Here is a 72,089-nt window from a genome sequence, read left to right as displayed (position 1 = left end):
GAGTCAGGATTCAGAGTTGCAGTACCTTGTGGAGAGAATATGGTCTCTAGTAGCATGGTTAAGAACGTGGAACTAAAATTCCAAAAGAATATTATACGAGCAGACCTTATTGTGCTACCGATGACCGAGTTTGACATTATTTTGGGCATGGATTGGCTCACACTGAATGGGGCTCCTATTGGCTTTCGACGGAGGACAATATCTATTAGACCGCTCGATGGTAAAACGTCCATTTTTGAGGCTACACAAAACAATCAAATGCCACATATCATTTCATGCATGCATGCGAAGAAGCTTATTCAAAAGGGTTGTGTTAGGATCAGTTGATAGGTTGTGATGTGTTTAGAATGGGGGTTGAATAAACACTCACGATTTTATAATCTTTTCGAATGAAGTGTCAGTTTTGTGACAAACTGAAACTAGGAATCTTGTCAGCCAATGACAATCAGTTTAACTGATAACAGTTGCGGAAATAAACTAAATGAAAGATAGAATAAATAACTAAAGTAATAACACAAAGATTTATGGATGTTCGGAGATTGAAATAACTCCTATGTCACCCTTATATCACAAGGATATGATATGCACTAAAAGACTTTGATCTATAAAAAACTTATGCAGACCCACTTCAGTTTGGACTTAACACTGCCAAAATTGAAACTCTTAGTTTACTAAATATCTCACAGTTCTTCGACTGAACTTAGCACAACTGATCTAGTTAAAGATCAAATAAACAATAAACAGTGTGTGCTTATATGCTCGAAAAATAGCCTCAAATGCTACAGATAAATCTGATAAGTGTGAGCTTTTTGATTCTTGAATAAGTGCGATTGATTCAACAGGGTAACATCAAGCTTAAGAGAATAGATAGATCGATTGTTTCTTCACCTGCTCTTCTCACCTATTTATAGGCTTCTCTTCAACGGTAACATTAAATATTATTTGAATCTTTATATCTGTTGATTGCCACGTCAATATTCCTCCGACATTCGTACAATGTAAACTCTGAAATGCGGCGTTCCACTACGAGTTTAAGTCTGCATTGTACTGTTTTCGGTTAAATGTCTTTTTCAACAACTGATGACTTGTACAGCTAAATGATCAGCTGATTCGCTGGTAAGCTCATAACTGAATATATCAACTGATCAGTTTCCAATTGATTAGTCAGTTGTCTTCGTAAGTTCAGTTCAGCTGGTTTCAGTTGCCTTCGATAAACTGCACATGAATCTTCAGTTAGGCAACTGTCAGTTGATTTAAGTAGATCAGTTTCTTCAAGCTACTTGATTAGTTAGTCCAATTAATTAATCACTTAGTTTGTCAAACAACTGAAATTAAGTTTCCAACAATTTCTCTCTTTTTGGTGTTTGACAAAACTTGTAAAGTATAAACTGATCAACTGAACTCAAAAAATTGTTCTTCGAATTAATTGTAGATAAAATAAATCTTCTAATGTATAGATTCGTACAAAGAATGAAACTCAGGAACTAATCTATGTACAGATTCGTACAAAGAATAAAGAACAAAGAATTTCTTCTATAGTCTTCAACCACTAACTGAAGTCGGTTGATCTTCATTACTTCTTCTTCCCTTTGTCTTCTTTTGTCTCTCTAATTTCCCCATTTTTGTCAAGCACATCAACTTTCTTTGATAATATTCGAACATCTGCTGCAATATCTGATACAGCATTCATCACAATGTTCTGTAGCATATCAATCCTTTTAGTGACTGTATTTTCCAGAAAGTCAAAGCGTCTGCCGACTAATGCTTGAGTTTGTAAATGAGATTCAGTCGACATCCTATCTTTCTTGATTTCTTCCATTTGGAGAAAGAGATAAGTCACACTCTGATTGATTTGATTCAGTTTGTTCGATGTAACTCATTGTTCGAGTTGAGCTTCAAAGTGTGTGCAAGCTGAGTTGATTGTATTGCAGAAATACCATTCATCATATTGACGAGGTTGGACTGAACTGTTTGAAGTTCTTCAAATAGGGCATCAGTATCTGAAATCCCAGGAGACATGGCTCCGGAAGTTTCTGGAATCTGCTCCTTTTTTTTTTGAGTGAATACAATCATAGCACCGTTAGTTGGGTCTGTTTCATGCGCCACTATTTCTGAACTACTTGCTGTTGTAAGTTTCTGGGGAGGGGAAGAGACAATTGGAAGAACAGAAGTAGTTGAAGGTTTTTCAGTTTGTTCCAAAATTGGTGCTTCAGTTGGTTGAACAACCGACTCTTCAGTTGGCACTTCTTCAGTTGAGACTAAGTGCAACTGTGCCTCTTCAGTTTGTTCCAAAACTGCCTGTTCAGTCATATCAACTGACTAAACTGGCTCTTCAGTTTGTTCAAAAATGGGCTTCTCGGCCGATTCTTCAAAACTAACAGCTTGTTATGTTGTTTCTTCAGTTAAGACAAAATCTTCAACTGATCTTGAAGTTTCTAGCTGAATATCAGAGGTGACTGATTTGATGACCTCATCGAGATTAGCCAATGATAATTCAACTTCTGAATAAAGCATTGGATCAGTAGTTGAAGATGGTGTAGGTTGAGCAACTGTTGTGGAAGGTTCAGTTACCTGTTGAGTAGGTTCAGCAAATGTGTCTTTGGATGGCTCTTAAACTGACTGTTCAGTAGGCTCGTCTGATGATAATTCTTGGGAGGCTGCTGGAATGATCAGTTCTTGACCAATTTCCCAGTTTTTGATTTCCATCTGCAACGAGATAAGATCCGAGTCTAGTTGATTATGCACAACTATATCATTGAATGTAGTTGGACTGGTAGGATCAAAATCCAGTCGCAGGTCAGCAACTATCTTTTGAAGCTTCTTTTCTCTCAGCTGATCGAAGAAATAATTCTCGCGCTCTAGAGCCTGAACAATTGTAAAAGCTTTGACTACCCTCAGAACAACAGCCTCCAGATCAATAAATTTCTTCAGTTTAGACTTCTTCTGAAGCTGTTTGGCAATGACTTCTGTTCTCAACTTAACCCATTCATTGTAGGCCTTGAGCTTGTTCTCTGCAAACTCATTGATCTCTTGCCAAATAAGATCAATGTGAGTTTGGATGGCATTGGTTGTCCTGGGTTCTTCTTGCAATTTGCTTCTTCATAAGTTTATTCACCATGTCCAAACACCTCCACCGTCTCTAAGAGTGGTATCATAGAACGTTTTCTCGACCTATGAACTTATCAAAATCAATGGCATCAGTAAGAAAGATTTCCATATTCTCTGAAGAGGAATTTGATGATTGGAATATAAAGATGCTAACTCATTTAGTTGCACATGAAGAAGATATGTTGTACATTATCTGATGGACATATCAACATCATGAAGGCCAATATTGCAATTGTCATATTGAAAGAGCACCAAAAATTACCGAGAAGTATATCATAATGGACTTACGACGACAAAAACAAAAAAATAACAAAAAAAAAACAAATCTGGATAATGTTGAAAAATACTTCTTGTACAAGACCCTATACAAGAACAATTAAAACAAAATCAAGATGTGTGCACAAAGAATATGGGAGAAATTGATTCAACAGTGTGAAGGAAAATATTAGAATAAAGAGAAATATTACTGCTAAAATGAAAAAATGTGAAAATATCAAAATGAAGTCCGGTGAAACTTTAAATGACTTTAATAAAATATTTAGTGTCATTATCATTTAGTTGACATCTCTTCAAAAAGAGTACACCAATGGAGAAGTTGCTCTTAAGTTGATGAGAGCCTTTCCGAAGGAATGTCAGATAATCCAAAATTTTAAATAAGTTGAAGCTACATGACATGTTTGATGATTTGAAAGAATATGAGTTTGAGCTTGAAACCAAAAACAGAGAGGAATCCACCTTTAATCATACAAACAAATATCTTACTGTTGTTGTTATTAAGCCAATCCTGGGTAGAGCAACTGAGAAATTTAGTAGTGTCATGATGTCATTGTTTGTTAAGAAGTTCTACAAGTTCATGAAGAAGAATCACAATACATTTCAAAATTAGAACCGAAACTATAAGAAGGAGTCACCTACTGGTGAAATTGCCTTTTTCAATTTTTGAAATCCTGTACATTTCATTGATGAGTGTCCCAACTAAGAAGAATGATCATAATAATAAAGGACACAATATGAATGATAAGAAGTTTCGCAAAGATAGAAAGGCCTTGGTTCTTGAATAAAGAAAGTGTAAGTGGGCATAATCTAGTTCCGAGTCTTCTGACTCAGAAAGCTAATCCAGTGAAAATGATGATGAAACAATTCAATGGCTGGTGATAATCTAGAAACAACCAAAGATGAGGTATTTGAAGTGTAACGCCTCATATTTGACGATTGTCCTCACTGTACCAAGACGATTCTTTCCAGCGTGCTTATGTCCTCACTCACACGCACCCTAAGAAACTTCCCAGGGGGTCATCCATCCCATAATTTCCCCAAGTCAAGCACGCTTAATTTTGGAGTTCTTATGTGATGAGCTACTGAAAAGAAGATGCACCTTCATTGTATGAGTAGTACCAATCAAATCTTTTAAACCCTCTTCAACTGTACAGTCCCATACCTAAACAGTTTTGAAATCCCTCTAATTCCGCTGTGAGATCGGTTCATTCATGTTCTCTTTCTCTAGAAGCCTGCCAGGAGCCGCTCATTGTTCGTGCAACCTCATGGCATCGGCAATCGGCGATCGCCACCCACCCTCTTCAGCCCCGGGACTCACATGCCCACCAGCTTCTACTTGATTTGTCCTCGAACCACACCGTGCTAGGAGAGTTCAGCTTTGATACCAATTGTGACATTTACTAAAAATATTACTAGAATTTATTTTTTGAAAGCTATGTTCGAAAATACTCATACACATTCATGCAAATAAAAGCAGTCAACCATTGAATAAAAATAGCTGAAAGTAAATAAATCCTAAATATCATCAACTCCTAAACCATTGTTTTGAAAAGAACTCAAAACCTTCATAGCATACAAAGATACAAAAACATTTTAAACATTTTTTCACCCTGACTCATAAACATAATATGTAGAAGAATGCAAGGTCCTCGTGTTACCAGCGCACTCCCATCTCCTCCTACTCAGTCTTTAGCGCATCCAGTCTCTACCTCATCATGCTCACCTGAATCAATCACACCCAGTGAGTCTAAAGACTCAACACACCTGAACCGTTATAACAAATACATATACATAACATGAAAAACTGAAAAATACTGTAATTAAAGTAAGCTTCATGATATTTAAAAGAGTGAAGTTAAACATAACATGACATAACATAAAAGTATTCAAATCATATCTCATCAAGTAGTCATATACATGTTCATTTTCCTTTATTGAATTCAAATCATTAGTTGCGACTTTCGTATCAGCTCTAAGTCAATGGATCCATCAACGTATAACTCTGGTACTCGGCGGCGGGGACATCAACGATAGTTTTATCCATACACTGAGCATTAACCTTACATGTTCGTGTTCGTGTCCATGTTAATCACAACCAACTCACCTCCTTCAAAATATGTCATCATATTTATCACTTATAAAATTCATGAATATACGTACATTTTCTTAAAACCAAGCATGCAACATATTTTTTCGTATTTTCATAAAAATTAATATTCATATTGACATATACATTTTAAAAATGCAATTTCGGTTATCAAGGCGCTGCCAGGTCTGCTAACTCAACTCAGGTGCAAAATGACCATTAGCCTCTGGAAACTCTAATTAACAATTTTACCCCTGGATCTCCAAAGTTTGACCTGAAGCCAACCAAAACTATCAAAACACCTTAAACATACATTTAATCATACTTTAATGTAATCCATGGCAATAACTTTTATAATTCGTTTTAAAACTTGGACCAGGGTCCTGGTTTTAACCCGAAACTCAACCAAATCTTCCCAAACTTAAACCATGAATTATCCACACCTTACCAGACCTTAAACAACATAATCCTAAGCAATTAAGACGCTTAACACTCGGCTTCACCTCGCTGAAAGTTCATGCACCACTAAATCCGAACCATAGTTGCACCCTTGGCCACCATAATCCATCCTAGCCCAAACCAGCTCGGACCCAGACCTGACCAACTACCCTAGGCCTATGTCCAAACCCTTTTGGATAGAATTAAAATAAGCTTAAGTTCCTATGCAGGCTGCCTTGCACAGTTCACTCGGAACACCCTTAAAACACGAACTCCTTAGCACCTAGGACTCTCGATCCAATCTTGGACCAAGACCAGCTGTGGTCGAGCCTTTCTGGACCATGAATCGGACAATCCATGTTCTGTAACACTGCCCGACTTGATCCCTACATAGCCACCCCTCCTCCTATCCCGATCTCTACTAACCCGACCCTAGAGCCAATAATCTGATCGGCCCTCTCAAGGGTTGATCCAGATCTGGTCCTAGCATCACAATCGATTTGATCCTACTGTAAAATAATCCCTAATCCTCAAATATTTGGCAGCCCCTTAAAACATGTCAAAAACGTGAGCAACATGGCATATAATATGCATATTTTTGTATAGAAATCATGTAAACTAAATGCACAATGATAGATCCATGAAATATCATGAAAAAACAATTCAAAACACATATCATGATGTGATTGATGAGAAAAAAGAAGTATGGGGCGTGCCTTGGCGTATATACGCTCGCAAACCTTGACAACAATCGCGTAGAATGGATACCGGATGGACGAGGAAGAGTTCCTATGAAAATTTCTTGAGAAAACCTAGCAAGGTTGTTGCTCGAAAATCACGAGAGCTACTGGAATTTTGAGAGGGGCGGCCGAGTGTGTGAGTGAGGGAAGATTAGGGTTTTGGGGGGTAGGGTTCGATAGAAATTAAGTATACATTGGGCCCTTAATTAAAATTAATAAGGATGTGTACGAGTTTAGGCCAAACATATATTAAAATAGGCTCATTAAGCCCAATAACACACTCATAAAATATTTCGTTTAAGTACGTTTTTGAAAATATTACCTTAACCCTCAAAAAGTCCTCCGTTTTGGTAAAAGTTGCATATCAGTTTAAAAGTATGGCTGGATGCGTAAAAATATTTTAAAAGACCCATTTTTCAAAAATATCTCATAAAATACATCATATATTAAATAATTAAAAATAATTATTTAATAAAAACATTTTTCCATAGTTATCCTCGGTCTTCGTTCCTCGTTTGAGTGTGAAATATATATAAAAGCCCAACATCATGCAATCTTAATGAACCAAGAAATAAAAGCACATATTCATGTCACAATCATGCATTTAATGCATTAATAATTAAACACAAATTTTAACAAAACACTAGATTTGCATGCAGTCAGGTTAATTTCTAGGCCTTACAATTCATCCATCACTTAAATTGAATTTCGTTCTCGAAATTTAAAAAGTACCGAATAACTCTGGGTAGCGGCTCTTCATCTCTGTCTAGCCTCCTCCTCAGAGTGATTCAGCCACTTGACTTTGACCATCTGAATCACCTTGTTCCGGAGTCTCCTCTCCTATCTTCCCAATATCCAGGTAGGTCTTTCCTCGAAAGATAAGTTCAGCGGCAACTGCAGAGGCTCATAATTCATCACATGAGAAGGATTTGACATGTGCTTCCGTAGCATCGAGAAGCGGAACACGTTATGAACTCTCGCCAGATTCGGGGGCAACGTAACTCTGTAAGCTAGTGTCCCAACTCTCTCGAGGAACTCGAGTGGTCCTATGAATCTAGGACCAAGTTTGCCCATCTTAACAAATCTCATCACACACTTCATAGGTGCGACTTTCACAAACACATGATCAGCCACTGCAAACTCTAGAACTTTGCACCACTTCTCTGCATAAATTTTCTATCGGCTCTGAGCATTCTTCATCCTATCTCGCATCTTGACCACTAGCTCTGCAGTTTTTCTGAAAATGTCTGGACCCAATTCTGCTCTTTCCCCTCCTCATCCCAATAGATCGGCGACCTACACTTTTTCCCATAGATTTCCTCGTATGGTGCCATACCGATAGATGTTTGATAATTGTTGTTGTACGTGAACTCCACTAGAGGTAACTTTGGCTCCCAGCTGCCCTGGAAGTAACACAAGATCTGAGTAGTTCCTCCAAGATCTGAATCATTCTATCTGACTGACCGTCGGTCTAAGGATAGAAAGTTGTACCAAATAGCAACTTGGTACCGACGCCTGATTCAGACTCTTCCAGAATGCAGATGTAAATATTGTGTCCCTGTCTGACACGATGGACATTGGAATCCCATGCATTCTGACTATCTCTCTGATATACAGCTCTGCGCACTGACTCATGGTGAAAATCTTCTTGATCGATAGAAAATGTGTTGACTTGGTAAGACAATCAACTATCAGGTAATTGACATTATACCTTCCAACCTTCCTCGATAACCTTTTCACTTTCCATAGAGATGTTCTCTCATTTTCACTAGGGAATAAGGAGCGGTATCAGCTTTCATGCAGGTCTCTGATGCTCTGTCTTAACCCGCTGACACGTCAAAACACTCAGTAACAAAACGCAAAATATCCCGCTTCATTCTCGGCCACCAATACAGAGACTGCAAATCCTTATACATCTTCGTACTATCTGGGTGAATGGAGTATGGGGTGATGTGGGCTTCTCTCAATATGTATGCACTCCGTGAATCACCGTTGGGAACCCAGTCGGTCGCAATATCTGACTATTCCATCCTCAACTGAATACAACCTCAGGCTCTTAGCCTCGTCCCTCTGCCTCCATTTCTGTAACTGCTCATCAGATGTCTGCCCTGCTCGAATCCTTTCCCTCAGCGTCGACTGTACTATCAAGGTAGAAATATTAGGATCATCGCCCCTAGCATAAACTGTAAGCTCAAATCTCTGGATATTGTCTACAACGGTCTCTGTACAGACAACTGTGCAATCACTGCAATCTTCCTACTCAGTGCGTCGACTACCACATTAGCCTTAGAGGATGGTACCAAATGTCGCAGTCGTAGTCCTTCACCAGCTCTAACCATCTCCTCTATATTATATTCAGCTCTTTCTCTGTGAAGAATTATTTCAAAATTTTGTGATCTGTGAAAATCTTGCGCTTCTCTCCATACAGAGAGTGTCTCCAAATCTTCAGGGAGAATACTACTGCTTCTTGATCGAGGTCATGAGTCTGATAATTCTTTTCATGAACCTTCAGCTATCTGGATGCATAGACTATCACTCTATCATACTGTATTAGAATTGCGCTCAAACCTAGCTTCGAAGCATCTGTATATATCACATACTCGCATTGCCCTGATGGCATAGATAGAACTGGCGCTGAAGCAAGCACGAAGTCAATGCTTGCTTCAGATTTTCAAAACTTTCCTGGCACTCTTCTCCACAAATGAATTTGTCATCCTTCTTCATCAAGGCGGTCATGAGAAATGCAATAGAGGAAAAGTATTGAATAAACTTCCTATAGTACCTAGCTAATCCCAAGAAATTGCGGATCTCAGTCACAATCTTAGGCACTGGCCAATCTCTGGCTGCCTCAACCTTGCTGGGATCAACCTCGACTCCTTCCCGGGAAATGATGTAGCCCAAGAACGCCATTCTGTCTAGCCAGAACTCACACTTGCTAAACTTGGCCTACAACTGTCTGTCCTTGAAAGTTTGAAGTGCGGTTCTCAGGTGCTGATTGTGCTCTTCTCTGCTATTTGAATAGATCAAAATATCGTCTATGAAGACTAAGAATAACTTATCCAAATACTGATAAAATAGCGATTCATGAGATTCATGAAGATTGCTGGTGCGTTCGTCAGTCTGAAGGGCATCACCATCAACTCATAATGCCCATAACGCGCCCTGAAATTCATATTATGCACATCAGACTCTCTCACCTTCAACCGGTTATATCATGATCGTAGATCTATTTTCGAAAAGGCTGATGCTCCCTGAAGCTGATCAAATGTTTCTTCCATTCTGGGTAGAGGAAGCTTGTTCTTTACTATGACTCTGTTTAGTTCTCTGTAATCGATGCAGAGTCTCATGTTGCCGTCTTTCTTATTCACGAACAGTACCGGCGCGCCCCATGGAGAAAAATGCGGGCGAATGAAACCCTTTTCTAGCAAGTCCTGAATCTGATCCTTCAACTCTTTCCTCTCTGCGGGAGCTATACGAAAGGGTGCCTTAGAAATTGACACTGTACTCGACATCAACTCAATAGAAAAGTCCACCTCTTTATTTGGTGGAATGCCAGAAACGTCCTCAGGAAAGACGCTGGGAAAATCTCCAGCGATATCGAGATCCTCCAGTGTTAGATTGACTGGCTCAGACACTGAGAAATGATGTGCGACATTTGCTGGTTCCTAGCTGCCTAAAAAATAAACGACTTCCCGCTGGGCGGTCGCACAGAAACTAACCTTTGTCAGAAATCTATTGAAGCTCGGGCATCAGTAGCACAATCAGATTTGCCTAAACAACGTTCTTCTGCAATCGAAGCTCCAAGTTATTCACTATCCTCGAGGTAAACAGCTGATCACCAGAAGGAATCGAAACTCTGAAACCAAATCCATGGCCTCTGGTATGATCCCCAGTCGCTTGACAAAAGTATCGGATATAAATGAATGTGTAGCTCCAGAATCTAGCAGTGCATATGTAGCTACATCTAAAATAAAATATCCTTCATGCGAAAAAACATACCATCAAATCCGATCGTGTTGAAACTTAAGAAATTTATATCGTTAATTACCCAAAATTCTCGAAATCTCCATTTTAGTCATAGTAATTCTTTGAAAATTACACAATTTGACCCTAATAATTTCGGAAATTGCACTTTCAAACCTAAAGTTTCGAATTTTCTTCAATTTGGTCCTTTATTTTTTTCGAAAATTTGCATTCTAGACCTATAAAAATTCTAATCCAATCAATTTAGGCTCAAAAATATTATTGTGATTCTTCCAATTCAAAGAAATCTAAAAACAGCCCCCATTTAGCGAGAATTTCCAAAACAACACCTAAACTTTATAAAAATTTCAAGTTAGCCCCTGAATTTTCAAAAATTCCGAATTTTCCTTTGAACTTTCGGTTACCTCAAATTCAGTCCCTTGACTCTTGAAAATTTTGGTTTAACCCTTGGAATCTCGGCCGTATGCAGTTAAAACCCTTAAATTCTTCGTTTTGCGCTTTAGCCCCAATACTTTCGTTTTTTTGCAATTAACTCTTAAGATTCTCAATTAAGTCAATTCAACCCTTAATACCCATATTAGAGCATGCAACTCTAGGTTCTCAATCCCAAAGATAATTTACTAAACCAAATTAACATCCCATGCAATCGAGGCAATAAATAAAAATTTTAAACAAGAATGTTACCAGTTATTAGTGTCGAGTCTAGCTCCGCCTCCTCAGCATGCATAATGTAGGCTCTGCCAATAGTAGGGCCCTTGTTTCTAGGGCAGTCAGCAGCTTTGTGGCCTTTTTCTTTGCAAATAAAACACTTATATATACCTCACATACACTTACCGTAATGAAAATGGTTGCATTTGTTGTAGGGTTGTATCTCTTTTGGCTTGGGGGCCCCTGGTGCTTGCGGTGGCCTCTGCTACTTTGGTTTCTTGAACTGCCCTTAGAGATTCTGTTTCCCCTGATTCTTGGGTGGCCCTGTAAACTGCTTATTCTGAGACTGTGAACTCTGATGGGCCTGATACCTCTTTCGCTGCATCACCACATCAATATCCCTCAGGGCCTGCTTTGCTTAAAAAGCACAAGCACTGGTAGTGTCGTAAGTAGCTGGCCTCATCAACATGACATCCCGATGTATGTTGGGTCTGACGCCATCCATGAAGTGCCTCATCAACATGACAGCCCCGATTGAACCTTCTAATGAACTCAACAACAGACAAGTCCCCTTGTCGGAGACTCATAAACTCTCGTGTCAGGCGTCCCCTGACGTCAACCGAAAAATATTTGTTGTAGAAGATGTCCTTGAATTGACTCTAAGTGAGGGTAGCCAAATCCACTCCGTACGATTTTCCCTCCCACCACAGGGAACCATCTTCCTCAGCATATATGTGGCGCATCTAACTTGGTCCTCATCTCTCATATCTAAATACTGGAAGTGCAACTCCAGTGACCGAATCTATCCCTCTACTACAAATGGGTCGATAGTGCCTCCGAACTCTTTCGGTTTGAGTCGTATGAATTGCTTATATCAGTCTTTGGTCTCTGATCCTGCTCCATCAGTTGCACAATAATCTCTAGAACTTGGGTAGCGGGGTCACTTGGCGGTGGTAGTGGAAAGCCTTTGTCACCCCTAGGTTTATCATCTTGCCTGTCTGTACTAAGAGTTCTCCTGGGAAGCATAATATCTGACTACAGTCCAAACTATAAACGTAATCCATCATGCAATTCAATCTAACCTTCAAAATATTTAATTCACAAACATATATAACAGTTAAACATGTACTATAAAACATATATCATGTAAATATGCAGGGAATAGTATTAAACTATTTAAAACATTTAAAACGCCCAAACTTACAAACTTGTGGCTTGACAACTGAGCTTCTGAAGCTGACGGTGGCACAACCCTTTACAAGAATCCTTGCTCTGATACCAATTGTAACGCCTCAGATTCGACAACTGTCCCTACTGTACCAAGACGAGTCTTTCCAGCGTGCTTATGTCTGCACTCACACGCACCCTAGGAAACATCTCAGGGGGTCACCTATCCCATAATTGCCTTAAGTCAAGCACGTTTAACTTTGGAGTTCTTATGTGATGAGCTATCAAAAAGAAGATGCACCTTCATGATATGAGTAGTACCAATCAAATCTTTTAAGCCCTCTTCAATTGTACATTCTCATACCTGAACAGTTTTGGAATCCCTCTCATTTTGGTGTGAGATCGGTTCATTCATGTTCCCTTCGCCTAGAAATCTACCAGGAGCCGTTCATTGTCCGTGCAACCACATGGCACTGGCGATCACCCTCCACCCTCTTCAACCCCGGCTCTCACATGAAGAGTACTCAAAGCTTTCTCAATCATTTGAGAAAGTCCGAAATGAAAATGAAAGCCTAACTGACCAGAAAAATAAGTTCATTTGAGTAAGTTAAATATTGATAATGAAAGAGTAAATGAAGATTACCAGTTACTACTGAATGAAAACAAAAAGATGGATCTACTGGTAAATACATGAAATAAGTCTTCTGTTTCATTGGTGAAGATGTAAGAGTTACAAAAGCAAAATGGAAACAAGACTAGTCTAGATTTTAATAACAATGAAAGCACATCTTCTTAAACTAGTACTAAATAACATATGGATACATGCAAAGGGAAATATATTTATTTTGAGAGATACAATACGATCCATGAACATAAGAAACATGAAATTCGAGTTGAAAAGTCTTTTTATCAAATGAACAAAGGTAGGCATTTTGGACTTGGATATGTCCAGCCTGAGAGAATAGCATTTTGGACTTTGTTATGACCAACCTGAGAGAAGATTTTTGGCACATTGGATCCAGTAGAATATCAGTTTTAGTATTGAAACATCCCTTCTTTTTTAACTTTAAAATATAATAAATGCTAAAAAAAATTTATAACATTTTCTTGAAATTCGAAACCATCACCACCTAAATACCTTAACATTTAAATTATAAAATAAGTAAAAATATGTAACTCTTTAATCATAAAACATAAGTCGACTTAAAATAATCCAACACTTTAAGCTTCAAAACCAACCATAAAATTTCGACAAAATAATCCTCAAAATTTTCTTAAACTTTAAATACTAAGCTAATACAAAAAATAGATATTTGTCCCTCGGAAATATACTGTCGGGCTCGATCCACTCAATAACATCATCACCTGCAACCATTCACATGCATTTAAAAATCATCTTTTATTTAAAATAAGCTAGAATAAAATTTGTAATAGTAAATAAATCATAAACCATAAAATCATAAAGTTTTTCATCATCGTATATCATTTTGGGTGAAATTTAATTTTTGAAAGTGACTATCCTTTATCCTTCAGCATCTGTTCGGTTGATCAACCTATAAACCAAGTACGTTGGGCAGGGTGTCAGTAACTCTAGTCAATGGGTAGTAGCAAAATATGAAAATACGGTCGTTGGGTTCTCTCTTGGCCTTCTCCCGTAAACGGACTCCCTCTAAGCCTTTTCCCTCACGATATTCCCATTTGTAAGTTCATCGTTCCTTCTTAAAACGATCCACCACATATCTTCTGTGTCACGGTCAATTTACATCCTTCAAAATATTTTTCCTTTCATTTTATTACAACACTCTGTTCTTCAAAAATCGTAAAAATAGCATTTCGGGAAAATGGTACCGTTTTTTCATATATCATAAAAATATCATATTTTCACCATAAAGATTTTAAAAAATCATTTAGCATGTATTATGATTTTTTGGGACACTGCCAGACCTCTTGAACTACCTAGGATGTTAAATGACTATTTTACCCCTGGACCCTGAACTTCTCGATTTTGACCTTTTCTTACATTTCTGGACTCGAACATATCCCGAACCATCATATAATCCTATTTTTGACTTCTAGTAACTTTCTTAAACATAAACCCGAACATCTGGATTTATTCAAATTAATAGCTAAACCGTAACGCGTTTTGAACCTGAATAAATCCAAAACTTAATCTTTCCTTCCCAAATTCGAAACAGAACTTCCTCGACCTCTTCTTACCCTCGTGAACCACGAACAAGACCATCTAGACCCATGGTTCAAACCCTATTTCCTTCCTAAGCCGTGATCGAATCTTCTTTCTCCCAACAAGCCATCGCAGCCAAAACTCTCGAGCCACCATCAAGCCACCTTGGACCAGACCACGTCCAGCCCTCCAACCCCTCTCTTGGACCCTCAGTTACCAGCCTGGACCGACCCTATCCAGCCACGCAGCTTCTCCCCGCCTAGAACCCGAACTGTGGGAGCCTAGCCTCCCCTTCTTGCGGTTTGCGGCAGCCGCTCTCATCCATCCCCGAGTCCAGACACCTAGAACTCCTTCTATCCTCAGGGCGTAGCCAACACCAGGCTGAGACCAAGCCTTGGTCGAGCCGCCTCCCCTAGCCGATAACACCATCCCAAAATCGTGCAAGCAAACCTCAAGATCTAGCCTCACCCAAGCATGAATCGTTTTGCTTATGACCATCCATAATCCTACCCTTAATCGACACTTTACCCGTCACTTAAACGTCTCGTATTAGCAGCGTACCCTTTATAAATCATAACACGAGTCAATCAATATAAAAACGCCAAAAAGCACAAATCGTTTTGCTTATGACCAGCCATAATCCTACAAGTTGGATCTGATGCAGAGCACCTTGAGGTGCTTCAAACAAAATATTCTCCAAGAGCTGCAATAACTCGTGTTCTAAGAATGTTTACATCGATGAATTAGATCGAGTTTGGTGTAGAACCAAGAGGAAAACACTCGAAATAATCCTTCGTTGAGAAACACTGATATATTTGTATATCTTGTGTAACTGAATAAACAAAAGACTATATTAGTTTTTGCATTCATTTGTTCAGTTATGATGAGAACTGAACCAACGGATGCTCTAACTAATTAAATCAGTTTGAAAACGATAGTTAAAAAGTTAAGTACACAATATATGTTTATGGATGTTCAGAGACTTCAACTGCCACTACAACAAAATATGCATTCAACCACACTCAAAAGACAACGGTTTTTTAAAAAAACCGTTGTCTTTTGCTTTTTAACAATGGTTTTAGTGAAAACCGTTGTTAAAAAGCAGCAAACGACAACGGTTTTTACAAAACCGTTGTCGTTGACCCTAAAAAACACGCTAAAAGACAACGGTTTTTTAAAAAACTGTTGTCTTTTAGCGTGTTTTTGGAGTCAAAGACAACGGTTTATAAAACTGATGTCTATAAGCGTGTTTTTGAGGACAAAAGACAACGGTTTTCGTGAACTGTTGTGGATTAGCGTGTTTTTTCGGAGAAACGACAACGGTTTTCGTGAACCGTTGTGGATTAGCGTTTTTTTTTGGGAAACAACAACGGTTTTCGTGAACCGTTGTTGATTAGCGTTTTTTTTTGGAAACGACCACGGTTTACGTGAACCGTTGTGGATTAGCGTTTTTTTTGGAAACGACAACGGTTTTCGTGAACCGTTGTCTATTAGCGTGTTTTTTTGGAGAAACGACAACGGTTTTCGTGAACAGTTGTGGATTAGCGTTTTTTTTAAGGAAAAGACAACATTTTCGTGAACTGTTGTGGATTAGCGTGTTTTTTCGGAGAAATTACAACGGTTTTAGAGAGTCGTTGTTAAAAATAGCGACAGTTTAAACAAAAAACCGTCGCTAATAGCGACGGGTTTACTAAAACCGTCCCAAAGTTTAATACAGCGACGCATTATAAACCGTCGCTCATTGTAAATCGGCGACGGTTTTAGAAAATTCCGTCGCCGATTTTAAATAGCGACAGGTTTTTGAAAACCGTCGCCGACTCAAAACTAGCGACGGTTTTATAATTCGTCGCTAAATTAAAATTTGGTCATTATTATTTTTTAACTTTTTTAACAGTTGTTGAGTGTCTACGACAACGGATTTTATCCGTTGTCGTTTTGCATTTTTCTTGTAGTGGATTTTTCATAAAACCAATGAATACTTGGTTAAAAATTTCCTCAAGTATTAAAAAATCATTTTCAGAACATTGAATCGATTGTAAGATTTTATGTCTGTTCTTTATGCAATTAGGAATTCCATGGATATGGAGGTTACAACCAGAATTTCCTTGCTTATGGAGGGTTAGTTCACAAAATTTTGGGATAAATTATTAAGAGAAGACCCTGATACAGGAAAGCTCTGTGGCTCCGAAATTCTTCAACATATGGAAGAAAAAATTTCTTTATATCAGAAAGATTTTAATAAACAACAAGAAAAAGAGCAGGATTCAATGAGTCCTTTCAAACTTCTTACTCCGAAATATTCTGATATTTATTCTAAAGAAAAGATGATTGAAGTCTATATTGAAAAACTGAAGAAAGATTTTTATAAGAACATTGCATGTTCTGACTCCAAATCAGATGCAAAATGCTCAAGACCCAAAGGAAGATATTCCTTCCCATATTAGTGATATTTTTGAAAATTATATAAATTCATTGAAAGAAAATATTAAAGATGATTAGGATATTCATCTTTAATAAAGTTGATGAAATATCATTATAGACTTTTTGACTTTTGTAACCATGTTACTATTTTCTTTTATAAAGCATTGTATTGTTTATATTTTTAGTTGGAATCCTGGGTTTGATGGCTCTTCCATCTATTTATAGGTTGTATTGTGTTTTTAGAAGAATACGGTCAAGTTTTCTCCCCTCTATTTCCTCTCTGTATACAACCCTTCTTACGAATTAAATAAAAGCTTCAACTTTTGAATACAACTTTGTAAGTTTTTTTTTATTTATTTTGTTTTTATTTACTGTTTTATTTTTATATTTCAAGAGAATAGCCTGAATGACGGGCTAAACTACTCGTGTTAAATCATAACCTTACTATGACACGATCTATATTTATTTGTAGCTTGGAGAACAATTGAGATAATAATAAATTTATTTGAATTTGGGAATTTTATGTAATATAAGGGTTCTTGTTTAAAACATAAGGTAAAAAGATGAACCGGAAAATAGTAAACACAAGGTACGAGTAACCATGATTTTTGCTGGATAAGGAATCGCAATTTCGGAATCCAACGCTGTAAGTACGAAAATGGGTTTTTAGTGGGCTTTCTATATGTGGATTATATATGCCAGGGATGAAATGGCAGGGGAAGGTTTTGATGCATAAATGTTGACGAGTTTGAGGAGATCGAGGCCGATGATGACAAAAGATTGCAGTATATACGTATTTTTTGTTTGGAAAATGTTGATATTGTGGGACTCTACTGCCACATTGCCACGTTGATGACGAATATGTATCAAGGTCAATTGCAATACTAAATTCAAATTTATAAAATTTTTGTTTATCGTTGGCATATTTTGGAAGATGGATTTTGAACATAACATAGTCACGGATTTAACGTGGTAAATATTTTGTTTTCGATTGTTATTTTTGGTTTAATTATTATTAAATATATTATAAATTAAAAGAAATTTAATACAAAAATTTTACCAAAAAAATTATTAAAGACAACAGTTTTGGATTCTCACTACAAGAGAAATGGTAAATGACATTTATTTAGCGACGGTTTTTTCTTTAACCGTCGCTAAAGGTAGCGACGGTTTTAAGGTAGCGACGGTTTTACCTAAACCGTCGCCGATTTATAATTTAGCGACGGTTTATTTTACACTGTCGCTAAATTTAGCGACAGTTTAACAAACCTGTCGCATGTTTAAAACTAGCGACGAATTTACCAAACCCGTTGCTAAAGTTGGCGACCGTTAAACAAAAACCGTCGCAACATTTAGCGACAGTTTAGATTTAACCGTCGCTGATTTATAATTTCACGACAGTTTAACTAAAACAGTTGTCATTTTCAAAAAAATTCCTTCCCGCCTAAACTTCCCACCATTTTCTTTCACCACTCTCTATAAATACATGCAAATTTGCTTCAATTTCTTCCACTTCACTTCAAAACAATTAAATTTTTTCTCACTTACACGATTTTACAACTTCACAACACTTAGATTTTTGTCTCTTCACGATTTTATTATTTTACAACATTTAAAATTTTTATCTCTTACACGATTTTTTTACCACTTCAAAACAATTAAAATTTTTATCTCTTACACGATTTTATCACTTCACGACTTTTAAATTTTTTATCTCTTACACGATTGTATCAATTGAAAACACAGATTTATTAAATTCGTAAATTTTTTTTATTTTAACGAAAATATTAGCGACGGAATTTATAAACTGTCGCTAAATAGAGACGGTTTGGCACATGAATACCGTCGCTAAATGTAGCGACGGTAAAAAGTTAACCGTGGCTAAATTTAGCGACGGGATTTTCAACCGTCGCTAATTAGCGACGGTTTTTATAAGACCGTCGCAAATATATTTTGCGACGGTTGTCAAAACCGTCGCAAATTGTAGTTTTGACAACACTTTTTATTTTACGACTACAGTCAAAAACCGTTGTCATTGAGCGGACCATTTAACAACATTGACTTTAACAACAGTTTTAAAATAGCTACGACAACGGTTTAAAACCCTTACAAAACCGTTGTCGTTGCTAGAAATTACAACGGTTTAACATCGTTGCAAAACCGTTGTCGTTGAAGACACTTTCAACAACACCCTCAGTTACAACTGTTGCAAAATCCGTTGTCGTTTGGCGTTTTTGTTGTAGTGTGCTCCTACGTCACCCCTTTTACCACCTCAGGTAGGATTCACTATAAGACTTTGATCTATACAACAACTTTTACAAACCCACCCAGCTTAGGTCTTACCCACCACCTTAACTGAAATCCTAGACTAGACTGAAGGAAGCACCTTTCAGTCAACACTTAGTTGGGTTGTTCATCACTTAAACACTCCTTCAGCTAGCTGGGCTTCTGAGGTTCTCCTGCTGAATCACCTATCGACTGAACAATTAGTTGAACTCTTTTACGATACATCAATTTAACTGGTTTAGTTTGGTTGATCATTTGATGCTTTCAGTTGACGTCTTCGGCAGCTTTAGTTTTGGCTCGTAACTGATTATTTCAGTTTCAGCTATCTGCACATTAAGGTAGATTATTAAAAACAAACAAAACAAGTTTTGTTTTCATCAAAATTAAGATTGCGAACATGAAATTTTCCAACACTACCCTTAATTGACACTTTACACGTCACTTAAACGTCTCGTATTGGCAGCGTACCATTTAGAAATATTAACACGACTCAATCAACATAAAAACGCCAAAAACTTTGAAAATAATCGCCAAACCGTTAAATAATTTGATCAATATAATTTTCATGCTTCAAAACATAAAACACACATATTATGATTTGAATGGTGCAAAAAGAAGGATTTTAAACGTGTCTTTGCATTAAACATGCTCGAAATATGAATATCGAAGCAGTGCAACGTCGATGACAAACGGAGGATGATTTCTACCATTTTTCTACTCTTTTTTCTCATCAAAACCCCAGGGAAAACCAACATTGAGATGTAAGGGAGTCGGGTGATTATTATTGGGAGGAAGAACGAGGAAGAAAATTGAAGAACATATAAGAAAAAAAATACAAAACTTCCCCTTGGAATGGCGATTGTTCTCCTCATATGTTTCAGTGTGTGTGTAGGTGTGTTTAGGCATGTGTGTGTGTTAGGGTTTAGGGTTAGTTATTTAAAAATACAAAAAGTCTTCTAAATTACATAATTAATGGGCTTAATCAACCCTAGTTTTTAATTAATAAATTATGCTCATTAAGATTTATAAAATCATTATGCCTCAAATTAAAAGAATTAAAAATATTTATTTTCAAAAAAATTCCTTATAAAGTACATAAATTCTCTGCTCCCACTATTTATTTTAATTTGACTTTGAAAGGGCCATAATTCTTAAATTATTTAAAATAAATATTTTCTTAACTAAAAAAAAAATTTAGATTTTAAATATTTAACACCTTAAGTGTCTCCGGTCCTCCATCGTCTGCCAACCACCGATATTTACATAAAAATATTTAAATTATGAAATCAAGTAGAATTACATAATTAATCATTTAGTCACTCAAAATATATCATCCATGCCCCAAATTTGTTTACTCTTGATTATTGAAAAGTTTAGGCTCCTTCATTCACTTCATATTTAATCTGATTGGCTTAAATTTTACATTCTATCACGCTTTCGATGCGTACTCTGATAAGGTATCTTCCATTTTTATACATCATTTGAGGTGGTAGTCTCTGAGTCTGAATCATCCCACTTCCTTTTGATTTCTTCTGTCATCACCTCTTTTTGTTCTATTTTCTTCATGAAAGATCTCTTTTATTCTTTGGTTCTTCTCTTGTCGAATGACTTATTTTCACCTGTGTTTGGTCTAGTACATTCAACAATGAAGTGGTATGTTCTGCCACAATTAAAACATGATTGATCAAAAATATGGTTTTCTATTACCAATTCATAAAACTGTGTTTTTAAGGATAAGTCGAGACGCGATCGAGGAACGGAGACCGGGGACCGTTAATGGAAAATATTTTTATTCAATGATTATTTTTAATTATTTAATGTAGGGTATATTTAATATGAAATTTCAAAAATGATGCTTTTTGAGATGTTTCTACATGCCAGTCGTATTTTAAAAAAGTAATCAATTTTAGACGAAAATAAGAACTTTTCGAGAACTCGGCTAATATTTTCGAAAAAAATCCTAAATGAAATATTTTACCTACTATCTAATGGGCCTAAGGGCCTATTATACCTATTATTCGGCCTAAACCTTTACCAAGTTGAGTTGGAAGCACTAAAACCTACATCACAAATTCGCGCCTCACTTCACCTAGAGACCTAGGGTTTTTCTCTCAAACTCACGCCACACACCACATGCTTTTGGAAGAAATTCGCATGAGATTGAAGAATAAAAATGTAACAAGGATCTCCCGTGTAGTGACCCGTTCCAGAATCACCTACTAATCAGATCTTAAGCATGCAAAATTAACATTTAAAACTGAATCAGGTAAACAGCGGAAAAACAGTAATACAACCCAATCGAATCTGTAAGTACAAAATACTTAAACAACCAGATCGAACTAAATTCCAAGAACAAATACCAACAACTACAAGTCAACCTCTGCCAGCTCCCTGTCCACTCCCTCCTGGACCGTCCAACCTGAGACCTGCCCCATCGAATAGGGTGTCCAAAACAGAGATAAACCGAGGACGTGAGCATAAAACGCTCAGCACCGAAAGCATGAGTATACAAGACTATGACATGCATGTATGCAAAATGTACTGGATACCAGGATCTGGGTATAACGAAATACTGCTCAGGTAAATGACGTCAAGGTATGTAGCACTCTGCGCCGTCGCACCAGGAGGTGACTCCCATACCAAAATAAACCTGTGGATATACCGGTGACCTGACCACCGTCGGCCAACGGGGTCCAACCATCCACAACAAACGAGGGCTGAGCACCCTCTCAACAGGCTATCTCAAAGATAATCAGGCCCAACATGATTATGCAAATGCCGCATAATAAACCATGCATCATATGACAGATAATAATGCAACATATAAACATGCAACACATAGTAAAGTATACTCAATCCTGCTATCTCGGATAGTACTTTCGTACCTCAAACCAGTAGATCCTAGCAATCAGCCCTAGAATCAAGCCTGCGTCCGTAGTCAGCCCACTGATGCCGCTAGCTCCCAACTAGAGCACAGCTCCGCTACAAAACCAGTAGCTCCCCGCTAGTGCCTGAACCTCGGGAAAAGACTAGAAACCCATCAGAAACGACTAAAACGCTCTGGAACACTCGGAATTGGCGAGTAAAAAGTGAAGCCTCGCGCCTCTATTTATAGACAACGATCGGTAGATCCGATCCACTTCGGAAGATCCGATCCGGTACACTTCGGACCTTCCGAACCCTGCATGTCTTCCACGTGTCCAGCCACCTGTCTCGGACGATCCGAACCCTGCATGTCTTCCACGTGTCCAGCCACCTGTCTCGGACGATCCGAATCCGGTTCGGTCCTTCCGATCCCACCGAAATATAATTAATCCAATAATTAACTCAAATTAGGCATCGGGATACTACATCCCGTCTCTCTACCAACATTTTTCGTATCTCAAATTGTTTTTCGTGCGTGTCAAAGGCATGCTTATCGTTCATATCATACTATGTGTATTTATACATGATTGTAGGAAAAATATGATACCCTTCCTTTTATTTTCGTGCGTGAAACATGCATAGGCACGTTTATATTTTAAATTCATCGTGTTGTTGCACAAAGGTGCTGCCAAGGTAGGGCTATTAGAAGGGACATTTTTCCGGATTTTTAAGATTCTTAAGATGCATGATGTAGGATGTTATGGTTCAGGATTGTAGGGGCCGCACAATTTTGGTGTTTTGGTGGAAACTAGGGCTCGAATTTCGGGAAAAAAATAGGAAGAAGGCTATGCAAGGGCTGGCCAGGTGAGGGGCTAGACTCGTGAGGGTCCTAGCCATGAGCCATGGTGGTCCAAGTATGGCTGGCAGGGCTGGTTATGGTAGGCGCACAGCTAGGGTATTTCCTAGCTGTGGTCGTGCGTTTTGGGAATAACCATGTACGTTCGCGTGCATGGGCTATATGGATGGTCTAGGAATGGTCTAAGAGGTTCGATTAGGGGTCCCAGCAGGGTCAACTAGGGTTTGGTTGGGTGCGTGATAGGAACGAAGGGACATATGGGTTGTTCAGGTTAGGATTTGGTTCAAACAAGGGGAGAAAATTCAGAAGCTTCCTAGGCTCTTTGAGGGTCCTAAACGGCTTGATTTGGGTTACATAAGGTATGGTTAGGTGTGATTAAGCTATGATTCAAGTTTGGTAAAGTTTGGTTAATTTTCGAGTTGATTCGGGTTGAAATCAAGACGTAGGTTTAAGTTTTGAAACAAATTACGAAATAAGTTAAGGAGCTTAAGTTTACGTCTAAGAAATTTTTATGGGTGTATTTTAAGGTTTTATGGTAAGTTTGGATTGATTCTGGACGTCGTTTTAAGGTCCAAGGGTAAATTGGGAAAGTTAGGATTTAAGGGGCAAAATGGTCATTTTACACCTGAAAAATATTAGACGTCCTGACAGTGTCCTGAATGCTGTAATGAAGAGTAAAATGTTTATTTTGAAAGATTACCTGATTTTCTTATGGAAAATGATCATGATAAAAGACGTGTTGCATGTTTGGTTTAAAAGAAAAATATAATATGCCTGAATTTTTATGAGTGACGTATACAATAAAAGGATTTGAAAGTAGTGATTTGATTTTGACTAATATAAATATGAATACGAAATGATATGATGATAATGTAAGGCAAATGCTCAATTGACGGGTGAAAGTGTCCTTGATGTCCCAGCCGCTTGGTACCATTGTTATACGTAATATAGATCAAATGACCATTAACTGATGCGAAAGTCACAATTAATGATCTGAATTCAATAAAAGATAAACATAGACGTATATGATTGAAAAAAGGATATGATGAAAGGAAAAATATTTAAAGTTTACGCATGTTTATGTTAAATCTATTTTATTAAAAGTAATTTTCACTGTTATATGTGAATGTATATATATATATATATATATATATATATATATAAATATATATATATGTATGAGTATATTTGGGCCGGTAAGTTTAAAAGAAAGGAAAAAAATTTCTAGTATACTTTAAAGAAAAAAGAGTAGCAGACATTTCATTTTCCATATTACGGAAACGAAAATTGTATGCTACCTGATACAAAAAATAGAGAAATTTAATCAACATCACCTGCTACAAACATTAATTTAATTTGCTGCTTAATTGTTTCATAAAAATTGAAATTATAAAAAAAAACCCTACTTGACATAATTGAAACACTAATTCTAAAAAAAAATTAATGTCAAGGTGAAAAAAAACATAATCAGTGAACAAGAACACAAAATCTAATCAAATAACAAAACATTTAAAAAAAACTCGTTTTTTTTAATCTTAAATCTAAAGTTATGAAGCCGGAATTACATGCTGGAGATTAGTGTTTGCAGCAGCCTTGATTTCATTCCTACTCCAATTGGACCATAAAATAAGGGCACCTGATTTGGCTTTTGGTATTTAGTTGGCATAACCGTCATATGTAAGTTCTATCGTTAATTTTAACTTTTAAATAGAAGAGATGACTATCTCAATCAAAACTTATAAAACGTTTAGGACTAAGTTGGGGATACCGAAATTTTTGGTACCAAACAAAGAAATGTGCCAAGCATATGAGACTGAATTTAGTATTTTCTCGTCACATGACATGTCTAACATCATTTTTTTAACCATGAAATTGATAAAATGACCAAATAGACCAAATAATTTAAATATTTAAGACTAAACAGAAAATGCGAAATCACCTTTGTATTGAAGATTTATGAAGTTTGATTAACATTTTGTAAGAGTCCGAAATATAACCCAATGCTGAGGAGCGGCCCAAAACAGAGTTCTCTGTCATATTTTATGTTTACATGATTGGCGCGGAGGCACAACGGAACGCTATACTCCCTGTACAGAACCGCCCCTTCGCCACCGCCGCTGTTATGGGAAAGCAGAAGCAGCAAGTGATTTCCCGTTTCTTCGCACCGAAACCCAAACCCCACACAGCCACTTCTTCCTCCGCCGCCTCACCTCCTCCCAAAATTACCGCCTCTGTCTCATTTTCACCCGCCAAACGCCTCAGGACCGCCCAGCTCACCCCTTCCCACTCCAAAATCCCCAAGCTCACTCACCCCAAACCCGATGAAGGCCGCCCCTTCTTACCTATGCCAGACTCGACCCTCCACCAGAAATTCCTCCGCAAGCTTCTAGAGCCTTCTCGAGACCACCTCGAACCGTCCAGAGCTAACAATGCACAATCTTCAAAACTTAACTACACGCCTTTGGAAACACAAGTGGTTGAACTGAAGAGAAGGTATCCTGATGTTCTCTTGATGATTGAGGTTGGCTATAAGTACAGATTTTTCGGCGAGGATGCCGAAAATGCTGCCAGAGTGCTGGGTATATATGCACATATGGATCATAATTTTTTAACTGCAAGTGTGCCCACTTTTAGATTAAATTTTCATTTGAGGAGGCTTGTAAGTGCAGGATATAAAGTGGGTGTAGTGAAACAAACTGAGACTGCGTCCATTAAAGCGCACGGGCTCAATAGGTCGGGACCTTTTTGCCGTGGATTATCGTCATTATACACCAAGGCTACCATAGAGGCTGCCGAGGATATGGGTGGCGCCGGGGAAGGATGTGGGCCTTGCACTAGCTATTTACTCTGTGTTGTGGAGAAGGAAGTTGGAAACGTGGAGGGTGGCGTGGACTTGAGAATTGGGGCTGTGGGGGTGGAAATTTCTACTGGAGATGTTGTTTATGGAGAGTTTGATGACAACTTTATGAGGGATGGCTTGGAGGCTATGGTTTTAAACTTGTCTCCTGCGGAATTACTTCTGGGGATGCCACTGTCTAAACAGACAGAGAAGGTTGTTTTAAGAGGAAATTTTGTTTATTATGATTAAAATGATTATCTCAAGTAATGTGCAAATTGAGTTTCTTTTCTTGCCTGAGTGGCACAGCAAATCATTATCGTGACTCTGATATATTGTTGTAGAAAACGCTCTGTGAAATTTGCGGATTGATTAGTGTAATTGCTTGCTTTTCAATAATTAAGCATGCCTTATTTTTGTAATTGCTTGAAGATAAGATATTTAATTGATTAAAACAATAATATTTTTAATGTAAAAAATATATTAAATTATAAATAATATAAATATTATAGAAAAGCAAAAGTTTTTTTGTTTTCAAATAATGGAGATAAAAGTGTGAACATGTTTACTTGAAAAAGTTGTTGAGGCAATGGTATGAAGTTTTTTTGAAAGTCTATGCCCATAGCATAAATATAATTGTGTCTCTATATTTGTCTTTTCAAGGAAATGGAGAATTTAGTAGTTAATCAAGTTACTTATTGATGCCAATTTGGTGGAACCATCTCTATAGTGTTATGCTAGAAAGTGATTTTTAATGTTTTTTATCTTCTTGATTCTCCAGGTTGTTTACTCTATGTTGTTAGAATGGATTGCATTTTACTGGTATTGAAAATTGCACAATTATTACTGATGAAGTAAATGTAATTGGAATTTGATTGACTGATTATTTGATTGTGGCCTGCAGTTTCACTCTTCACTTCATTTCATTTCATCCATGAAAGTAGAGTAGGTAAGACATTTCATCATAGTTGTGAAATCAAAAATAAAAAATATTAGAAAAGTAGATTTGATGTGTCCGCTGCAGTATCATGGACATTAATGTTCTCAACTTATGCATGCAGAAAAAAATTTGAGACAATTGACGCAGAAGCACTTAATATATGTTTTTTTAATCCCGTCCAGTCCCTGCCATTTTGTTGTGAAAGATTTATTTGAGCAATACTTGAGAAAACACTATCAGCTTAGCTTCTCTGATAATGCAAATACGCAATTATCTTTGCCTAGAAAGCCTTGATTGACCTCAACCTCTGTAATATGTCTTGGAAAAGATCCATCGTCATCCTTTTGCTGGAGTCTTGGGATGCCTTCTTCCCCTGGTGATTATTAAATAGTTTGCTTTGAAAGTAGTTGAGATTTATGTCAAATTCTGAAGCCCTTCCATCCGCAAATAAGCTCGATGTTTCTGTATGTTTTATCATAAAAAAGAGTATTTGTATATGTACCATGACATGGTTTGTGTTTTCTTGGTGAACCTTCCAGGAGATCTGTTAAAAATGATGAATGTCTTGAACTTTGCGTCAACCTTGATGTGATGTAATTGTATCTGGTGGTCTTTAGGTGCTCTATTCACTCGCTTTGTTCATTGGCTTATTGTTGTTGATTGTATTTCTCTATATAAATTTTTTGTGTGTTTGATTTTTATGGGCATCATTCAATTTGTTTGCTGAAAATGGTTTTTGCCCTTGTAGTTACTATTAGCATTTGCTGGACCTGCCTCAAATGTTCGCGTTGACCGTGTGTCAAACAATTACCTTCATGAAGGTGGCGCTTTAGCTGAAGTTATGTCACTACATGAAGACTTTATTGAGAATATCTTGCTAAGTGATTTTCAAGAGAGCATTGTGGAGGCAGAACCCCAAGGGAATAGCGCCTTTGCAATTGAGGTGTGATAACTTGTATTTCCTTCGAAATAATTACTTTATTTTGAACCTGGAAAATCTTGTGATTTGGTTTATTCACTTATTTAAGCAGTCTGTGATAAAATGGCTGATACATTCTTCTTTTGCCATTCTCTGAAATGATCACTTTGAAGGGAATTATGGCTATGCCTGACTTGGCTGTTCAAGCATTAGCTTTAACCATTCAGCATTTGAAACAATTTGGTTTAGAAAGGATTTTGTGTTTGCAAGATTCGTTCCGACCTTTCTCTTGCAGTAGGGAAATCATACTCTCCGCCAATGCACTGCAACAACTAGAGGTGATTAGTTTTCTGCTTTTTGACCATGTTATCTAACAACACATTGAATGGAAGAATGCCATCCACAAATGACACTCGTGTGTAGGTTCTGAAGAATAATTCTGATGGTTCGGAGTGTGGCTCCTTATTGCAATGTATGAATCATACTCTGACCATATTTGGTTCAAGGCTATTCAGACACTGGGTATGGAATGTCTCTGACCCTGATATACGGTCTCTGGCTTATGTTCCATCTCCTTCTTGTCGTATGTCTAATATAATATTAAACATGATATTTTTCTATTTCCTACAGGTGACTCATCCTCTATGCCATAGAAATATGATTTACGCCCGCTTAGATGCTGTTTCTGAAATTTTGGAATCCATGGGTATTGTGGATTTTAATTCTGTATATTCGGGCACTGCTATGGTGAAACTTGAGCTTCATCATATAATATCATCAGCATTAATTGGTTTGGGAAGGTCCCCTGATATTCAGCGTGGGATCACCAGGATTTTTCATAGAACCGCTACCCCATCCGAGGTACAATGTTTTTTTTCTCTTTTGATACCCAAAATTTAAATTGTTATAATCCATTCACATTTTCTTCATGTTGGAGTTTCCATTGACAGCTTGATTGATCCGTAAATGTTTAACTGCCTTGGCTATTTTGCCTCCACCCACCCCATTTGTCCATTTATATTGTCTTGGTGGCATCAGCTGGTAGGAATTCATATATTTTACTGCCCTTTGCTAATTGTCACCTCCTTGTTTTTTTTTCTATGGCTACTTGTTGATTTTTGATAAAATATTGCTGGATCTTTATCGTTCCAAATGTGATGATAAAAACTTATGGTTGACATTCTATATTTGGAAAAATCACGTGCTGAAGTAAACCACTCTTCATTGAGTTGCCTCAGTTTCCAGCCTGAATGTATATCATATGCAATTAACGAGGATATATTTGAAACATAGTATTGTTTTTCTTTTGCTGCCATCATCTCTCTATCTATTGATCCATTACAAATGTCCTTTTTGGTCGTTTTACAGTTTATAACAGTTATTCAAGCTATTGTAGCTGCTGGAAAAAAACTTCTGCAACTCCATGTCAAAGAAGAGGATGAAATAAAAAATGTAGAAGTGAGAACTGTGAAGTCTGTTCTGTTGAGAAAGTTGATATCAACAGCTTCATCTTCAAGTGTAATCAGGACAGCGGAAAGGCTTTTGTCAACTCTCAACAAAGAAGCTGCTGATCAACGGGATCTTCATAATCTCTTTATCATTACTGATGGGAAATTCCCAGAGGTTCAATTGAAGAGTTCATCCATGTCCTAATTCCTTTGAATTTTTAAATTGTCTTCATTAATTACTGCTAAATATGCTAGACCCTTTAATTTCTTTCCAAGGTCAGTGCTGCAACCACCAACATTCAGTTGGCAAATGAGAAGCTAGATGAATTGAAGCACCAGTATCGCAAACAGCTAAGGATGAGCAATCTTGAATTCTCAAGTGTTTCTGGAATCACCCATTTGATAGAGGTAAGTTGACCATATTTGATCTTTGCGTTGCATCCTATCATAAATTTATTTATCTCATATGATGTAACTTTATTTGGATCATAGTTTCTTGTTTGATCAGCCATTCAATGTCATGTTTTGACTATCTCAAATAAACACAGTCAAGATGTTTTCGTTGCTTATTTGAAAACTCCTTCTGAAGAAGTCGTGGTGTTTCTTGACTTTTCTTAACCACTTGTATCGAATAGATGATTAAGTGTGAGTGCTGTACCTTAAAATATCGCGTCCATGAGAATTTTATCAAAAGTGATCCTTTCTTCTATTTTCAGATAGACCAATTTTTGACATTCTAGTTAAAAATTTCCTCCAGGCATATATTCTTTGCATGCAGGTGCCTTCAGATGCCAAGGTGCCTTCTGACTGGATCAAAATAAACAGTACCAAGAAAACAATACGGTATCATCCACCAGAAGTAGTGAATGCTTTAGACAAATTATCTCTAGCGAATGAGGAGCTCTCTGCTGTATGTCGAGCCACTTGGGATAGTTTTCTAAAAGCATTTCACGGATGCTATTCTGAGTTTCAAGCTGCTGTTCAAGCACTAGCTACCTTGGATTGCCTATATTCGCTCGCTGTGCTTTCGAGGACTAAGGTTTTAGAGTTGAATTGCAGTTTAATTACTGTTTACCATCCAACAATAATATCATAATGCTAATGTGTGGTTTTGTTTTGCAGAATTACGTACGCCCTATTTTTATAGATGATGATGAGCCTGTTCAGATGCAAATCTCTTCTGGTCGACATCCAGTATGTAGTCTAAAATTTACTTGTATGGACATTAATATTTTTATATAAGATGTATGTATTAACTCTTGAAGATGAATGTTCATGATTATGCTTCCAAGCACAGTTGCATAAAAAACTTTATTTTTGTTGAAGCTAGAACCTTTACACTTATGTTGTCTTTTCCTGTACTGGCTCCTTTTTCATAATTGTAACCCATATAATCCTAATGTATGTTGCTCATGATTTTTATTTTTGCAGGTTATGGAGAATATGCTACAGGATTATTTTGTTCCAAATGATACAAATTTGCATGCAGATGGACAGTACTGTCAGATTGTGACTGGACCTAACATGGGTGGAAAGAGTTGTTACATCCGCCAAGTTGCTCTAATAGCCCTGATGGCTCAGGTAAGTATAACTTGTTGCATATGCATTTTGAAATATTATCACAGGAATCCTCTTAAATCGAGGCAGAAAAATCAAATTTGGGGTGGGTGGCAAAATTATTATTTTTTAAATATTTAATTATTAAAAGAATATAATGACAAATATAAAAATTGACTTGGAGTCTTGGACGCACAAAATAATAACAATTATTATGTTTGCAAACATTTTCTAACAAAGAGATGATTATAAAAAACAATCAAGATTTATTGTTTTTAAAAATAAGAAATTAGTAATTATGATTTTAAAATTAATAATCTAAAAATAGGAGCGATAAAGTACAGCTCTAAAGTTTCAAAGCTTCGGCCATAACATGTTTTATAAACAATGAAGTTTGCAAAAAATCGAATTGGTAATATAAAAATTAGAGTAAGAAATGATAGATTAACAATCACTATTTATTAACTTACTTATCATGAGTAACTGTTTTAAGTTTGTCTCGACGTTTCGTCACAACTTCAAAAAACTGACAATATCTTTTCAATTCAGTTCGACTGAACATACTTCTATGTTTTAAGTTGATGCTAACTCCATCTCTGCACATACTTCGCTATATCTTTCCATTTCCGTTCAACTGTACCTTGGCCTCATGCATGTCGGTATTCCTTTGTTAGGACTCAATATGTTCTCCGATTATTCTGTGTCTTATGTTGATAGGTTTTTCAATATCCCATTATCTCATATATTTTGTCATCTCTTTTATATTTTCACTCATAAAGTCCATTCCAAACTCTTCACTCCCGTTGGCGCGGCTTTTCTTTTAAAAAAAAAATTTAAATCTCAGACCACGTGTCTGCTCTGAGACTGTTTTAATGCCCTATCATTTGCCCTTCCCTTTCAAATTTTTTTACATCCCAGGGGCCTCAAATGTTGTGGCAGGCTCTAGAATCCTGGTCAACAGATGTTCACGATGGATGCAATGAAATCTTTTAGAATGTAATTTTTGTTATGCATTTACTTTTTGCCAATCTAAAATGTTGTATTGGATTATGGGAATGTCTCGAAGCTTTAAATATTTCCATGAACTGAGGGTTGGCAGTATTTTGTGTTTCACTTCAAAAATCCTGACACAAACGAGTACCTGCACACGGAAATTCGTTCCTGGATCTTTTTATTCTTTGATTCAGAGCTTAGTGCTCATATTTGATTAATTTATTACTTTTTTAAATTTCAATTGTTTGTGCAAACTCTGAGAAAATGTTATTTTTGTCAAGGAAAATTGGAGAATAACTTTTTTTAGAGTTTACCAAAACTCCCCGACTCCTTAGGGGCTCTTCAAAACATAACCTTTAGTTTAATTTGTTCGTCATTTCTTACTTTTACATTCATTTATCTCTTTTAGTGGAGAAATCTCTTTTTGAAACGTTGCTGAGAGAAATAAAATTTCCTTGGTAGAAGAACTTCATTGAAATGTGTATATATTCTAGGTTGGTTCCTTTGTACCGGCATCATCAGCAAAATTGCACGTGTTGGATGGAATTTACACTCGAATGGGAGCTTCTGATAGCTTGCAACTAGGAAAAAGCACGTTCTTAGAAGAACTGGGTGAAGCATCTCACATTCTTCGGCATTGCACATCCCGCTCATTGGTTATAATTGATGAACTTGGTAGAGGCACAAGTACACATGATGGTGTTGCCATTGCTTATGCTACATTGCATCATCTTTTAGAGCATAAAAGATGCATGCTACTTTTGTCACCCATTATCCTAAAATAATCGATATAAGAAAAGAATTTCCGGGCTCTGTGGGAGCATATTATGTTTCATATCTAACACCAATGAAAGAGCCTGACTTGGACGCCAATTTGGAACAAGTAGTTGATGATGCAAATCACGACGATGTAACTTATCTATACAAACTGGTGCCAGGGGTTTCTGAAAGAAGTTTTGGGTTTAATGTTGCTCAGCTTGCACAAGTAAGCTACCCAAATTTTTCTTTTTGTGGAACTACACGATTCTCCATTATTTGAAAATTTAATTTATTGTTTTCGTGTTCTTATTTTTTTTGTCACCACATTTCTGTCGGTCAGGTTCTTGCATTTTGTGACCCAAGCTTTTGTTTATTTTGCTTTCCTCTTACTTTCTTTTTGTGAATAATGAATTTTTTGATAATAAAACTATGGTATAGAAAATACGATACAACATAGATTCACATGATTTGTCCACGGTAGATAATATCTAAAGCTGAGTGTTGGGGGCTACTAGTGATACCCATTAGAAATATAGAAATCGGTTCCAGTAGGTGATACTAGCTCGAAAGCAGACTTCGAATTTACTCTAGGCTTGAAATCACAAAAGAGACTGTTAGAAAGGGGCAGAAGGTGTCCCGGCGTAGTCCTTCCGACGCTCAAGTCAGGTATTGAGAATAGAATGAGAAAACAGCAATGGTCGCTGCTAAGAATCAATATAATGAATGAATAATTAAACTCTCAAACCTGGTATTTATAGGAGAGTATCTTAGATCCATCATGGGTCACCTACCTTGGTTAGGAATGGGCCAGGGATCCAAAGTCCGGTTTGGGCCCGATCTTGATGGGCCCATTCATGGGGTATCACCAGTCTCCCATTTCCAAGTTCGAAGTTCGATTAATTGCGTTGACCTTGGCTTACCATATGAAGCCGTGCATCCTTCCCCTGTTGTCCATTAATCTCCAAATACTTTGGAAAGAAAAAATGGTACAAGTTAAATTACCTTCCTATATCACTGGACACGACGTCCATCAAGTACCCCTTAACGCGCTTGCCCTCGCCAGCCCTTCATCCATGCCTTCGCAGCCTCGCGCCCACGCCCTCGCAGCCTCACCCATCGCCTCGCCTCGCCCCGCCTCGCCTCGCCCCCCACTTGTTCAACAGATTGCCTCATCCAACCTCGCAGCTCCTCTCTCGCCCCCCGTGCGCCTCGCGTCTCTCCCGTCTCGCCCTCCCATCTCGCCCTTCCGTCTCGTCCTCTCGCTCACCCGCCTCGCCCATAGCCTCACGTCTCGCCTCGCCCTTGCCTTCACTCCACACTCATCCGAGACCACACGTCTCCTGCCTCGCCTCGCCTCCGCTCACAACCTCGCCCTCGACCTAGCACCCTCGCCTTAGCCTCGCCTCCCCGCCCCTCGCCCGCAGCCTCGCCCTCGCCCTTGCCTAGCCTCTACCAGCCCCTCATCCTCGCCTCGCCTTCGCCCATCTCGCCCTCGTCTTCAAAGTTCTCTACTAGGCATTAGGTAGAAGAAACGAGTACTTCACTTACCCTCTATACTTCAAGCACCTCACTCTCCTCACTTCAAGCTCTTCTACCTAGGGTCCAAATTTCACCCTTACCACCTCAAACTTATCTACTAGGCTCCAATCTTTACCCTCACCACTTCCTCGCCCATCGCTCCAACATTAGTAGGAAAATCATGAACCCTATGAACCCTCCCTCTCCATCCTTCAAGTTTTTCACCCTCACCACCTCAAGCTCATCTACTAGGCTCCAACTTTCACCATCACCTCCTCGAGCTCGTCTACTAGGATTCAGCCTTAGTAGGAAAATTATGAACCATCATACTCCATACTACGAGTTCTTCACTCTCACCACCTCAACCTCCTGTACTAGTGTAAGTCCTGGATTCGACGAATGTCCCCACCGTACCAAGACAAGTCTTTCCAACGTGCTTATGTTATCACTCACACGCACTCTATGAAATTTCCGAGAGGGACACCTATCCTAAAATTGCCTCAAGTCAAGCACGCTTAACCTTGGAGTTCTTATGTGATGAGCTACCGAAAAGAAGATGCACCTTCTTGATATAAGTAGTACCTATTAAATCTTTTAAACACTCCTCAACTGCACAGTCTCATACTTGAATAGTTTTGGAATCTCTCTCCTTCCAGTGTAAGATCGGTTCATTCATGTTCCCTTCGCCTAGAAGCCTGACAGGAGTCGATCATTGTTCGTTCAACCTCATAGCACCAGCGATCACCCCGGCCCTCTTCAGCCTCATGCCTCACAACTAGGCTCCGGCCTTAGTAGTAAAGTTATTTACACTCACCCTCCTCATTTCAAGCTCCTCTACCTAGGCTCACTCTAAGTAGGTAAAATTTAATTTTCAGTCTTCCTACCTCTTCTTCTCTAATAGGCTTAACCTCAGTAGGTAAAATTTAATTTTCAATCTCTCTACCTCTTCTCTTCTACTAGGCTCAGGCCATTTAAGTAAAATTTAATTTTCAGTTTCTCCAACTCTTCTCCTCTATTAGGCATAGCTCAAGTAGGTAAAATTTAAATTTCTGTCTTCCCACCTGTTCTCTTCTACTAGTCTCGGTCTTAGTAGGTAAAATTTAATTTTCAATCTCCCTAACTTTACTCCTCTACTAAGTATAGCCCAAATATGTAAAATTTATTTTTCAGTCTCCTCACCTCTTCTCCTCTACTAGACTTAGCCTCAGTAGTTAAAATTTAATTTTAACCCTTCTCACATCTTCGCCTCTACTAGACTCATCTTAAGTATGTAAAATTTAATTTTCATTCTTCCCACCTCTTATCCTCTATCAGGCTCAGCCTCAGTAGGTAAAATTTAATTTTCAATCTCCCCACATCTTCTCCTCTACTAGGTTCAACCGAAATAGGTAAAATTTAATTTTCAGTTTCCACACCTCTTCTTCTCTACTAGGCTCAGCCTCAGTAGGTAACATTTAATTTTCGTCTTCTCACCTCTTCTCCTCGCTCAGCCTCATTAGATAAAATTTAATTTTCAGTTTCCCTAGCTCTTTTCCTTTAGTAGGCTTAGCCCAAGTAGGTAAAACTTAATTTTCAGTCTCCCACCTCTTATCCTCTACTAGGCTCAGCCTCAGTAGGTAAAATTTTATTTTTAATCTCTCCAGCTCTTCTCCTCTATTGGGTATAGCACAAGTAGATAAAATTTAATTTTCAATGTCCCCAACTCTTCTCCTCTAATAGATGCAGCTCAAGTAGGTAAACATTAATTTTCAGTCTCCCCACCTCTTCCCCTCTATTAGGCTAAGCCTCAGTAAATAAATTTAATTTTCAATCTCCTCACCATTGCTCATCTACTTAGGCCCAGCTCAAGTAGGTAAAATTTAATTTTGTAAAATTTAATTCATGTCATCCTTATGATACAACAACATCCATGTATTGAATAGAAGAACTTGGTTTTATTGAATTTCAATTGATTACATATGACAAATTCAAAAACGAAATACATCAACGATAAAATCAAGAGTTATATTTCCTAAATTGGTAAGCATTCCAGGGCCTCTTTAAAGCCTTGTCCTGTGCATTTTCCATGTAATAGGTTTCGGAATTAAGCTTCTCAATCACACTGAAAGGACCCTCTCACTTTGGGTTCGACTTTCCTCGCTGCTCCTTTTATACCTTCCCCAGGACCAAATCACCCACTTAGAAGCTTCTCTGAATGACTCTACGATTGTAAGACTGAGCTATACGATTTTTATAAGTTTCCGTACGAATGCTCGCGGCCTCTTTTTTCTCTTCCAATAGCTAAAGGTCAAGGGCTACCTTGAGTGTCTTTTTCAGGTTCTTCGTCCACTATATCCTGAACCACCTTCTTCAATATGGGTAACCCGTTTCTATCCTTCCTAATCTTGTTGACTTCTACACGCGCTCTTTTCCCTCTTCCTTTTCTACCCCTTCATAACACCGACGCGCGACTTTTTGGTCCCAGCACAAGGCTCCAACTCCTTTTCTTACGGGAAACTTAAGTTTCTGATGATAGGTGGAAGCTATGACTCTAAAATCCTTTAGGGCTGGCCATCCCAAGATTCAATTATACAGCGATGAAGTGTCTTTTACATGTAGCTTTATCCTCTTCTCTCTCACCCCCACTTCTCTTCCTACCTCCTCCCCCCGTTCCCTCAACCCTACTTCACCCAGGTCGGTGCTCCATCCTCTTGTGCCGTTGTGCATCCTCCAGATTCACGTAGCTCTCTGACCGAGCTAAAAAATTATCATAGTTCAACGGAGGTTTCTTGACTAGTGATTTGAAAAGTTCTCCCCTTCTCAATCCTAATCCTTGGGTAAAGGCACTGACCATAATGTCAGAGGCAGCTGCTCAGCACTGCACTGTTGAAAAAATGCTGGATAAACTCTCGCAAAGTCTCCGTCTCTTGTTGCTTCATCGTGAAAGGTACCTCTTCTGGTACCTCTTGCTGCTAGCAAATCGATGCAAGAAAGCTCTGGAAAAATCCTTAAAAGACCGTAAGGAGTTGGTTTGCAGCGTATTAAACCACTGCTGGGCTGATCTCACCAACGTGCCCAAAAACACCCTGCTCCTAACCCCATCCAAATACTGATGCAACAGATCCGCATTCTCAAATCTCCTCAAATATTTTTCTTGGTCAGTACGTCCGTCGTACTCTCCCACGCTTGATTGTCGAAAACCTGGGGAAGCCCTTCTTCCAAAATGGTGGGAGAAAAAAAACTATCTCCCTTGGGCGCTGGTGCTCTGTTTCCCAACTGCTGCATTAACATTCTTATCTCCTTCCGCATCTCCATCTCAGGATTCTCCCCACTTGGGAGGGGTTGTGTACCTTCAACCCTGCTCTGATGGCCCTCAGCATTCTCAATTCGTTACCGGCGAAGAGATTGTTCTTCGGAAACATGGATTCTTGGTTCTTCTTCAAGCCTTCGTCTACTGTCCTGGTAATGAATTGGCCTAACTGTTCAAGGGTCAAGTTCCCCACATTCTCATTGGGACGAGGTTGCTCAGGTCTCGTCTCAGGACTAGGTTGTTCGGATCTCGTCTGAGGACTTGATGATACTGAGTTAGTTCTTCTGCTCCCTCTCCGGCCTACCTTCTCTACGTCTCAGCTCAAGATTCTCACAGACAGCGCCAAGTGATGCTCACCAGAAATATAGGGTTCGGTTCTAGTAAGTGATACTAACCTGAATGCTGACCTCAAATTTACTCTAGGCCTGAAATCACAAAAGAGACCGTTAGTGATGAATAATTAGACTCTCAAACTTGGTATTTATAGAAGTATATGGGATCCATAATGGGTCATCTACCTTGGTTAGGAATGTGCCGGGGGTCCAAAGTCTGGTTTTGGCCTGTCTATTAATTAGTAATCACTTTTAGTTTCTATTAAATCATAATTTTAGTGTAGATGAAAATAGAATTTGAGAATTATAATAGAATATTTTTATTATGGTTAAATCACTATAAAAACATATCCTAGATATCTTATTTTTATTAAGATTAAATATAATTTATAACGTAATATTTGATTTTTAATCTTGAATGTAGAGTTTAATCTTCCCTTGATTTTCTTATTTTGCATTCCTCCGCTGATTGCAGTTACCTTCCTCGTGTATTAGACGAGCCACTTTTATGGCCGCAAGATTGAAACAGGAAATTTGCAGAAGAGAGAATAACAAGTTGTTAACGAGTTGTTCAAGAACGTTGCTGCCCAGTGATAAAATGGAGTGTACGGGTGATGATTTGCAAACAACAAAGATCATGAACTTGCTAGAAATCGAGAATGCTTGCCGAGACATGTTATTTAAACTAAGGATTACCCTCTTCAAAGAAGAAGATACTGCTACGAAATTCGGTCTTCTGAAGCATGCTCAAGGCCTTGCAAAGGATTTGGTAAATCTTCAATTGTTTTCTTTGTCTTAATGGCTAGTTAAAACAAATGGGATAAAATAATCAGCCAACACTTGATGCTTCTTTATCTTTTTTCGAATCTTCCCACAGATGTCTGTACTCTGCCATGTAAATGAGTGCGAGGAAAAATGAGGGGCAAGCAGGCGTATACCATGCTGTATATATATTTGCTGAGGAAATGCAATGCCATAGTTTAGAAACTTGCATTGTATGGATCTCTCCTCTTCTTGTGTCGTATTTCCGAGAATTCATTAATATTTTGTTTACTCCATATTTTTTCCTTTTCTAATCCTTCGTGTCTAGATTACAGTTTTGAAAGTTAGCATCCGAAACTATGCCTTCGGCAAAAACTTGGGATCTATTGGGTTGTGGTGATCGAACAGGAAGATTCTTCCATCTTCGTTTCCTCCATTTTATCTTCCAGTCCAAGTCTCTGTATCGGTTACTTCTGTCTGGGGCGGGTTACTGGTCTTGGTGGGAGTCCTGATACTTGGGTTTGCATCAGTTGTGACTATACATGTGTGGCCTTTGAAGTAGAGATCAGATCTGCATATAGTTTTGGCTTTGGGGCTTAGATTGGTAATTGAGAATAGATTTATGGGCAAGCTATTAATAGCTCGTCATCCTCAAATATATATATATATATATATATATATATATATATATATATATATATATATATATATCTAACCATATAAATTTTTCAAAAATATTTTAAATCTTCATAATTATGGTACATAACATTGTTTGACCTATCAAACATGTTAAAGGTATATAACCTAAAGACACGCAACTAAGTTTTTTATCCTATATACCATATTTCAGATGATTAGTTTTTTATATATATAGTACTGCCACACAATCACAACAGTTGGTTCCTGGCGTAGTTTCTTTCCACATTACCCAGCGCAACTTGTATATTAAAGTTGTTTAATTTTGAAAATAATACATGAGAGGTGCAACAAACCTTGATTCTTTTATTCAAACATACAATATATTATTACATAGTAACCGATTGTAGAAGATGAGAGATTTGTTTAGCTACTTATAGTATCTAAGAATGCAAAACAAATAAACTAGAAAGAAATATTACAATTTATTTGAAAGAAAATAAAAAGGTTTTGTTAATTATTATGTCAGTTCGACAACATATTGTGAGTGGTGGTCCTTTTAACCACTACTTAGTGGCTTGTCTTTATGGGTGGTTGAATGATTCATCTCTCACTAGTTAGTAGAATCGTCTTTTAGTGGTGGTTCATGCTCCACTAATGGAGTGGTTGGATCACACATCTGTTTTATCTTTGTCTGAGTATCTTATGTTACTTATGTTACTAATGGAGTGGTTGGATCACATGTCTCTCGCTACTTGTGTGATCTTTAACCATTTGGATTTGTCTCTGCATTATGTTTTCGGTCAGGTCTTGGCCAAAAACCTTTTCCATATATGACTCCTTCTGGTTAGGGCATTATGGGCAGATTAGGGATGTAAATGAGGCGAACTGTTCGCGAGTTTTTCGGATCTCGGCTCGTTAAAAAGTTCGTTCGGGCTCGTTCGTTAAGCTTATCGAGCCGAGCCCGAGCCTTATTTTGGGCTCGACAATTTTGTTGAGTCGAGCTTGAGATTAATGATGTTCGGCTTGTTAGCTCGTGAACATGTTCGATAATAGGTTCGTGAGCTCAAAATTGAGCTCGGCTCGTTATGCTGGCTCGTGAGCTCGAGCTCGGCTCGTTTAAGTGGTTCACGGGAGTTGCTGGTAAAAAAAAAGGGGATATCAACGACGGTTTTTACTAAACCGTCGCTATATAGCGACGGTTTTAATTAAAACCGTCGCATAATAAATTAAGCGACAGTTTCTTAAAACCCGTCGCTATTATGGCGACGGTTTACATAAAACCGTCGCTATAATAGCGACTGTTATGAATAAACCGTCGCCGATTAATATCAGCGACGGTTTTAGCAAACCGTCGCTAATAGCAACGGTTTTGGGGTTTAGGGTTTAGGCTTTAGGGTTTAGGGTTTAGGGTTTTAGCAAACTGTCTATAAATTAAGCTTAGTCATCTTGAGTGTTTATTAAATGGATATATCCGTTGTCCTTACAATCGAAAAAAATTGTCAGAACAAACCATATTTAGACGAAATTACAAACCATTTGTGTTTTCTAATAAAAAGTACAAACTTGTGGATGTCAATCGAAAAAAAAGTCTTGGATACTACGAACCATTTATGTTTCCTACGCAAGCCTCGCAAGTTGTGTATTTGACTTATCCAACAACGAAGAGAGCAGAATCAGATTGGATGCATGTGAGTACTCTACGTAGGCGAGCTTATGTCACTGATGTTGAGCCAAATACTGAGCATAATCAAATTGATGCGAACGATGCATTTCAAAACAACGAAAGTGGACCTCATGACATCTCAACTCAATTTCTTTTATCGTCTCAAAATTTAGTCGATGTTAATGTTATGTACGACAACGAAATTGATTTGAACTGAAAGTGAAATAGAAGAGGTTCAATATTCGAGCGACGATGTTCGTGACATTTATTGAATTGTATTTTGGAAAAAATATATATTTCATTAATTATAAATGTTAATGTTTTACAATTATTGAATTTATTTTAGCGAGCACGACATGACAGAGATCCAACGTCTTGGGAGCTATACGTTCACACACATCGACATGCAGATGGATCTTTCGTTGACACGTGATTCGCCTGCTCCACGTAAGTTTATTAACTTTCATTATTCTCATCAACGTTACATTTAGAAAATTCAATTTGATTCATCTTAAATCAACATCACAGGAGGAGATGTAGCGCTACATGGCTGATTCATTTTGTATGAAACACTTGTATTATTATTTGCAGATTAATAATATGATTACATTTATCAAATTTTGTTAATTTTTTTTCGATTATACAGCACAATATATTTTTATTTCAGATTTAATTAATTATAACATTTAAAAAAAAAACATTTAGCGGCGGTTTTTTGTTCAAACCGTCGCGACATTAGCGACGGGTTTTATAAAATCCTTCGCTAATGGCGACAGGTTTGACATACTGTCGCGATAATAGCGACAGTCTAAAATAACCTGTGCTTTTTGGCGACGATGTTTGTAACTAGCGCTATTTGCGACAGTTGTAGAAAAACGTCGCCGATCAGATCGGCGACGGTTATGCATAACCGTCGCTGTTGGCGACGGTTTAAGAAAAACGTCACCGATCCAGATCGGCGACGTTTTTGTAAATACCCGTCGCTATTAGCGACGTTTGTGTCAATACCAGTCGCTATTAGCGACGCTTTTAATCAAAACCCGTCACTATTAGCGAACCCGAGCCAGGCTCATTAAACAAGATAAACGAGCCATTAACGAGCCGAGCCCGAGCTTCATAAATTCCGAACGAGCCGAGCCCGAGCTTCAAACCCGAGGTTCGTAACGAGCTCGAGCCGAGCCCGAGCCGAGAAAATAATGAAACGAGCCGAGCCCGAGCCAGCTACTGCTCGGCTCGGCTCGGCTCATTTACATCCCTAGGGCAGATGTCTTCCGACCATGTTCTCACATGAGCCATATTGCATAACTTCCAACAAGTATCTCTACTTCCCGGTATCTTGCTATTCTACTGAAGATTTTTTTCTTTTTCAAACATTTTATCTTCAAAACCATTTTACAGAATTATGATAAAACTTAAATGAAACATTGACTTTGTCCATCTATTGTGCACTCTTTCTTGAATCCACTTAAGTAATTCTGAAATTTTAGGAAGTCGGTTGATTTAGTATATAAATTGAGACAAGAGCCTCGAATTCATACCATGTTTTGACCTCATTTGAATTTAATATGCTTCCATCCATACCCTGTGATATTTTCATGCTACATCAACCTGAACTGTGGCTTGGTTAATTCATATTCTTGTTTTCAATTCCCTTAGTTCTGTTGATATAAACTTGAAATGGATAAACAGCTGATTTATTAGTATCAACTTTAGATTTACCCTTGTCTGTATGAGGTTTAAGGTTGATCTCTTCCTCTTCAATACCCGAGGTAAATGGTTTAACTTGAAGAATCGAGATAAGGATATGAAGTTTCAATTTTGTTTTGGCCGACTCATCTAGAGATAATCTCGACTTAACGCTTGTGCTAGAGGTACTTGAATCCCCTACTTTAGGTATAGAGTCATGTACTTGAAATATCGTTTGGGAAATCAGTGGCTTCTCAATGCCTTGGAGGATGGACTTTTGCATTATAGATCATAGCTGAGTATAAGCCCGTAACATTTTGTAATTCGATCAGAGACAATTCTCTTATCTTCTGCATCCAGGGCAAGCTTGTTAAACTAGTTTTGAAGTATTTCAAGGTATTCTCTCAAATACCTATGCATTTTTTTATGTCATCGATATCACTGTTGTTCATCTATTGAGAAAATGAGATTTAATAATAGTTTCAAATATATATTTCTTTGAAGTCGTAAGGAACCCGAACGTGTCAAAATTAGGTCAAATAGAGGTTAGAATGAGTCTCGAGTTGCATGGCTTGTATGAGATGTAAGAAATATGACACATATATATTAAAAGACGTAGAGTGTAGAAATTGGCGATGACCAAGAAACCTACCATTTTTGACGAACATGCAGCCTCAAATTCCTGACAATTGAGACGGCATGCGCCTCTTCTTTTGACATTCATGCTCCCGATTTTTCTCATTGATGGTATGAGAAAAGCCTATAAATAGAGCGATTGAAGTCCCTAAGCACACAACTCATAAGAAAATTATACATCATCTATCGAGAGGGTGGAGTGCTTAGAAGACTTCAACCAGAAGAAAAAGCAGAGAAATCAAAATTTTTCAATGGCCGGAGTTAACACTCGATTTATTTCCGCATATTTAGAAACATGATTTTTACAAAAAATTCTAAAATTTGGTATCAGAGCCGTGATACCTCTGCCTTGAAAATATTTGTTTTCATGCCATGGAATTTTGGGAAAATAATTTTAAGTTTTACGTAAAATTTGAAGTTTGAAGTTCGAACATAATAATCATAAGAAATTTACATGAAAATTTCTTCGGAAAATTTTTGTAATGACCCGAATCCTTGTTTTGAATGAAGTATTAATTAAGAGATAATTAATGAGTTGTTAATTAATTATTAGTAAGGAATTGATAATTCGGGATCAAGCTGTTGGGATCCACCGAATTTAAAAAGAGATAACTCGATCTACTTCAGATTTCATTATCTCGAGAAATTTAACTAGACAAATGAGGTTCTGACACGTGGCAGATAAGATTGATTCGGATTTTCTGAAATAGTCCGGATGCAGCCTATAAATGGAAGCTGATTCTTTTGTTTTCTTCACCGCATTCTTCAAAGAGAGTTCTAGTTATATCTTAGGGTTTTTAACCAGTTTCTAGGGCGCTTTGGTGTCGGGAAGTTTCGGAGCTAATGTCGACTCGAGGAGGGGTCAGTGATCTGAGAGACATCATCAGCGAGCTGACGACGGATTCAGGTATAATCCTAAAGCCTTAAATAGTGATTTAAGTATCATTAGGGAGAACTTGTAGCATGTTTGATCTGGTTTGATAATGATTTCATTATGTTGGTATTGTCTAGGTTCAGAGCTTTCTGTCAGATTGTTTTAGTGAGGTGCGTGATGTACTGACTGAGATATCCAAGTGTAGTATACACACTTATATGCTGCATGTTTATTTGTTGCATGATACATGTTTTAGTACTTTGGCATATTATACATGACATATCATGTTGAGCATTATATCTTTTGAGATATACCTCGTTTTTTGGGGTCGCTCAGCCCTATTCTGTATTGTGGACGATGGGGGCATCGAGAGCTACAGTGTCCGACGGGACCCGCGGGCTCTGATGACCTGGATATTGTAGGTCCATGTCTTGATGATGAGTGTGGGAGCCAAAACATGCCTAGGGCAGATCATAGACTACACACTCAGGCACCTCTAGACTGAGTATGAGATTCTTGACTTGATCCTTGACATTCGAGGATATTGCACTTCGCATGCATCATATCAGTTTGTATACTCGTACATTCTCGTATTGGGCGATTGTCGTTCACGTCCTTGTTTTCATCTTGAGCACCCTATTCCACGGGGAAGGTCTTAGGTTGGACGGTTTGGACGACCAGGACAGTGGCTAGAGCAGTTGGGTTTTCGGCGATGATCTGGTGGAGGTTTTCTGTGGTTTATCGTTTTCTCGTTCAGAATTATGTTTTCGTTACGGTTGTATTAATGTTTAAGACTGCTGTTAGTGTTCTGTTTTCGTTTGGGTTGTAAGATGATTAAGTATTTGGTTTCCGCTGTTTAATTGTTGTTTTTAAATTTAATGTTATATGTTTATTAGTCTGTTTAGTAGTGGCTCAGGTAAGGGCGCTACAATTTTCTTCTTGATCGGAGTTTTAATTTCTGAAATGAGAATTTTTTGAGAGCAAAACATCCGCGAGGAGAAGATTGCTGAAGGTTGAAGATGAAGTGCATGCAATTCATTCTGATTCAATCATGCAAAATGAATTAATAAAGGATCCCACGTCTCCAATTAGCTTTCAAAAATTGTCGGTAATTTATTAATTAATTTTTTTTAATTTTCAAAAAATTTAATTAATACGAGACCTATAATTAATTAATGCGGGACCCACTAATGTGACAAATGAAAGTTGTCGGTAATTTTATTTTTATTTTTAAAAATAAAAATAAAAATAATAATGATAATAAATTAAATAAATAATGAATAATGTGTTATTAAGTTATATGTAAATTCGGTATACATATAGTATTTGGTTAAATAATTTTTACAGATTAAAATAATTTCAAGTTCGAAGTAATTTTTAATACATGTTTAGAAATTATTTTTGCATGTTAAATATAATATCAAATATTATGGATAAGTATTTGATGTGTACATGCAAATTTAATATTATCAAATTATTTTTGCATGTTAAATATAATATCAAATATTTAGAATATTCAAATATCTTTAATGTTACCGTTGAAAGGGAAGCCTATAAATAGTCGAAGGCAGCAGCTGAAGCACCATCGCATTCTCAGTTATCTTACTTGCTGTTACGCTGCTAAAATATCCGCTCACACTCAAAAATCAAGCTCACGCTTATCAGTTTATCAGTAGTATTCTAGACTACGTTCTTGAGCTTTCATAGCACATTGTAATAGATTGATAGAATTTCTAAATCGTGCTAAGATCAGTTACGATCTGTAAAAGTGTTGTATGCTAAGAGTTTCAGTATTGGCAAAGTGATAAGTCCAAACTGAAGTGGGTCAGTACACTGATTTGTATTTGATCAAAGTCTTTTAGTGAAAATCCTATCTGCGTGATAGAAGGGGTGACGTAGGAGTTGTTCAAATCTCCGAACATCCAGAAACAAATTGTGTTGTTATTACCTTCAGTTATTATTTTCAGTTAGATATTCTATCCTTCAGTCAGTTAGTTTTTCCGCAACTGTTTACTCAGTTTAACTGATTGTTGTTGACCGAAAGAATATTTTTAGATTCAGTTTGTAATACAACTGAAACCAGTTTGTCGAAGAATTATTTTAATTGAGCAGTGTTTATTCAACCCCCCTTTCTAAACACTCTTCACCCGATTCACCGATCCTTTCAAGTGGTATCAGAGCGAGTCATATCCTTTCAAAAGAATATCTATACTCAAATTGCTCATTATGTCTTCATTCAACAAGATCCCCATGTTCTCCAGAGAAGATTTTGACGATTGGAAGATCAGGATGCAGGCTCATCTAGCTGCACAGGATGATGACATGTGGTACGTAATAACTGACGGACCCATGAAGATTTTGAAAGCCAACACAGCAGTTGCAATCACAGATGGGGCACCTCACCGTATTGAAAAGCCCAGAGATGAATGGACTGCTGAAGACAAGAGAAAAGCAAATTTGGATAATGTAGTAAAAGACATATTGTACAAAACACTGGACAAAGTGACGTTCAGTAAACTCAAGATGTGCAAAACAGCCAAAGAGATTTGGGAGAAATTAATCCAGCTTTGCGAAGGCAATGAACAAACCAAAGAAAACAAGCTATCTGTTGCTTTACAAAAGTTCGATAACATCAGAATGAAAATTGGAGAAACAATGCATGAATATGATGAGAGAACCAGCTGCATCATCAACGAACTGAATGCACTTGGAAAGGTCTATACAAATAAAGAAGTAGCATTGAAGGTTATCAGAGGTCTTCCCAAAGAATGGGATGTGAAAACCATGGCTATGAAGGAATCTAAAGACCTGAACAAAGTTGAACTCCATGACTTGTTTGCTGACTTAAAAGCATATGAGTTTGAACTGCACACTCGAGAAGGAGAACCATCTACCCCAGCAGCAACTACTGCCTTAGCTGTAGTGAGATCAGAACCAACTGGTTCAGTTGAGAAAGCCGCAGATCAATTAAGCAATGACGCCATGTCATTGTTCATCAGGAAATTCGGAAGATTCATGAGGAAGAATCAAGGAAACTTTCAGAAGCAGTACCAAAGAAACAATCCCAGAGAAGAGTCCAATGCATGCAGATCCTTTGACTAAAGGCATGACACCATTGAAATTTAAGGATCATACAGAAAGAATGAGACTTGGTTCCTTTATGTAATTTTGTTATAAGAAAAAAATAATGAAACTATGATGTGATATTTTCTCATATATGTTGTTCACACATTCATTGATTCGAGAAATATTAAAGTTGGACCTCGAATAAACATAAGGTTTATTCATTAAGTTGTTTGAGAAATATAATACATTGTGATATATCAAACAACAAGGATTTATTAGCGTAAATAGTAAAAATGAGTAAAAAAAATTCATTTTGAGCCTATAGAAATTTCGGCATGTCCTTCCCTTAAATAGGATATACCAAAAAAATCAAAACAACACAATAAAACATTATACTCGAGAATAGAGTCAATAAAAAACAACAGAAAACCAATCGCATGCAGATCCGGCCAGGCTCGATCACTCCAAATAAGATTAAACACTCAAGAATACAACCATAGAAATACACGAGGTATCTCCTCGGCAAATGACTCAATGTATAGTATAAATATCTAGGATTCCCAACTCAAACAACTAACTAGGCTCCATTGACAGACGCTCCGCCAGCTGCATCAGAACCACCTGTATAACCTGCTATGGAATCACAAAACAAACCACAGCAGCCCTGAGGGATAGGGGTCAAACCCAGTACGAAGATAATATAAATTATAGCATATATAAATTACATGTAATGAAATCAATGCAATGCAATGCATGTAAGGTACCAAATAATCTCGGGTATTAAACTGGATCCAAAGAAAACGATAACAACAACTGTGGCCACATGTTCCAGAGGTGTGACATGTCAAATATTCCCTCGGCCCTGCACATCTGCGTCAGGGGTGTCAGTCTGCATAACTTCTCGGTCCTTCTGCTAGTCATCAAAGGTATTACGCTTAAACACCCTAGGCGCTGACGTCTAAAAAAAAAGTCATCCAACAGTAAACAGAAATCTCGGTAACAACGGAGTCATGGCTTTATATGAATGCATGCTCAAAAATGCATATGAATCCATAGATTATTCCAATATATTTAAAACTCATATTTATTTTAAGAAATGAGGAATAATCTTAAAAATACACCCATATAGCACAAATATCACATAAACACATAATTCTAATAAAATCACATTAATTAAAATACACGTTAAACACTATAAGGAATCGATCAATCTGTACCTTAACCTTCAAATTAAATTACCACAATAACTTATGAACTCATTGGCACTTCCTTGCTACTAAAACTTATGGAAAATAATTTATTAACATCAAATAAATATTCAACTCTTTGCCAAAATCAAGTTACTAATCCCAGCTTGTACCCAAGCTCGGTTTTAGGATCATAACTCAACCAAAACATAACCAAAATACACTTACCATACATGACTGGAATCCTAACTCAAAATCACATATTTCATCAGCAGACATCATAAATAAATTCGATCATCTCGACACTGAAAAACATCCAAAATCAGAAACCATGAGAAAATAAATTCTGTGACATATTCAAGTTCGGCACTTATGAGTATAAAATTCACATCTAACTCATCATTGACTCAAATGAATATCCGCCAATTGAAAATGAAAGATAACTCAAATTCTAAGTTTTCTTAGAAGAACCCATTTTTTAGAATCTCAATAGATTAATACCAGAATTATCAATTACGCGCTACTACATACGCAATTCGCGGACAGAAATCTGTAACTGAGCAGTTTCAGTAAAACAAGCATAACTATTTCAATTCTTAATGGCATTTAAAGATTTTTATATCATTACAAATACAACACATAGATCTACAACTTTTATTGGAACCAAAAGTCCAGAATCCGACTGCATAAATGTCATAACCTCTAATTACAGTATCTATTCTACACAGCTCAAACACTGAATTCCATTTTGACATATTTTGATAGAAAAATCATATCAAATCCATTTCTAATTGGAATTCCATTTTGTCAGCGGATACAGAAAGCTAACACTAGATCTATAAGTTCTATTTGAACCACAAGTCGAGAATATTAGTGCACAACACACACAAACCCGAAAATCTGAAGTCAAAATCTGTAATTCAACACAGAAAATAACATCTTCTTCCATGAACAAAATTGAAATCCTAGGCTTAGAGATTACCTTCAAAAGCTTCCTATGAACTGAAATGAAGCTAGAATCGACCTTTACACAATATAAGGAACCAAGGAAAATATAAATCAAGAAGCTGGAAAGGAAACACAACAACTTGGCATAAACATGGTAACAAGAAATAAGCTCCTCTATGTTGATTATGGCAAGGAGAGGTGAGGGACTTCTTGGGCTAGCTTGGGTGAGCTCTAGAGACCCGCCTCCTAGCATCAAGGGGCGACGAAAAGCTACTCACAATGGAGAAGAAAATGGATGCAAGAGAAGAGGTGAGAAGCTCGAGGAGAAAATAAATTGGGCTTGGGGAAAAAATGGGCTCTTCAATTACATAACACAAATATATACATGCATATTATTATTTAACCCAAATGCTAGAATGTGACCCGGTACAGATATTACAACTCCTGTGTGCTTTAAAAGTTTGATATGAAATTTAATATCGTCTATAATTACGTTATTTTCTAATACATTTTTTTAACACACTATTAAAACTATTTGAATAATTATTTTAATTTAGCACTTTTAAATAATTATTTCTAATTCTTGCCAAATATTGAATAATTAAATTCGAGTTCTCACAAAGGGTGAGTGAAGTCACGAGTCGTTTGGTAAGTCGTAAGTCGTTTTTATTTAATTCGGGAGTCGTACAGGTAAGATGCAAGTTTATGGGCCATTTCGAGTTGTAAGTTTTAAGTTGAGATAGCATACCTGGGGTCAATACAACGAGATCCATAACGTGTAAAAAAATTATTTTTGAGGTATGTAAGTTGTCTTGTGGCCAAATTATGCACGTACGGGTCTTGAAGTCGGATAACGTGTCCGAGAATCTTTCCAACTTATTTTATGATTGGTAGTGGATATCCAATTCAAGGGTTGTGGTGATCCTTGCCGGCCAATGACTGTGATTTTAGTTTGATCAAACGAATTATGTTATGGTGTCACATTTCAATGAGAAGAACTCTACGAAAAATATTTAAGTTTATGTTATGTCAAGCGAAGCATGTTTTATGAAAACTTTTATTCAGAAAAGTCACGTCATATTTATATATGCTTATGTAATTTACATATCAAGTATGTTTAAATTACATTAATTTTTATTATGTAGTATTCATTATTCACGGTTTATATCTTCTGATTCTTTAGACTTACTAGACTTGATGCGGATGACGTTGTCGAGGAGGCTGGAGTTGATGACCAGTGAGCAAGCTAACTGTAGGCTGTGCATGTCCGATGACCTTGTAGTTTATCAGTTTTATGCATTGTTAAAATTTATTTAGTATTCTGATTTATTTTATAGCATTTTTTTGGTTTGGAAACAAATTACTTCTTTGGGTGTTTTAAATTTTTTTATGGATATCGACGTGGATCATTTTTACGCCTCAAAAAATCCGCATTTGAATTGTTTATTTTTTTATTTCGAATATTTAGGTCTAATTATTGGAAATTTTCGAAAACTATGTGTAGGAATTTATTAGGTTTAAAAAATTTAGAATTTTGGATTTAATTAGATAGAAATTTTTTATTTTTCACATATTATAAGTAGTAAGTGATGGTCGTTATAGTTGGTATCAGAGTAAGGTCCTGATAAAGGGTTTTGCTTACTGTAGATTGGGAGAATCTCAGAAATTCACGCCTCAAGTATGTAAATTTTTACAAATTTACATTTAATAAGTATTGAAGTATGAGTTTCTTTAATTGCATGCTTAAGATTTGAATGGCATTTAGCATGATATATGGATATTATTTTCATGTATGTTGGTCATGTGTTGGGTTGGAATGTGAAACAATATGCTTCCTAGACCTATGGTTGATCGTGAGAATCGTGAGGGTCATGAGGAGGAGAGAGTGTTGGAAACAAAATTACGGCGTTTGACAAATTGCCAACTGATTATGCGAACCAACTGTATCTAGTAAACTGAACTCGGCAATTGAATATAGTAAACTGATCTACGCAACTGAAACGCACCTCAGTTATTCTCCTCACCAGCTAATTGCCCAGTAGCTGATTAATTCAGCTGAACACGTCATTAACAACCGACAGATAGTACCACTACAGTCTGCAACTATTAGTGGGACGCCGCATTTCAGAGGTCACAGAGTACAGTTGTCAGAAGAATAACGACGTGGCATATCAACGGATATAATATTCAAACAGCAGTTAATGTTACCGTTGAAATGGATGCTTATAAATAGTTGAAGAGAGTAGCTGAGAATAAACTCAACCAACAACATAATTCGAATCTCTTTGAAGCTTGCTGTTACGCTGCAAAATTCTTTACTTGCATTCAAATATCGAAAGCTCTCGCTTACTTGTTCTATCAGTAGCATTCAGGCTATACATTTGAGCTTACTAGCACTTTGTAATATCTGCTAATTCTTTAAAGTTGTGCTAAGTTCAGTAAAGGACTGTAAAAGCGTTTGTAACTAAGAGTTTCAGTCTTGGCAGTGTTAAGTCCAAACTGAAGTGGGTCAGTACAAGCCTTGTATTTGATCAAAGTCTTTTAGTGGATATCCTATCTTTGTGATAGAAGGGGTGACGTAGGAGTTATTCAAGTCTCCGAACATCCAGAAACAATTGTGTTCTTTTACTTCAGTTATTATATTTCAGTTAGATATTCTATCTTTCAGTCAGTTCATATTCCACAACTGTTTTTTATTCAGTTTAACTGGTTTTCATTAACTGACGTGATACCTAGAGTCAGTTTTTAACAAAACTGAATCCAAAATATTCGAAGAGAATATAAAATTCGTGTAGTGTTTATTCAACCCCCCCTTCTAAACACTTTTCATCCGTCTAACCGATCCTTTCAAGTGGTATCAGAGCAGTTGTAACTCGTCTCAGAATATCTTACTCAAATTGTTCAGTATGTCTTCTTTTAACAAGATCCTGATGTTTTCCAGAGAGGATTTTGATGACTGGAAAATAAGAATGCAGGTTCACTTAGTTGCACAAGATGATGATATGTGGTACGTCATAACTGACGGACCCATGAAGATTTTGAAAGCCAACACAGCTGTTGCCATTACTGATGGTGCACCTCATCGTATAGAAAAGCCCAGAGAAGAATGAACGACAGATGATAAAAGAAAAGCCAATTTTGATAATGTGGCAAAGGACATACTATACAAGACGCTGGATAAAGTAACCTTCAGCAAAATCAAAATGTGCAAGACAACCAAAGAGATTTGGGAGAAGCTGATCCAGCTTTGCGAAGGGAACGAACAAACCAAAGAAAACAAACTTTCTGTTGCTGTTCAAAAGTTTGACAATATCAAAATGAGATTTGGTGAAACGATGCATGAATATGATGAAAGAACCAGCTGCATCATCAATGAATTAAATGCACTTGGAAAAGTGTACACAAACAAAGAAGTTGCATTGAAGGTAATCAGAGGGTCTTCCCAAGGAGTGGGACGTGAAGACTATGGCAATGAGGGAATCCAAGGATCTGAACAAAGTTGGGCTTCATGATCTATTTGCTGATTTGAAAGCTTACGAGTTTGAGCTGCAAACTCGAGAAGGAGAATCTTCTACTCCAGCAGCCACGACTGCCTTAGCTGCTGTTAGAACAGAACCAACTGGTTCAGTTGAAAAAGCTGCTGATCAACTGTAAGGCCCGAGAAATTTATCATGTTAATCCGAAATGATTTGACAATGGTTATTATAATCGGACACGATTTGCTGATAATTGACATGATTGAGGTTATACGGACTTGAATGAAGAAGCCGGGCGTCGTTGCATTATGAGCCAAGAGTTCGGACAGAATATGTGGCGCCCGAGCGGTAGAAAAGCACCGCCCGAGCGCCAATGTATCACAAGAAGAAATTCGGACAGAACTTGTGGCGCCCAAGCGGTAGAAAGTTACCGCTCGAGCGCCAAAGGATTGTAAGTCAAGCACCGAACAGTATGTTCGGTGCCCGAGCGGTAGTTTATTACCGCCCGAGCGCCGCTGAAGATTTGTGCAATTGTGACACGTTTCAGTTGCATGCACGGTGAGTATATATATATATATATATATATATATATATATATATATATATATATATATATACACGATTCTTGCTTCAGAAGAAAGGAGAAGAAATCGAGAAAAGGGCTGAGGAAGGTTATAGAAAATCCTTACGCCTTTCGTGAGAAATCCGTCCGTCTGTTTTTGAATCCGATTACAGTGCTGAGTTCCTGTCAGAGCAGGCTTCATCTGGACGTAAGTTTTGTTACGTTTAGACATGATTTGAAATTATGATATTGTTATAATTGAATAGAAACCAAATATGGTGTTTCTGCTGCAATAGACATTGTATAATTGAAGTCAGATTAAAGAATAGACTAGTTATGCAATTGTTATGAATTTCAGAGTGAAATTGATTGAGATTTGATATCAGAATTGAGTTATTATTGATTTTGAGTGTACAGATATTGAGATTATGAACTGTACTGATATTGATTATGAAGTCTGATAGTATATCTGTGATGTTGAGATTGACGGGGTTATCAAGACTGTGTTATTATGCCGTCTAAACATCAGTTGATTTGATTGAACAGATTCAGTAATGATTTCGATTATAACGTGATATCGTTGATATGAATTAGATTGTACCTTGTTCAGATATGGATCAGATTATATACTGATTTGAGTATTGATCAGAACAGGTTTTGAATTGAGTTATATACTGATAGCGTATTTATGTGATTGTCATTGCCAGACCGGATATGGACAGATCAGAATACAAGACTTCGTCTTCGTCAGACCGGGAAGACAAAGGTATAAATAAATGTTGATTCGGGATTGCACAACTCAAGTTAGGTTTGACTTGAGTTTCCCTAAATCACATACTTTACTCTATTGCATTGATATTTGCAGATTATCAGATTGATATGTTTAGTCTATCGTATGATAGCAGAGCCAGAGTTTGAGTCTAGGGCAGATCAGCCTAGCTAGGGCAGAACAGCCGAGTCTTTCTCAGAACCGATAAGACTCTAGACTTACAGTGTATCGACGCGCTTAAATGTAGATCGACGTTTAATGTTGACACTCGATACAGCATACCGAAGTCTAAATTAGATCGGGATCCCTAGATTAGAATGAGAGATGAGTCAAGTCTTAGATATTAAGACTAGAGTTTGATTTACATATCCGTATTAATTTATGTTTCGTAGATTACGATTCATGTTTTAATTACAGACTGGTATTGATACATGTTGTTGATTATGCTACATGTGACAAGATATAATTCATGCGTTTATATATGTTTTATATGATTGCATGTATACATTGTTTATACTGGGATATTTATATCTCACTGGAGTTATCCGGCTGTTGACTTGTTTTGTATGTGTGCATGACAACAGGTGGGACAGGATCGGGGTCCAGAAGAAGATGAGAGATCAAGATTAGAGTGGTGATTCCGGACTTGGATGTAGATAGGTTTCATTACTAGATCATAGTAGTTGAACCTTAGTTTTAAACTAGATGTATGAGGTACAAGATTTGTATTTATTATACTGGTTTGTATAATAGATTGATTTCATTACCTTCCGCAATTACATTTTAAAAAAGAAAATTTTTAGACCCTGTTTATCTGAATTGATAATTAGTCCCAATGACGATTAAAAAGATGATTAGCGTCCGGGTCCCCACATCAACTAATCAATGATTCCATGTCATTGTTCATCAAAAAGTTCGGAAGATTTATGAGGAAAAATCAGGGAAATTTTCAGAATAAATACAAAGAAGCAATTCCAAGGAAGAATCAAATGCTTGCTACAACTGTGGCAAACCAGGTCACTTCATTGCTGACTGTACCAAACCAAAGAAAGATAGTCAAGGCTCAACTGAAAGAAGAAAGAAATCATATGAGCACAAAAAGAGATCCAAGGATGATAAGAAGTTCTCTAGGAAGAAGCATGAAGTGCTCTTGGCTGAAGAGAGCAAATCAAAATGGGCAGAAACTGACAGCAAGGGGTCAGAACCAGAAACTTCATGCAGTTCCAGTGACAGTGAAGAGGAAGTGAAATGCTTGATGGCTGGTGATACGGAACTGGAGTCCAGCAGTCAACAGGTATTTGACTTTAACTCAATTGATTTTACCAGAGAAGAACTTATTTCAACTCTGCATAATATGGTTAGTGAGTATCATAAGCTTGCCTTATCATTTGAAAAGGCTAGAGCAAAGCAAACTGATCCTATAGACAATAAGACTAAAACTGATGAATCAGTTGATATGTTGTGTGAGGCCCGGGGCCGAAGAGGACGGGGGGTGATCGCCGGTGCCATGAGGATGGCACGGACAATGAGCGGCTCCTGGTATGCTTCTAGGTGGAGGGAACATGAATGAACTGTTCTTACATCGGAAGGAGAGGGATTCTGAGACTGTTCAATGTAATGGACTGTACAGTTGAATAGGGCTTAAAAAGATTTGATTGGTACTACTCATATCACGAAGGTGCATCTTCTTTTCAGTAGCTCATCACATAAGAACTCCAAAGTTAAGCGTGCTTGACTAGGGGCAATTTTGGGATGGGTGATCTCCTGGGAAGTTTCCCAGGGTGCGTGTGAGTGAGGACATAAGCATGCTGGAAAGATACGTCTTGATACAGTGAGGATAGTCATCGAATCTGGGGCGTTACAAGTGGTATCAGAGTCGACCTCTCCGAGTACGGTGTGGTTCGGGGACGAACCAAGCGGAAGCTGGTGGACATGTGAGGCCCGGGGCCGAAGAGGGCGGGGGGTGATCGCCGGTGCCATGAGGTGGCACGGAAAATGAGCGGCTCCTGGCAGGCTTCTAGGTGGAGGGAACATGAATGAATCGTTCTTACATCGGAAGGAGAGGGATTCCGAGACTGTTCAATTTAATGGACTGTACAGATGAAGAGGGCTTAAAAAGATTTGATTGGTACTACTCATATCACGAAGGTGCATCTTCTTTTCGGTAGCTCATCACATAAGAACTCCAAAGTTAAGCGTGCTTGACTTGGGGCAATTTTGGGATGGGTGACCTCCTGGGAAGTTTCCCAGGGTGCGTGTGAGTGAGGACATAAGCACGCTGGAAAGACACGTCTTGATACAGTGAGGATAGTCACCGAATCTGGGGCGTTACAAGCATTTATCGAGTTTGGATCAGCAAGAGCTTAATCAGCTTTCTTTGGTTCCAGTTGTGATAAAAAGGCTGAGTGAATAAATAGATTGAGCATCTGATTTCTTGTTCTCACCGGATCAGATGGATTACCTATCACCAATTCTGGAGGATGTGATTTCTTCCTTCTGAGTTCAGCGTTTATTGCTTCTAAGTCAGCAAATGCTTCTGTGGGCAACTGAATGTTTTCAGTTTCAGTTGGAGCAGTTTCAGTTGGAGACTGAATATCATTTGTTTGCTCTATCAACTGATCATTAGGAACAGCTTCTGGTTCAGCTGGTTGATCTAATACTTCTGGTTCAGGTGTTTGGAGGTTGTTTTGATTGATATGATCGTCTTCTTCATCATCATCCTCCAAACTGATATATGTAAATCTATCCAATAGCTCAACTGAATCAGTTGGCTTATCAGTTAGTACAGTTTCTTCAAAAACAACATGAATAGATTCTTCAACATTCAAAGAGTTTTTATTAAAAACTCTATAAGCTTTGCTCACAGAAGAATATCCGAGAAATATTCCCTCTGCAGATTTTGCATAAAAAGTTTTTAAATAATTTTTGCCATTGTAAAGAATGAAACATCTGCAGCCGAATATTTTGAAGTATGAAACCACACTTTTTCTTCCATGCCAGATCTCATAAGATGTTTTCATACAATTCTTATTAATCATTGATCTGTTCTAAGTATAACACGCAGTGTTTACTGCCTCTACCCAAAATCTTTGAGAGATACCAGAATCAGCAAGCACTGTTCTAGCAGCTTCTTTAAGAGTTCGATTTCTCCTCTCAGCTACACCATTTTGCTGAGGAGTTCTAGCTGCTGAGAGCTCATGCTTAATTCCAGTATTTTCTAAAAAATTTGAAAGAATTTGATTGATGAATTCAGTTCCTCAATCGGATCTGATTCTATCAAAACCAACTGATTTTTCATTTAATAATCTTTTGAAAATATTGATCAGTTGTGCAGCAGTTTGGTCTTTTGTTTTGAGAAAAATAACCCAAGTAAATCTTGAAAAATCGTGTACAACAACCAAGGTGTATTTCATTCCCCCTAAGCTCATGACCGGTATTGGACCAAATAGACCCATGTGCAACAGCTCTAAGCATCGGGAAGAGGATTTACGGCCCTTATTTTTAAAAGAAGATTTTACTTGTTTACCAAACTGACATGCTGGACAAATTTTGTCTTTGATAAAATCCATTTTGGGAAAACCAGTGACAAGATCGTGGTTACTCAGATATGCAATAGATTTGAAATTCAGTTGGTTTAATTTCTTATGCCACAACCAGTTTTGAGAAAATTTTGAAGCAACTAAACATACTGGTGCATAAGGTTGATCATTCCAACTGACTTTGTAAGTATTTCCACACCGTTTGCCAGTTAGGATGACCTCATTAGTTGAGCATTTGACTGAACAAGAATGTTTGTCAAACTGAATTGAGAATCCATTATTGCATAATTGACTGATGCTAATCAGATTATACTTGAGATTCTCAACTAATAAAACATCATTAATGATAAAGTTACCAAGGATAAGCTTACCTTACCCACAGTTTTACCTTTGGAATTATCTCCAAAACTGATGTTTGGTCCAGTGTATTTAACCAGATGAGATAACAAGTTTGACTCTCCTGTCATGTGTCGTGAGCATCCACTATCCAAGTACCATATTGATTCAATGCTTGTACCTGTTACCTGCAATCACACACAAGATAAGATTTTGGTACCCTTTTCTATTTGGGTCCAAAATTGATTAGTCCTTTAGGAATCCAGACTTAGATCAGTCTAACTGAGCGTCCAGTTGCTGTATTCCAGATAGTCTTTCCCGATCTGTTTGTGCTTGGTGTATAGTGTGCAGAAGATACAACATGTGATTTGTCCTTTTTCAACTGATTGTTCAGCCAGTATCTTTTCTGAACTGGCTTCCTGTTATAGTAATTGGAGTAGCCATTTGAATAATTTTTGCTAAAGCTTTTTGGTGGCTGACTATGTGAATCAGTTACCACTTTTGGGCTATAACCAATACCACATCTTTTGCCCTTGTTCATACTTTCAGTTGGCTGTTCAACCAGTTTACTTGGTTCCGATTGTTCTTGTACCATAACTGATTTGACAAAGTGAATGTATTTCCCTTTATCCATATTCAGTTTTGGTCGAGTATCTTTGGGAGACATTTCATCTTGGTTACTTAACTCTAAATCAGTTTTATCAGTAACTGATTTCTCTGAGTTCTGTATATCAGTCAATGCAACAGATGATTTGTTCCAAGCCTGGATAAGCTCAGTTTGCTTTGAATTTTTAAGCATTAACTTTTGAATCATTAATTGATCCTTGATTATTTCAGAATCGATTTCGGCAATCTCCTTTTTCAGACTCAACATGTAACGCCCCGAAAATTTAAAGTCCACGCAAACCACATGTATATAAATATTAAATTCTCTTGTATTTTAATTAAATGTTTTAATTGCGTTAATTAATTTTTGTTGTGTATATTGCGTGTTCAATATATATTTTTCTACATTGTTGCATTAAAATGTATTTTTAAAGGTTACTCGAGTTGCGATCGAGGAACGGAGACCGAGGGCTGGAAAAATAGAAAATGTTTTTATGAAATAAATGTTTTTAATTATTTAAACTAAGGGTGATGCTTTTTAGTATTTTTGAAAATAAGGGTTTTTTTAGGTGATTTTATACGCCGGGACATAATTTTTATCAGTGTTGGTTTTTCAAACAAAATACGAATGCTTCGTCAACCCGGCTAATAAATTCACAAACTTTTCTAAACAAAATTATTTTAATATTTTAATTTAAGCAATAATGGGCCTAATTATCTCATTTAACGTGCTTAAGCTTGGACTAGTGTTTGATTAAACTATTTAATGTGTTAAACCCTCCCCATAACTCACAAAAACCTCACGTCTCCTTCACAAAACACACGGCCACAATTCTGAATATTTCACACCACACCACACGGCACACAACACAACAAAAGTTGGAAGAAATTTTCGGTAAAGCTTAAAGGAATTCAAGCCAAGGCCCACCGTCACTGTTCTTCGCAATCGTCGACGTAAATTCGTGCGTAAATTACGCAAAGGCTTGCCATATTCTCCTTTTACTCATCATCACACCATATTATATTTTTATGCATGAAAAGTATGGAAATCAAGTGGAACTTTGATTTATTTTCGGAATTTCATCATATGTCAAATTTTTGGCTTGTATATTCCTTCAAAAATCATGTTTTTGTATGGTTTAAGGGCTGCCATGATCTAGGCTATGATTTAGAATGGTTTACACATGATATGGGGTCCTAAACACACACCAAATAAGCTGAACACGTGAATAACAAAAGCTGGAAAACAGTAGGCATCAATTAAGAAGGAACCGTGAGTTTTTTTGATTGCACAAGAGTCAAGTGGCTCGTTTCTTGTCATGGGCTGTTGGGGCTCGTCCAGGGCTCGCCCAGGGGCAGTGATGGTCTCGGTTTAGGGCAGGGTAGGGTCCTAGGGGTCAAGGTAGTGGCTAGGGAAGAGTCCTAGTGAACTAGGTGTTGGATCCCGGTTTTCTACGCGCCCAAACGCAGCGGAAGTTTTAAAATTTTTATTTTATTTTGAAAATCAAAATATATTAGATTTGGACGCTCGTATGGTTTTCATAATTAAACATTCATAGGGAGTAAATCATTATACCTTTGGTGAATTAATTCACGTGGCTCCAACTATTCCGAGGTTAGCGGAGATAGCTCTTGATGTAAGTCCCTACGAACTTTCTTCAATCTCCGAATTAGATCCACGACTAGAAGATTTGTTCCTCTTGTAATTTGCACTAGAAAATTAAAAGAGATTTTGCGTAGGAGATAAAATAATTGAGAGAGGCTCAAACTTTTTGTCTCTCAAAAATAATGGCCGATTTTTTTTTTCTTTCAAATGGAGGATCACGTAGGTAGCTTGGGTGGTGGCTAGGGTTTGATTCTTAATACATTATTTATAATAAACCCTAATTACATAATTAACATTAATGGGCTTGATTTAATTAATTAGACTAGTCCAACTAGTTTAATTAATTTAATCAAAGCCCGTTAAAACTTTAATTATTTATTATGTTGGACTTGTACTCCTACAAGCCCATTAAACATATTACCCACCATATTTAATTTATTAATTAATCAACTCAAATCTTGAGCTTAATAAATTAAATACATTATAAATTCAACATTTGAATTTATTATTTAAATTATAAATTCAACTCTTTGAATTTTCATCACCTCCAAAATTTAATATTTAATAAACCCAACATTTGAGTTTAATAAATTAAATTCTCAAATTTTTATAAATTCAACTCCTTGAATTTATTCTCTCAAAATTTAATTATCATAAATTCAACTCCTTGAATTTACTATATAATATAAATTCAACTTATTGAATTTATTCTCTCAACGGGAACAAACAATCCAGTACTTGTGTGACCCTCAATGGTTCAGGGATACAGCTAGCCGTGGGTTCACAACTCCTTGTGATTCAGAATAACATTTATTCTTATTCGGGCTTACCCTAGTTAGCCCCATTCTTTTCATCAACACTTTGATCAAGAATGTCAGAACTCATTTCTGATTGCACCCATCGGATCATGGTAAGAGCGTCTAGTAGCATCGCCCCATGATCCCCTAGGTATCACTGATAGTGCCTGCAAGAACCAGTCGATTATGATTAGCGTACAGTACGGTCCCTTCATCTCAAATATCCCGATCGAATCTGCAACCATTGGTTCATCGAGGGTTGCATATTAATTCGATAACTATGTGTTACATATAATAGTGGCATCGCGTGCACCATTGGAGAACTCCTTCTCCAACGTACATCTCATACTCTGGCCAGAGATTCCATGCACTATTATTACATCAGATCACATAGGATATCCACACCCGTAGGTGAGCGGTGAATCCCCGACTACAATGCACTGGCTCCTATATGTGTCGCGACTGTACCCAACCTCGCCACCTGATGACTCTCCTGGAGCCGGTAAACGAGTCAAAGCACAGCCCTAGCATATAGAGCCTCAGAGTTGTCCCGGGTCATAAGGACTAATGGCGTACAATCATAACCACGAACTTATCCTCTCGATGAATGAGAACCACTTGGAAAGTCCGAGGGAGGGTTGTTCGGTATAATCATCATATGACTACCCATCTGTATGTTTGGACATCTCTATGCCCTTACCAAGAAACGCAGTACACAACATCACAGATGCTAGCCTCGAGCTCAAGCGGCCTTTATCCATGTTTTAGGCGGCTGAATCGACTAGGAACGAATTTAGAATATGCAGTGTTTACAAATAAGTTTCAACATCGAATTACGATTCATTTGTATTAAAGCATAATCAAGGACTTTATCTATGCTGCTTGCATGAGTATACAGATAAAGTATAACGAAACCATTAAAAAGTAAATTATATTAAAATAAAGATTGTTTATTTCACTTGAGTCAATAAATTCCCTAGCCAACAGTTGGCTTACAGGGCATCTACTCTAACACTAGGACTCTCCCTCATCATGGTCAAGGGAGGTTGGCCAAGGGTTGGGGCATGAGTTGGGGCAGGGTGGCTCGAGCCAAGCACATCAAACGTGAGGGAAGCTCTTGACAGCAAGTGCGTGCAGGCTGTTTCTGAATTCATGAGGCTTCTCTGCTGGATTCTACAGGTTGGGTTGTTCTGGGCTTGGTCTGGGCGTGGTCTAGGTGAGGTTATGGTCATGAGGGGTCGGTGGTTAGGTGGCTGGAAGAGTCCTAGACAACTAGGAAACCCACTTCAACAAGAACACTACAAACACACACACCGCGTGCAGAATTTTAGGTAGAATTCCAGGATGTTTTTGAGTGGGACAGGGCTTGTTTTTCGGGCTGGGCTTGCACAGTAGGGTTCCTAGATGGGTTGGCTAGGTTTTGCCTCAAAGTGGCTCGGGTGTGGCTCGAGTAAATTAGGAGATGGCTCGGTACGTTCTATAAGGTGTCAAAACGAAAATTAAAAAGCTAAAATTGAATCCATGGGTCCACGGTTGTGGCTAATGACTTGAAAGGGTAGAATAAATACTAAAAATGTTTGTTTAAAATTTGGGATCAAAATAATGAGTTTTGGTATTTTTCCGGGATTTAATCGTCGCACGAAACGCTAATTAACGAGTTAATTTGAAAGCCTAGTTTTAAGCCTTATAAAATTATGAAAAATTATATTTAAGCTTAAATAATTATTAGAAGTCTAATTTTATAATTTGGGAATTTTATATTAAGGTTTGGTTTAATTCGTGATTAAAACGCATTAATATCTTATAGATAAATATTAATTTAAAAGTCATCGAATTAGGCCAAATAAAAATATGGGAAATTTCATGTAAGCTTAAATAATTATTTGGGACATGTTAGAGTCAATGAAATCAAGAAAAAGTTAAATTCAAGGAATTTTACGTCTAGGGGTAAAACGGTCTTTTTACACCTAAAAATTTGTATAGGTCATGGCAGTGCCCTAAATGCTGTTTTTATGATATTATGATTATTTTTAAATGTTTATGAAATGCTCATGATTAATTTATGATTTTTAAATGTCTAAAATATTTTTATGATTAAAGGAAGTTATTTAAAATACATGTTGCATGCTTGGTTTCAAAAATGGAAAAGATAAATATTATTCATGATTTTTCTAAGTGATGTGAATGAAAAATGTTGAAGGATGAGAAGTGATTGTGACTAATTCGTTAATGGTGGTGACGTCGTGAAGGTTATGGTCCCAGTGGGAGCCCGACGACCGTGTTTCCATCATTACGAATATGTGGTAACGGTTAAGTGGTAACGTTTTTGTGGTAACGGAAGATGAGAATGTCGTGAGGGGAAAAGGCCCCTGAGGGAACCCATTTATGGGAAAAGGCCCCCGAGGGAAGCCCGAAGATTGTATTTCTATTCGATCATGATAGGCCAGGGCCCAGTTGACCGGTGAGAGTGTTGCTGGTGTCCCTCACCGCCCAGTACTGAGGTTTCACGTAGATGGATCCATCGAATTTCATGTCATGTCATGTCAGGAAAGTCACAATTAACGATCTGAATTCAACCAAGGAAAAGGAAAAGGAAAGAAAATGTTTATGATCATGAAAAAGTTTTATGTCATGTCATGTTGAGAAAAAGGAAAAAGTTAAGGTTTATGTTATGCATATCATGAAAACTGTTTTAATTAAAGTTTATGCATCAAGAAAATGTTTAAGAAAATGTTCATGTTTAAAGTTTACGCATCTTCATGAAAACGATATTTTAAGTACAAGTATTTTTCACTGTTGCATGTGATTTTATACGTATTACTTGTTATCAAGATTATGGTGTGTTAAGTCTTTAGACTCAATAGGTGTGATTGATGCAGGTTATCATGATAATGTTAATGAAGGTCTTGATGGTTGATCTGACTGGACTGAAGGTGCACATGACTCGAGGACCGACGCTAGTTTCCGCATATATGTTTATGATTTTTGTTAAAAGATTGTACGACTTTTTATTTATGTTTTGAGAGATTTTTGAGAGATTATAGTATGGGCTGTATTTCTCAAATATGTAGTTGGTGGTTTTAATTTTAAAAGGGCTCTAAAATATTTTTATGCAATGTGTATGGTTCGGCCGATGCTATGTAAGGTTTTTTTTTAAAAAAAATTCCTAGTACTTTTAAAGCAATAAAAAGGGCAGACGTTTCAAATGCAATGCAAGAAGAGCTAAATCAGTTTATCCATAACAATGTCTGGAACTTAGTTCCAAGACCAGTTTCAAAAACTGTTATAGGTACAAAATGGGTTTTCAGTAACAAAATGAACGAAGATGGTTCAGTTGTGCGCAACAAAGCAAGGCTAGTAGCACAAGGTTATAGGAAAGAAGAAGGAATTGACTACGATGAGACATATGCACCAGTTGCAAGACTAGAGGCAATTAGAATATTCCTTGCCTATGCTTCATTCAAAAACTTCAAAGTCTACCAGATGGATGTAAAGAGTGCATTTCTGAATGGCCAGTTGCAGGAAGAAGTCTATGTTGAACAACCTCCAGGTTTTATCAATCATCACCTTCCTGATCATGTCTACCATTTGAACAAAGCCTTATATGGTTTTAAACAAGCTCCAAGAGCTTGGTACGACACTCTTTCAAAATTTCTAACTGATCACGATTTTTCTGTTGGATCACTTGACAAGACTTTGTTCAAATTATCCAAGAATGATCATATTCTACTCGTTGAAATTTATGTTGATTACATTATTTTTGGGTCAACTAACCCCAAATTATGCGAGAAATTTGCTAAGTTGATGCAGGAGAAATTTGAAATGAGCATGATGGGTGAACTGACATTCTTTCTTGGATTACAAGTGAAGAAACTGGAGTCGGGTACTTTCATTAGTCAAACTAAATACACAAAAGAATTACTGAAGAAGTTTGGCATGGAATCGTGTTCAGCTGCAAATACTCCCATGAGTTCATCAGTAAAACTGGACACAGATCAAGGGAGAATATCAGTTGAGACGACGCTTTACAAAGGTTTAATAGGTTCATTATTGTACCTAACTGCTAGTCGTCCAGATATTGTATTTGTTGTTTGCATGTGTGCTAGATTTCAGGCAAATCCTATTTAATCACATTTTACAGCTACCAAGCGTATTCTAAAATATCTAAAAGGCACACAAAATGTTGGGTTATGGTATTCTAATGATTCATCTTTCAATTTAGTTGGATATTCAGATGCAGATTATGCAGGATGTAAGCTTGATCGTAAAAGTACAAGTGGATCATGTCAGTTTCTAGGAGACAGACTGATCTCTTGGTTCAGCAAGAAGCAAACATCCACAGCAACTTCCACAACTGAGACAGAATACCTTGCTGCTGGAAGCTGCTGTGCTCAACTGCTCTGGGTTCAGCAACAACTGAGAGATTATGGAATTGACGCAAAAGAATCACCCATATTTTGTGATAATACAAGCACGATTGTTATTACCTACAATCCAGGACCAAGCACATAGATGTCAGACATCACTTCATCAGAGATCATGCCTTGAAGAAGGACATCAGACTGGAATATGTCTCAACTGATGAGCAAGCACCTGACATCTTCACCAAACCATTGGCTGAGACTAAGTTTTCTCATTTTCGCAATATACTTGGATTAATTGATTTATCATAATTTTTATCAGTTAATTTTTATCGATTAATCCTTATCAGTAATCTCGCTTATGAATTATTTGTCAGTTGATGAAATTGAAAACAAATACAGGAAAATAAAAGACAGAGATAAATTGAAATGACATTTTCTTCATCTGAAGAAATCATCATGGATTACAGTGTACAATTCTTCCTGAACAAAAGCTATCCACTTGCTCATCCATTGAGTTAAATCTCCAGTGGAAGTCTTATGGAAGCTGTCAGACTCAGCCATAAGCTCTAGAATTCTCTTCTCCTTATAAAACATCAGCTGATAATCTCTGTCATACTCGAAAATATTCACCGTGTGTGCCACGTGCAGGCGCTCCCGGTATTTCTCCAGTTTCTCCACCAGGACGGGAGTGGTAGCCATCTCTTTCTCCCAAAGTAACTGGAGTTCTTGTAAATCCTCCCAGTAGCAAAGGATTTGATGAAAGACTTCATCTTCTATTGTCTCTTTCCTTTTCTCCAGTGCATTTCGCTTAAATTCTTCACCCATATCCGGAGCCTTTGAACTGCTTGCATCGGCCATTTTAGCTATTGAATTTCTTTTTGCTGATATATTTGAACTAACTGTTCTACTCTTATTTATAGACCAAGACAAGGAAGATGAAAGGACAATGTCATTACAGAAGACGATTATACTACTAAGCATCAGGATAATTTTAATTAATCTTGCTTATATTCTTGTAATTTTTATATGCATCTATTAAGAGGGAATATTGGTTTTAAGAGGTTAACTGAGAAGACAAATGTTAGTCAACTCTCAACTGAAAGGACACAGTCTTACAACTGATCGTTCAGTTGGGAAATTTACTAATCTTCTCATATAAGTTAACTAATTAACCATATTATATTCCAAATCAAGTGACGTGACTGACTGCTATCTCATGATGAATCTTATCTTAAAACGTGGACGCATATGAACCGCTTAAATTGTAAACACGCTTACAACACACGTACACATGTTTTCATTCAAAATTTTCAAATGGACTAACACGTGTCCAGAATTTGAAGAGTCACGTACATAAGTAGCATTCCCCGCTTAATTTCAGTTTCTTCTTACGCGTACATCAATTTTCAAGAAAAAACTCATACACTCCGATCTTATGTCTTGTGAAATTACAGGTTTTCTTAATCTCAGAAATGGCAAATCAAATTCCGGCACACTTATTGAACGCTATGGCCATCAATTTTGAGTCATCCCTATCAATCGCAGAAGCCGATGTGAAAAATGTCTTTCTGAAGCTTGAATAAGCAAGATTGAAAACTTTCTTAGGGCAATTCTCACAAGAGATCTATCCGAAGAAACTTCAAGATTTCTACTCAACTGGATTTATCAACTCTGATGGAAGCATCATCTCTACTGTCAACAATCAGCTGTTAACCATCTCTGAAGATTCTCTTGGAGAATTATTTTTGATGACTTCTGATGGGTTAGCACAACTTGCTGATTTCAAAGCATCTGATGTCGAAGAGATGCAAACCTTACTTTCTGCTGATGGACGGAAAATCAAAGTTTCTGTTCCAAAGAAGGAACTGAAGCATGAGGTTCAGTTACTGGCCGACATTGTAACCAAGGGGCTATTGGCAAAGGCAGGATCCTTTGCTGCTTTAACTTTAGAGAAATTTCAAGCCATTACTGTCATCATGGCTGGACGAAGACTCAACTGGAAGCACCTCCTTTTCAACATCTTGAAAAATATTTTCTCTTCCACCAAGCAGTCAAAAGGTTTTGCAATACAGCTGAGCTATTTGATGAAAGTCAAAGGGTTAGTGACTGATGATTCAGAAAGATTTTCTAAATTCAAAGTGTTCAATGCCAAGAATATTTTGCCACCAAAAACGAAGTTGGACATCTCTCCTGAAAAATTTATTAAGATCAAAACAGAGATTGGGACGCAAAGGCTGCTCCTAAATCAGTAAAGATTGCCAAAACTCTAGCACAGAAGAAGACTTCAAAGCGCAAACTACTTATCAGTGATTCTGATGTAGAGAAGACCCTGTCTCCTTCAATTGTCAAGAAACCACGGACACTGAAAACCAAACCTATTGCTATAGTTGAAGTCATACCAACTGATAGGGTGATGAAATCAGGAGCTCAACAGCCAATCCAGGTTGTTCCATTGAAGGCAATTCCAACCGAGTCCTCAACTGAGGATCAGTTACCCTTGTTCACCATTCCGCCAAAGAGTATAATCACTAAATCTAGTGATAAAACTAGACTTTCTGGAATAAAAGATCCACTTATTAATATTTCTCCTTACTCCCCTTTACCATTTGTCAGACCAACATGAGTTGTGCTCAGAGAGAAGATTGATGTAACTACGTCTGGATTAACCATTCCTCATATCTTGACTGACTCCAAGGGCAAAGGTAAAATACAAGAAAGAACCCAAACCTTCGAATGACATTCAAACCCACATTGATCTTATTTGGCAAGAGGTCAATAAATTTGGTGAAGAGAAGCTCCAAGTTTTTGAAGAATGGGTACATTTCAGAGTTAATGTTTTTGCCAAGGCCCTTCACAAAAAATCAAAGCTGAAAAGATTTATTGCTCTGGAAAGAGTAGTGCTGAAGATGGTCAAAGCTTCTTCAATTTGTCAAGCTTTGAAGAGGAAGAGGTATTTCTTTGATCTTTCAAGAGAAAAGAAGCTGCAGCAGATTGTTACTGAGCTTCGGCAAAATTTCAATCCCACAAGTCCAACTGTATTCAATGATAAAGCAGTGTATGCACAACTGGAAACGGATTTGATTGGACTTCAAGAAGAAATTAAACAGTGGGAAATGGATCAAGAACTGATCATCCCATCATTTTCTCAAGAAATTGTGACTGAAGAACAAGCTGAACAATCAGCTGGAAAGCCTAATAAGGACACTACTACTACCCTTTCTCAGAAAGCAGATGTCTCCTCATCTTCAATTGTTGTGTCATCCTTGTCATCACCTCCTATTGATGATCCCAAGATGTATTCAGAAGCTGAATTGACACTAGCTAATATTGATGAAATTATTCAATCAGTAGTTCAAGAAGCTTCCACCGATGAACCTATGTCAGTTGATCACTCCGTTGATCAAGCAGTTGAAGAGAATCCCATCTTAAATGTAGAGCCAGTTGAAGTTGTCATTACTGAACCAAATGATCAAGCTTTGATGTCAGTTCAATCACCAGATCACCAAACTACTGAGAATCTGGAGGCTTTATTAACTACTTCTGAAAATTCTCCAACTGTTGTGTCAGCACGAATCTCAGTTGATCATCAGGCAGAAGCATCAGTTCATGACCCTCTAGTTGAAGACCCTACAATCTCTCACATTCAGCAGGAAAGCTCAATTGCTAATCAACATCAGTCATCACCTCATCTGGTCCAAGCGGAAGTAACTGAAACAGATGCTCCAGCATCGACTATTGCTGAAACAATTTTATCTGAAAGAACCATGGTGGTTTTTGATCGACTCTCTTAGGAAACTGGAGTGTCGGATCAGCCCAATCCTCCTTTCGCCAAAGATCTTGATTTTGTTCTTGAAGAGATTCAGGACATTCAGCTTAAAATACACAGAGTGATTAATGATTTGTACAAAATTCAGCATACTCAACTAGAACATTCTCTGAAGCTAGAACATTCTGAAGCATTCAACTCAGAGAAACTGAAAGCTATTCAAGAAGCCTTAACCTCTCTTTCTCAGTCAGTGGACGAAATTCAAAAGAACAAAGGTTTGGCTCAGAGTCTCTCCATCACTCAAGACGTCATCAGCAAATGAGTTGAAAATCTGGAGACGCTTGTAACAAGAAAAATAGACTCGTTGCAAACCACTATTCTCTCTGCCGTTTCTAACATATACACTTCTGTCAATATCTTATCAACCGATGTTCGTCAATTATCTCTTAAGATGGGTTTATTTGACAAAAAGGGGGAAGAGATTAAAGAGCTGCAAGATCAACAAAAGAAGAGCAGTCTTTGAGTCATTGTCTGTTACTCAATTCTCTATCAAAACTTTTATGTTATCTACATTGATTTCAGTTGTTCAGTTATTTTGTGCTTAGTTTTGTCAAATACCTTAAAGGAGGAAATTGTTGGAAACAAAATTACGGCGTTTGACAAATTGCCAACTGATTATGCGAACCAACTGTATCTAGTAAACTGAACTCAACAACTGAATATAGTAAACTGATCTACGCAACTGAAACGCACCTCAGTTATTCTCTTCACCAGCTAATTGCCCAGCAGCTGATTAATTCAGCTGAACACGTCATTAACAACCGACAGATAGTACCACTACAGTCTGCAACTATTAGTGGGACGCCGCATTTCAGAGGTCACAGAGTACGGTTGTCAGAAGAATAACGACATGGCATATCAACGGATATAATATTCAAACAACAGTTAATGTTACCGTTGAAATGGATGCTTATAAATAGTTGAAGAGAGTAGCTGAGAATAAACTCAACCAACAACATAATTCGAATCTCTTTGAAGCTTGTTGTTACGCTGCAAAATTCTTTACTTTCATTCAAATATCGAAAGCTCTCGCTTACTTGTTCTATCAGTAGCATTCAGGCTATACATTTGAGCTTACTAGCACTTTGTAATATCTGCTAATTCTTTAAAGTTGTGCTAAGTTCAGTCAAGGACTGTAAAAGCGTTTGTAACTAAAAGTTTTAGTCTTGGCAGTGTTAAGTCCAAACTGAAGTGGGTCAGTACGAGTCTTGTATTTGATCAAAGTCTTTTAGTGGATATCCTATCTTCGTGATAGAAGGGGTGACATAGGAGTTATTCAATTCTCCGAACATCCAGAAACAATTGTGTTCTTTTACTTCAGTTATTATATTTCAGTTAAATATTCTATCTTTCAGTCAGTTCATATTCCGCAACTGTTTTATTCAGTTTAACTGATTGTCATTGATTGACGTGATACCTAGAGTCAGTTTGTAACAAAACTGAATCCAAAATCTTCGAAGAGAATATAAAATTCGTATAGTGTTCATTCAACCCCCCCTTCTAAACACTTTTCATCCATCTAATCGATCCTTTCAGAGAGTTTGTAAGGTCCAAAAATTAAGACGACGTAATCCAACTGAATGCAAATATAGGAAAAATAAAAATTAGTAATTGATTAATTTAATTGCTAAATTATTTGTGTGACATGTATGATTTTATGTTAAATATCATTTAATTGTCATTTTGCATAAAACTGTATTTTTAAGGAATATTCAAGTTGCGATCAAGGAACGGAGACCGAAGGCTGAAAAATGTAAAATATTTTTATTAAATAAATATTTTTAATTATTTAAAATATGGTTGATGGTTTTTCTTATTTTTGAAAATAAGGGGTTTTGAGATGACTTTATATGCCGGGACGTAAGCTTTATCGACATTGGCTTTTCAACAAAAATAAAAACTTTTTGGCAACCTGGCTATTAAATTCACAAACTTTTCTTTTACCAAAATTATTTTAAAATGTTAATTAAACTCTAATCTAGCACTGATGGGCCTAAACCTTGCTTATTAGGCCTAAGCTTTAATTGGTGAGTTAATTAATGTATAAATATATGTAACCCTCCCCACACCATCACACATAAACGCCGATTTTCTGAAATCTGCACACACCGAAAGCAGTCATCAAGCACACGGCACACACAACACAATTTGAAGAAGAAAATCGTGAGGTGGCTAGGAGGAATTCAAGCCAAAATCTTGCCCCATTCTTCGTTATCGTCAAATTTTTTTCGTGCGTTAAATACGCAAAGGCACGCTATTATTTCATTCAAAACATCATCACATCATATTATATTTTATGCATGAAGAGATTTAAAACAAGTGACATTTTGTTTCAAGTTCGTTTTTTCATATATCATGAAATTTTCAAGTGGAATTTTTAATCCAAATTGTGTTGTTTTTGTGCATAAAGGGGCTTCCATGACTAGGGGGTGTTATGGTACTGTTTTACTCGAGTTTAAGGTGCCTTAGAACCACACAACACGCAACATCAAGCACAGAACACAAGCTGGAGACGTGTTGCTGTCATGGAGGCTTGGTTCGCTTGTTTTAGGGCTGGGCTTTGTTCGGCTGCAACCAAGGGCTATCCATGTCCGTGAGTGAGTCTAGGGTAGAGTCCTAGCCATGCTAGGACTCGAGCTTGGGGGCTTGTGAGGAGTCCTTGACAGCAAGGACTCCTACCCAAGAAACTGCCACTTTGGTGCGCAGGGTGCAGAGCTTGTTTGGGGCGAGGGGGCTTGGCCTGGGGTTCGAAGGTTGGATCTGAGGGGGTCCTTAGGGTCCTAAGTAAGTGCACATCAGGTGGGTTCAGGGGTTAGGCTCGCTGTTAGGGTCCTGCGAATTAGAACAAGGAGTCCTTCCATCCTAGGACTCTCGGCCAGCTTAGGTTAGGGAATTGGGTCTTCGTTTTTCTGTTTGGGATGTTTTCCATGGGATCCTTGGGTACAGTAGGGTGCTCTAACATGTTGGTTAGGGTCTGGTTCATTGGGGCTCGGGGGTGACTCGATAAAATCGGAAGATGGCTCGGGGTCGAAGATTTTGTGTCATATTAGGGTCTCCTAATCTTAAAAACTTGAAAAACGGCTCACATGGGTTGATTCA

The 72,089-nt window shown here is 37.4% G+C and overlaps 1 protein-coding gene across 1 annotated transcript; it reads left to right on the top strand.

Moving 5' to 3' along the window:
* Positions 1-25,039: 25,039 nt before the first annotated feature.
* Positions 25,040-38,700, top strand: LOC140815949 (DNA mismatch repair protein MSH3). Its single transcript, XM_073174996.1, is given in 14 exon segments — positions 25,040-26,109; positions 27,582-27,776; positions 27,926-28,090; positions 28,176-28,274; positions 28,383-28,613; positions 29,121-29,375; positions 29,477-29,608; positions 29,979-30,239; positions 30,323-30,394; positions 30,632-30,781; positions 32,245-32,506; positions 32,509-32,735; positions 38,124-38,417; positions 38,526-38,700. Coding segments are annotated over 14 exon segments (3,387 nt in total). The 5' UTR covers positions 25,040-25,107; the 3' UTR covers positions 38,568-38,700.
* The last annotated feature ends 33,389 nt before the right edge of the window (positions 38,701-72,089 follow it).

This window comes from Primulina eburnea, chromosome 16 (genome assembly GCF_022965805.1).
Source record: "Primulina eburnea isolate SZY01 chromosome 16, ASM2296580v1, whole genome shotgun sequence".
Classification (NCBI taxonomy): domain Eukaryota; kingdom Viridiplantae; phylum Streptophyta; class Magnoliopsida; order Lamiales; family Gesneriaceae; genus Primulina; species Primulina eburnea.
This window is presented reverse-complemented; position numbering and strand designations above follow the sequence as displayed.